The sequence below is a fragment of the Helianthus annuus genome, chromosome 11 (assembly GCF_002127325.2).
Source record: "Helianthus annuus cultivar XRQ/B chromosome 11, HanXRQr2.0-SUNRISE, whole genome shotgun sequence".
Lineage (NCBI taxonomy): Eukaryota > Viridiplantae > Streptophyta > Magnoliopsida > Asterales > Asteraceae > Helianthus > Helianthus annuus.
Genome location: NC_035443.2, coordinates 41,258,566 through 41,330,654, shown reverse-complemented (window position 1 = coordinate 41,330,654; position 72,089 = coordinate 41,258,566). Strand labels below are relative to the sequence as shown.

At 37.1% G+C, this 72,089-nt stretch overlaps 2 protein-coding genes across 3 annotated transcripts; one reads left to right on the top strand and one right to left on the bottom strand.

The window, feature by feature from the left end:
• The first annotated feature begins 46,073 nt into the window (after positions 1-46,073).
• On the top strand, positions 46,074-51,438 carry LOC110926168 (probable WRKY transcription factor 2). Its single transcript, XM_022169922.2, has 6 exons — positions 46,074-46,231; positions 46,766-47,239; positions 47,344-47,496; positions 48,881-49,632; positions 50,420-50,578; positions 50,690-51,438. Exons 2-6 carry the CDS (start codon positions 46,808-46,810, stop codon positions 51,231-51,233), a joined length of 2,040 nt encoding a protein of 679 aa, XP_022025614.1. The 5' UTR covers positions 46,074-46,231; positions 46,766-46,807; the 3' UTR covers positions 51,234-51,438.
• A 743-nt stretch (positions 51,439-52,181) lies between these two features.
• Positions 52,182-57,652, bottom strand: LOC110920626 (chloride channel protein CLC-f). Of its 2 annotated transcripts, none has more exons than XM_022164800.2 (9): positions 57,005-57,652; positions 55,950-56,346; positions 55,674-55,868; positions 55,134-55,588; positions 53,858-53,962; positions 53,537-53,761; positions 53,237-53,449; positions 52,926-53,158; positions 52,182-52,541 (listed from the first exon to the last, which is right to left on the bottom strand). In XM_022164800.2, exons 1-9 carry the CDS (start codon positions 57,296-57,298, stop codon positions 52,469-52,471), a joined length of 2,190 nt encoding a protein of 729 aa, XP_022020492.1. In that variant the 5' UTR covers positions 57,299-57,652; the 3' UTR covers positions 52,182-52,468. The 2 variants fall into 2 exon arrangements, with proteins under 2 accessions (XP_022020492.1, XP_035835281.1); XM_035979388.1 differs by having other exon boundaries at positions 57,034-57,233.
• Between the last annotated feature and the right edge of the window lie 14,437 nt (positions 57,653-72,089).

Genomic DNA, 72,089 nt, shown 5'->3' with positions numbered 1-72,089 from the left:
CTTCAATAAAGTATTTATATGGAGTTAATAAGTTTATGAGTCCACTGATAAAATTTCAACAACATTTAGTGACAATTGCATTGTTAATTAACAACATATTATGTCATTATAATTTAGGTTGTTGTTAACAGTTTCTCATGACTCCTCCATGAGATAGATTTGTCCGCAGACACAAGGATTACCCCAAATTGACTTTTAGTTTCTTTTGAACATCATAAAATCAAGGTAAGAATAATCAACCTCTTCTTATGGTCTTTCTCGTTTCTTAAAGATATTGTAAGATGCTTCACAATAATCTAGAGTGATATAATGTTCATCAACGTGAGCAATATCTAAACGAGTATAGACTTGAACCTTCATAAGGCTTCTAATTAATGAAGCATAAGGAAGTAATCTCATTTATCATTTTATCCTTTTAATGAGAGCAATATTGTTTGTTACATATGTAAAGACCCACTTTAGAGTAAAGCTTATGGCACGAAACTAATGCCCCAATGGGTCTATCTTGGTATATTTTGATATCTCTCATGTAAGTGGTATTTCCGAGATTCATTATATCAAAATATGTGTGAGAAATTATTTGACTTATGTAACATATACTTATCAAAAGAGTGTCATCTATATAAGGACAAGTTAACATTAGTTGCTCCCACTCATCCTGAGGTTGGTACACATAAATCCACTTAATTCGTGATGAAAAGAATCGCATTAAGATTTCGTCACATTTTGATGTTTGCTTCAACCCATATATGGATTTCATCGACTTAGAAACTAAGTGTTCTTGACCTTTCAGTTTAGAACTTTCAGGTTGTTTTGAACATGTAAGTCTTTATTTAGGGAAAATTGTTTTAATATCCATTTAATGTAGATACAAAAGATTATAAGCTACTAGAACAACAATGGTCCTCAAAGAAACCTTTTGTAAGAAAGGTAAGATGATTCTTTGATAAATAATTCTCTTCTGAGCATAACCATTAACAATCAATCTTGCTTTTAGTGTCTTAACATTTGCATTTGGATTTAGGTAACTCAACCAAATCCCAAACGTTATTTTGACACATAAAATCAAATTTGCTAATAACAATTTTTATTACATTTAGAAAATTGATTGATGCTAATGGCTTAATTAGAAGAGGTAGGATCAGTAAACTTTCTAAAATCCATTTCAACTTCAGTCAAGGAGGATACATAATCATCAAAGTTGGTAGGCTTTTAAACCTAGATGACCTCCTTAGTTGATTATTAGGTTTATTAAGAGTTTCAGTTTTATGGATTAACTCTTGCCTGAGTTGCTATCACTTTCATAATTCTAAGTGTGCGCAAGAGGTGTAATCGGAGTAAAATTTAATAGGTCTCTTCCCCCCGCCTCTTGCACTTCTGGCAAATCCTGATAAGGACTTTTACTGCTCCCACTGACTTAGAAATCTTTAACAATTTAGCATGCTTATGGTCAACACTAGAAGACCAATAAATTCTAATAGAGAAACAAATTAAAGAAGTTACTCGTTGTAGTTTCTCTATTTGAGGATTACAATTTTGGCAAGAAATCTGAGTGGGCCCACGTTTAAGCAACAATGAAACTTTTGTTAGAGTAGCAGTATATTCTTAAAGAGAAAAGTTGTGAAGGAGCAATGTCTTGTACAAGAGGTGCAAATTGAGGTAAAAACAAGTTTTCACTCCCCCACCTCTTGCAACTCTCGCAAATTAAGATTAAGACACTTAATACTCCCACTAACCTTTTAGATCTGTAGGAATGCTACAAGATAAGTTTCAATGATGTATGTGCTGTGGGAACATGTCATATATGTTAGACTTGATTTCCTTAATGTCCATATGTTATAAAAATTTTGGGGACATATTTAGAAGGAATCATAGAATTAATTTCTTTAATACCTTAATTCATATAAGACAATACAAGTAAATATTATGATAAATGAATTATGTCTGAATATTCCATTTTGGGATAAGTTCCAATGAAATATAACTTCTAATGGAACTTAATTTATTCCCTTAGCCATTTAAATATTAAGGCTTATAACACATGCTCATAAGTCACTAAGAATGAGATTTGATAATATTTCATCCTTCATTAACCTAGTAATGATTTCTCATGAAATTTGCTCTTAATGGATGGAATTTGTAAGTCTCATTTTTCTTTTGTTAAAATTTCATTTTCATGATAACAAAGGTTGTGAAAAATGTAGCATCATCAAGTTCTATCTTATAAGGTTTCTATCCAGATTGAGATAACAAATAATATGAGAGTTTAAGGTAAAAGTGACTTTGTTTTAACCATGCAAACCTCACAACTGTCATAATGCAGCTTTTATATTGATACTAAATTCTGAATAATCTACAGAATATATAAGGTATCATTAAGCCCAATTATAAAACAGTTTATTATGGTTCTTATAGTCTTAACATAAAATTTTGCCACTAACTCTCATATTAATTATTTGTTGATTTCTGGTAAGAAAACACATAGAACTAGAATCAACCAGTCATATGTTGGTTAGAATATTACCATTAGCAGACTTAAATATCATAAATATCTTACTACTTATCTTAGCCAGCTGTTTCATTGAATTATGGATAGTCTCGATGCTCATGCCTAGTTTAATGGCATAAACTTGCTGTGAGACTTTCCTTTGAAGAAACTTATAGCTGGAAGTAGTAGTTGTACACTATCTCTGAATCTTAAAAGTATCCTCCTTTCAGGTTTAGTGGCGGTGAGATGAACATCATCTAATTTTCCAGTTTCATGCATTCCTTTTCCTGTACATATGCTGCTAATCAACACACTCATTTTCCTTTGGTACTCTTGAGTGTTATAGTTGATTCTTAAGGAAACTTATGGTATTAATGGAAAATTTATATGTAATGCACCGTAAAAGTGTAATGATTTCCATGTGTAAACCTTTAAATTATGGGTCATGGTATTGTACATTATGATGTATTCACATATGCCACAAACTTTATAGTAAGAATCTAGAGTAAAGCATGCGGCTTAGGAGTTATTTTGATTCTTCCAAAGAAAACAAATTAGTCTTAGGAAATTTAGAATCTAGAATAGCTCCCATGATAGCAATAATGAAATGAGTTCTTGATTATCATAAGAGATATAATGGTTGACTTATCCCACTAGTCATGCTCTAGTTTTCTTCTGTAATACTTTTTATCAGAAAAGAGCAGTAGGATTATCATATCTTAAGAAATAATCAACAATTCAACAAGAGCAAATTTTGTAGAAACTCTTTAGTAAGCAAAACATTTTAGGTTTTGAAATTAGAGTGGATGAAATAGATGAGATACAAACTTAAGAAGAAGCTTGGAGTGATTTACATTATGGGGTAATCAAGTAAGGCATACACAAATTATTATATTGAAGATATAGTCTACTATAACACCAAAATAACAGACTAATTTAAGATTCTACCTGAATTTTGGCTTCGCTTTGGCTTTGACCAAAATTCAGAGAACGTACATAAATAACAAATTGTCTTGATGTTCTATAATAAATCTGGCTTCGCTTTGGCTTTGACCAAAATTTATGCATTATGAACATACATAATAAACTGACTTATTGTTCTACATGAAATTTGGCTTCCCTTTGGCTTTGACCAAATTTCATGTATTATGAACATAAATAAATAAAACCAACTTAATGTTCTGCCTGAATTTTGGCTTCGCTTTGGCTTTGACCAAAATTCACGCATTATGAACGATAAAAAAAATAATAAACCTCGGCTTAATGTTCTACCTAAATTTTGGCTTCGCTTTGGCTTTGACCAAAATTCAGCATTATGAACGATATAAACAACAGACCGTCTTTAGTGTTCTACATGAACTCTGTCTTCGCTTTGGCTTTGACCATAATTCACATATTATGAACACACATAAATATAGACTGTCTCAATGTTCTACATGAACTCTAGCTTCGCTTTGGCTTTGACCAAAATTCATGTATCATGAACACACATAAATAATAAAGTAAAGCACATAAATATAACATAACACCTTTGGGCCAGAAATGAAATATTTATGTAAATTAGGCTGATAATTTATTATGTGCATCATCAAACAATTCGTTGTTGGTTTCATTATCCAACAATACACATAATCACATAAAATGATATGAATTAAAGTTGGGCCATTCGCAAAATAAGAATCTCACATAAAAGTTGCATATAAAGGGCTTTAAGTGTACAAACATTTAGGCACAAAATCAACTATTCAGTTCATGGATTATAGTCTAGAATTTCTATAACCAATTCATTAATTGCAATCATTAAATTCAAACATTAATTCATGAGGACTTTGTAACCGATTAATTCAAGAATGCATGAATACATAATCAAGTGCATTGAAAAATTATTAATTATAAGTTCATCCTCATTGCAAAAGATTTTAAATTGCATTACTTTCATTAATCCAATATTACATAAAACTCTCATGTCAAATCAATGGAATTAGTTGTAAAACAACTCAAATAAAACATTCATGAATCCACATAATGAATTCAGGAAACTAAAATGTTCCATCTAATTTTACCTATGATATTATTAAATTGATTTATATAATGGACGATCAAAAATTACTTCAGATAATGTAAGATTCCATAATCATATATTATATTACTAAAACCAGAAAACAATATGAATTGATAATTAGGAAACATATGTTTATGGCAGTGGTAATTTTATTCCTTTTGTTTTTTGTTACGATTAAGGAACTTAATGTTGACCAGTAACGAAAACAAAGAAGACTTTATTTTTATTGAGATATTGCTTGCTTCATATTGAATACAAAGAGAACAATAACCATATCTACTTATACTAATGAACAAGGATTTAAAAAAGGAAAATATAAGGAAAATATGGCTAATTCTTGGAGAAAGGGAAATACGGTAATACTTGGAGGAAGGGAAAGCATTTGACCCTATAATCATGGAATATTTCTAACACTCCCCCTCAAGTTGAATAGTGGTATTGCCAAAATTCAACTTGAATTGGTTTTGGTTTTGGATTTTGTTTTGAAAAAAAGGTTTTTTTTTTTTTTTTGATTTGAGAATTTGGGTTTTGAGTTTTGGGTTTTGGTTTTTTTTTTTTTTTTCTTTTTTTGGGTTTTTGGTTCCCCTCAAGCTGAAAAACAACTTGGCCATTTGGGTTTTGGCATTTGGACTTTTTTTTTTTTAATTTGGTTTTGGTATACTGTTTTGGTAAAAAAGGTTTCATTTTTTTTTTAAGATTTTTTTCCTTTTAAGACACTTCATCTCTTAGGGCTTAGTGCCAGGCCCAAAAATTTTCTTCGAAAGCTTCATCACCACCACTCTTCTCGACGCTGTCGTTGCTAGTAGCACTATTGTTGCCTATGGCAATGGCAACCTTACCCTCTTGATTAGGGTTCTTGGTTTTGTGATTGTCACTCCACCAGTCAGGAAATCCCACAATTTTAAAGCACTGCTCTTTGGTATGTCCCCTCATATCACAGTGTGTGCACTTGAGGAGCGATTTATCTTTTTTTATTGGTGCTCCGTTCTTCTTTTCTGTCCTGCAATATCCTTTGGTTGCGAGGCCTAACCCGTCAGATTCGGTGGTTGACAACCCAGCTCCGATGCCTTGTGTATCACTATGAGCCGCTCCTAGAATAGTTTGGTGGGCGGTTTCTTTCCGAACAGCAGCATAGGCCGTCTCTACAGATGGCAAAGGCTCCCACCGGAGTATTTCGCGCTTTATAGGATCATATTTTTGGTCGAGGGCACTTAGGAATTGAAAAAGTTTGTGTTCAGACCTTATTTTTGCGTAAGCCTTGATGTCATCCGGGCACTTCATGGGGTTAGGATCGATCCTTTCGATTTCTCCCCATATCCCTTGTAAGGAAATCCAGAAACTTTCCAGGGAAGCATCATTTTGTTTAATCTCATTGGCCCTGACATGGAGATTAAAGGCTTGCAATTTATCTTTTCCGCTGCTGTAAGTAACCACCAAGGCATCCCACAACGTTTTAGCGGTGGGGTACTCGGTTAGGTTGCCTGCGAGAACGGGTTCGATATTTTGAATGAGCCACGAAAAAACAATTAAATCTTCTTGTTCCCACTTCTCATAATCTTCACTTGTTTGATCTGGAGGATTCGAGGTCAGGTGTGATAACAAGGATTTGGATCTTCCGCCTATGGCGACTCGGATCATCCGGGTCCATAGCGCGTAGTTTTGATTATTGAGTTTGAGGTTGATTTGGAGATTATCGGATAGTTTTGGGTTTTGAGGCTGTTGATTAAAGCTGTTCTTTAACAGATTCGCGAGTTGTAATGACAAATCGGAACCCGAGTTGTTGTCTCCGGACATCGTAGCTCGGATTGGGTTTATTGATTTGAGGAGGCTGGTGAAAATCAAACGGTATATGATGAGCACGCCTGCTCTGATACCATGTTGACCAGTAACGAAAACAAAGAAGACTTTATTTTTATTGAGATATTGCTTGCTTCATATTGAATACAAAGAGAACAATAACCATATCTACTTATACTAATGAACAAGGATTTAAAAAAGGAAAATATAAGGAAAATATGGCTAATTCTTGGAGAAAGGGAAATACGGTAATACTTGGAGGAAGGGAAAGCATTTGACCCTATAATCATGGAATATTTCTAACACTTAAAACGATCATCAAGAACAAATCATCAACATCAAATTTCTTGATTGAATTGACATAATCAACACTGCTCTGATACCACATGTTGATTATATCTTTAAACATAGGTCAAAATATAGAACCTAATCATGTTTATTCAATCACAACATAAATATAGATACCAAGTTAGAGACACTTACTTGTGGGAGTGGTCATCTTTGAAGACGAAGATAAGGCCATGATTCCCGTTATGGTACTTTGGGTTGATGGATCACCTTAGAGAGAATTCTTAGTATTGGTGTTCTACTAGAGAGTTTTGATCACCACTTATCATCAATATATAAAGATCAATGAATAATGGTCATGAATGGTGATCCGTTATAAAACTCTATGTTTTCTCTATTAATGGTACCTAAAGAGAAATCATAATTGCCCCTTAATACTAATCAATAATTACAATTACTACCATCAAGTAATTGTCGGGAACTAGTTATGTCATATTGGTAATGTTACCAAATGATCCCTAAGACCACATCAACGGGTTATTTCTAACACTTCATTCTAAGGCTACATAGAGATCACCCCATGGATTCGCCATGAAAACTCATGGTTTCCATCCAATCTCAAGCCTTCCCAACAATATCCTATCAAAACCGACATGTTTCAATGGTCAAATCTTACATTCCTTCTTAATAACATTTCCAACACTTTCTCAATGATTAATTCACTATATGAGGATTTGCATTTAATGTACACATCAATTAAATGAGACGTTCAATGCAAATTATTTTCATCGACATGTTTGTTCTTTGTTTCACTATATATACACTAAGTTGGTCCTTAGTTGCGAAACAACTCACAAACACAAAAGCCCTATTATGTAATCCTTTGATCAGGATTCTATTCATATTTAAGGTAATATTTGAAGTGCTAGGGTTTTCTCGAAAAATACATATTGTCCTCACTGTTGTACCTTAGAAAATAAACGAGTTTTCACTGAAAACTCAAAAATTATCTTAAGGGACATGTCTTAAATATAAATTCTTAGCCAAAAGACTTTTCTATTCATCTCATTATTGTATTTGTTTATGTCAGTTGTAGAAATACATATTATTCACTGCTTTCCATATGATTTATTATTGTAATTCAATAAAAAAAAGTTTTATTTATTTCTTTCCATATGATTTATGTATTGTAATTCAATAAACAATATTTTATTTATTTTATTGTACTAACGGGTTCTTATAATCCCCACTTCCAATTTATTGATAGCAGTGAAAATAGTAATTTATGTGTAACGAAAATAGAAAATGGAATTCGTCATCTAAAATGTTTTAAAGTAATATAGAACTAAAGATTAATCAAACCCGAACAAAAATTAACTTGGCTTTAGGGTGAGAGGGGCACTCCTCTCTTAGGGGAGTCCCCTCTCTTACGCACGGCCAATCAGCATGCGCCACGTCAACTCCCCTCTTAACTCCTCTCACACCCTCAATTTGATGGCGGCACTCCTCTCTTAGGGGACTTGCTTTTTTATTTGTTGTAATTATGCATGTTTATAAATTAAACAAATATTAATAAAAATTAAATAAAATTTAATAAAAGACATTTCATTAAATTAAAAATAAAAATTACATTCAAACTAGAAAAATAAAAAAACAAACTACTCGTCGTCGGAACTCACTTCAAGGTGAGGTAGATCTAAACGTCCGAGATGCTCAACGAGATCGTGTTTTAGTCTCCAATGTGTTTCTTCGTCAATGAGCTCGCTATAAGCTGTATCATCGAAGACGGGTTCGACTGGAGGATCTTGAATGTGTACCGGTGCTATCGCCCTTCCGTCGTCTTTTATAATCATGTTATGTAAAATAATGCACGTATACACGATGGACCTTATCTTTTTCACCGTTTTGGAACGCATTGGACGATTTAGTATTCCCCACTTCGCCTTTAACACACCAAACGCCCGTTCCACATCTTTTCTTGCGGCCTCGTGTTGCCTCTTGAACTTTTTTTCATTCGGGATGTGAGGATATGGAAAAGACTTCACAAACACGGGCCAGTTAGGGTAGATCCCATCAGTAAGATAATACCGGCGTTTGTATAAGTGGTCGTTCACCTGAAATGGACAATTTGGCGCCGTTCCATTTCGTTGAGTAAGAAATAATGGAGATTGTTGGAGGACGTTGATGTCGTTTTGTGAACCCGCCGGGCCACAAAAAGCATGCCAAACCCACAAATCTTGAGACGCCACCGCCTCTAACATAACTGTCGGGTATTGATGATCGCCTTTCACATATTGTCCACGCAATTCTATGGGGCACATTCTCCAGACGAAGTGTGTACAATCCAGACTACCCAACATAACAGGTAGGTGATGTCTCTCTTCATGAGCCTGATACAATAGCGCAACGTCGTGGCTCGTTGGTCTACGTAAGAATTCACCGGCATACATTGTACAGACCGTCTCGCAGAAATATTCAAGGCACTCACGAGAGGTCCTTTCAGCCATATTTAAATACTCGTCGTTTTCGTCTGGTGGGTTACCGGTTGCAAGTTGTTTAATCGCAGAAGTAACCTTTTGCAACGTCGTGAAACTTTTCTTCATTCTCCCGTCCAAGCCCTCTTGAAACCACTCGTTGTTCGCTTCCACGTTATTAAAAATTTTTAGGAACAAAGACTTGGACATACGAAACCTCTGACGAAAAATATCGGCATTAAATTTTGGATTTTCGACAAAATAATCGGCCATGAGTGTTTCGTGGCCTCCCACACGATCTCGACGGACATTTTTTTTACTAGACGATGCCGTGTCTAGTAGCTCCGCTTGTTGGATGAGATTTTGGAAGAAAATTAAACTACCATCGCTTGACGATGAATCTTCATCGTCGGGAAAGTCGGGCAGGGGAGAAAAAAACGGGAACTTGGAATCCATTTTTTTAAAGATTGGTTAAAAAAATTAGATGATATGAATGGGTGAGAGTTGTTTTGGGTTTGAAAAATAAAATGATTAAAGAGGTAGTATTTATAGGGGTTAGGAATTCTTTTTTTTAATGTATAACGGCTATATAGCCGTTTAAACCTCGATCCCCTCATCGGTGAATACACACCGATCTTGCTCACCGATTTCGCTCCCCGCGGTGATGGCGACAGTGTTCCCGCTCAGAGACTTGGGTCACCGCAGCCCTCCCCGTTTACCCTTAACTTAGTTTTAACTTCATGAGTTCATTGATTAGTTGAACCAAAACTCATCTTCATTGGTGACGCCTGTTTAATTTATTTAGATGAATTTTAAATTTTAAATTATGTTTGAATCAAAGTAGACGAGTATTTTGGAACTATTGACTAGTAGTGTGGAGAAGGGACATAAGAGTGGTCAACTTAAGGCTGTGTCTGGATTTTGGAAGCTACTAAAATACAACAATAAAATATAAAAACAACAAATAATAATGATTTATAATAATCCGGCCCTTTCATTTTTTGCAACACGCAGGCACATTTACAGTTCTACGTATAACGAACCGACTATAAAAAAAAAAAAAAAAAACAAATAAAAAGATAAAAACCAGATGTTGCATTGACGGATTTTGAAAATCCTTATAGAGGTAGCATTTAGAAAAAAAAAGGAGTAACAATATCGAAAAACGTCAACTTTTTTTCAAAAATTACACTACAGTCGGAACGTCAAGAGGTAGCGGGCAGGGGCGGACCCACATTGAACGAAATGTTTTTTTAAAAAAGTAGTAGATCCAGTACATTAAATTCTATAAGGACCCCATAAATACTATTAGGTGGACACCATAAAAAAAAAAAAAGCTGGTGTAGTGGTAAACCTCCCCCTTTAACAATAAGAGGTCATGCGTTCAATTCTTGTATAACCTGTTTTTTCTGTTTTTTTTTTAAATATAGTTCAAACCTCGCAACGAAGACCGACCCGAAAATTTTAACATTTTGTTATGAAAATTTTGAACACCAAAAAAATAGACTCCATTGAAAAAAAATCCTACGTTCACCACATGTAGCGGGGCTACCCCTTGTTACAAGTAGGTCCACCCCTGAGAGAATGTAAGAAGATGTTGGTGTGTACAAACTTTTAACGGTGCGTTTTTTCGAAGCATTCTCACATACAACATCATATACGTTAGTGTACATGTGGAATTTTACGACTTTTATCCCTCTAGGAATAACCCGCCCAAAGTATATATCTGTCTATCTAACAGGTTATTTCATATTTGTCACATTAAATACACTTTTTATTGTGTTGTATAGAAAAAGCTAATTTAATTGTGTATAAACTACTTGTTCAAATCTGAAAATCCAATAAACTATTATTGTTGCATGTTATTTGTTTAAGAGTATAAAGTCTGATTTAATGGTAACTAGTATTAAGCACCCCCGCGTTGCGGCGGGGCGAGCACTAATGTCATACTACTGCCAGCGACCACCGACACTGAAGTTAGGGCGTGTTAATGCGAAGAAATTAAACCGAAACGTAAAACATAGAATAAAATAACTAAGTTGATCTAGGACTCGCGCGTTAAGATGAACCCGCGTCTATTTTTTCCCGTTTGACAAGTTCATCGTAATCTATATATATTATATATCATTACCACTATACAAACCATAATGCATATATTACAACAACCATTGCATCAATATGTTGCAAATTATATTTATATAAGATTTTGGCTAAATTAGTTAGATTATTATAATTATAAGTAATAATAATTTACAAATAAAACAACATAAATTTGAATGGATCAAACTGATTGAACATGGTAAGATAATAAAATCATTATTTGATTATGGAACAACCACTTAAGCACAATTTACAACCATACATGCATACAAAACATATTGAATTTGGTAAGGTAATGAAACTATTATTTGATTAAGGTACAACCATTTAAGCATAATTTACAACCAAGCATGCATACAAATTATTTGATTAAGGTACAAACATTCAAGCATAATTTACAACCAAAGATGCATACTATTTGATTAAGGTACAAACATTTAAGCATAATTTACAACCAAAGATGCATACTATTTGTTTAAGGTACAAACATTTAAGCATAATTTACAACTAAGAATGCATACACATGTTACAAATTAATAGTATATAAATAAATATCCAATTTATTAACAAACATTTTTGAATTCGATAAACTACTAGAATATGTATTATGTAGTCGGTTTCACCAATATTGCATATACTTAATAGTTGATAAATTAATAAATAAATATTTTTAACAACATAAATGTTATAAGTATATAGTACGGTTGGAATATTTACTGAAAAAAATCAAATTTAATAGTTTAATATATATCAACCAATTTGTAAAAGAAAATAGTGATTATTGTACGTCCTAAATAGTGTTTATGATGTAAAACCTTTAATTTTTGGCTAGTTTTTTTTTTTTTTTTTTTTTTTTTTTGTGGAAATCAGAATTAAGTTTATTATTCAGTAATCACAGTATTTTCATTTGAACTTTTAACTCTTTTCTTCATGTTTTACATCTATTTTTTAAAGACTGTAGAGAAGAACCAAATCTTAACATATGAAACATCAAAATCGATAAAAACTACATATATTACATGTACATACACTTTAACATGTTGCAACAAGTTAAAATGATTTTACAATAAATATACTTAAGTTTTATATAAAACATTATGAAAACAGAAAAGGATTACTAAAGATGAACGACACCTACAGCATTTTTGAGGATGGTGTGGACATACATCTTGGGGGCTCATTTTTACCTTCCATTTTTGTAGACAAACTACAAAAAATGTAGGGTTGGGTAGTAGTATTAAAGAAAACAAGTTCTTTTTATTTAAAAATAGTGATGATGTGGGATTATATTTAGGTGTTTTTAGGCTGGAGGGTGTGGGAGGGGTTTTTTCAACGCCACGTCAACGTCATGTCACACAGGGACTTTAAGGCCTCTCCTCTTAACTTGAAGGGTGTGGGATAAAGCCCCTTCAAGCTATAGCGCCCCCCATTTAACCCTTCAAACTGGCGCTACTATGTTGAAGCCACAACAATGGCGCCCCCTTCTTGAATCGCAGGGTGTGGAGGTATGGCGCCGGGTGGCGCTATAGAGGGTGAGGTGGCCCTGGTGGCGCCTCCATACCCTCCGGCATTAGACTATTCGTTGTGATCCTCGTGAGCACACGGATTTATCGTGTCAGATTGTTTCATCTGGAGCTGACTAGGCACTAGATAAAGCTACTCCTAAACCCACGTGACCCTGTTGTGATCCAGGTGAGCAGTGGCTTGAGCGAGTTTTTTTATTTTGTTTAAAAATGTAAATTAACAATATAAAATAAAAAGATAAATTTTAAAATAAAACAATAAAACATTAAACTTAATAAAGAAAAACATTACACAACTTAAAAAAATAATAAAAAGACATACACACACAGACACAAAAAAAAAAAAAAAAAAACAAATCTAGTCCATAGTGTTTTGATCTTTTTCTAGTTCCTTTGCGATACGCTCCTGCTTTTTTTCAAGTATCACTCGGTGATAGGTTGCTGAAATCCTTGGTAAGAAAGTCTAATTTCCTCATCCTTTGTTTCGCAATTTTTACTTGCGTCGTCGCCGCGATGATACTTGATATTTTCCGAATCTCATCACAAAATTATGTATCAGCTTCTAAAGTTGGTGTTTTCCCCGGTCCCTTCCAACTGGTCGATGTGATGTCTCTTCATACCCATCAATGTTTAGGTCAATCCCTACATGAGCACCCGAGCTATTAGAGGAGACGAATGCCTCAGACGAATTAGTTTTCGTACGCTTTGACTCCGAGTCGCCCATTTCATCTCAGTTAATTAACTTGGTCTATTTCAAACAATTACAGAGAATTTTCCACAAATAGTTCTCGTCAAACGTTTTCGTAACCTTGACCTTACGAAACACCTCTTGCTTCCATTCTTCGTAGGTAATCGATAAACTTGAAAATCGTCACTCCCACTTGGTCGCATTCGATTACTGTTTCTGTTATGCAGATTCGCAAATAGCCCAACGTATTTGCGAATTTCGGCCCGCCGTCTTGATCATATTTTGATTACGTGCATCACTTCCCATCTACTTGTAGAACAACTCTCGTATTTTACTCCAAAATGTTCACGCTTTTTGGTAGTCCGCTACGTAAAAAAAGTTAACAAATGTTGAAAAAATATATAAAAAAAACTATATGAAACAAAAAAAATATTGAAATACTATACCTGCTTTTTGATCCTCCGATATTTTAATCCAAGCACGACACAATGCAATTTTCTCGTCTTTCGTCCAAGGAGTTGTTACACGTTTTGGTCCAGACGTTTCTCTCGTCTTTTTCGAGGTTCCACCTCTTCCGGTTTTCTTAGAACCTTTTTTAGTTCTTCTATTTTTTGACCTTCAACTGAATCGTGTTGCGTATCCGGAATAAGAAAGTCGGGAGAAAGTGGTGGCATTTGACTCATGTTACGCTCTAACTCCGTGTCGTACTCGTCGGATTGATCGAAGTCAACCTCAAGCTGTCACACCCCGATTTCCACGTGTCTCACCGGTGGGCCCGGTGGGGGATTACCGTGACGATGTTGGCAACAATATAGTCAAACCACACAATTATATAATGCACAGCGGAAGCATAAGATAATTATATAAATTTCAACCTCTGATCGTAATATCAAAATGTATTACAGGGGTTGAATATATCCACAGCGGATCGTAAATAAAGGTAAAGTATTGTTCCATTAGATACTGCAATCAAGCTTGCGAGGCTTATCCCGACGCTAGGGAGCTAATACCAGCCAATTACGTTTAGGTACCTGCACTTAATCTTTTTGGGGAAAATACGTCAGTTTACACCGGTAAATACATTCAACTGACACATTTAAAAATGTTTATTAAAATTGATTTGAATGCACACGGCACAAACTCTTTTATAACTTGGGAAAATTCATAATGATCTTGTGAACGTTTTACATGTTCTTTTATGCGTTCAGTAGCCCGGGTCGTGCCGGGTTAAAGATTTATAGACACACCACGTTTGCGTAAAACCGTAGTATAAAAACCAACGGCTACGTCTTTTAATTTTAATGTCGACACTTTATACCGGGTGTACGCCTACACCGGGATGTCGATGGTCGTGGCCATTTCGTAAAATGATGCCAAGGATATCCGGGACAACGGTCATTAAACCCCCCAAAGGCTTATAAGCAACAAAACTGTTTAAATGAGCCGATCATATTTAATCAATTAACCACCTAAGCGATGGAATTATATAATGCTCAACCAAGCGGTATTAATATACCGTAACCCAAGCCCATATAGGGGAAATAAGTTAAAGTATTTACCTTTGCAAGTATTAATCCTCAATTTAGATCAAGTCACCGATAGCTTTTACTGGGGCTCCTAATCTGGAACGAAGGTTTTAATTAACCTCTTAGAATCCTAACGGGTCGTTATATTGGCCGTAGCCTAGACCGGTTGGTTCCGATTTATATAGATATGGTTAATTCGCACGAAAAGGCGAAAACCGAGAATGGAGTATGATTTGGACCCAACAAGTTCAGTGACTTGTTTTATATGGGTTTATAGTTCATACTCTGGATTTTGGGGTTCAAATAATATAATTTGACCCATATCGGCTATTGCACGAAAACTAGTTCCATGAGCTGTACCGTGTGCGCAAATAGGCGAAACGGTTAACCATAAGAGTCGTACGCTTATTTCCTAAGTCAATATGCCTTAAAAGTATTTTGGTATCAGTAGGATACCTTCCGTAATGCCCGTAACGAGTCTAAGTTTATATTATGCCCCGTAGGGGCTTTTCGGTCATTTTAAAGACTTTAAAAGGGCTTTTCGAGTTCTACAGGAAATCTGAGTTTCCGAACAGCTTATAAAGCTTAAAATACTTTATTTATTATTTAAAACCAGTGGCAATTGGAATCGGGTCAAAAGACCTTGTAGAACTCTCGTTTTGGCCAAAAAGGGCATATTCGGTATTTACCGAACCGTAGCCATAACCGCAGGTTATGAGCAAGGTAAAAATTATTAAAGATCTTTAAAATTCCCAAAATATTATTTTACCTCAGTGGGTAAAAGTTTTGGTGACGAAAACTTGGGTTAGATGGGCGTTATGCTAATTGCGCCGTTAATTACAAAACTTTCTTAAAAGTGCGCCTTTTAGCATAACTCTCATTCTAGACCTCGGATTGACGTGAAACTTTAAGGACATGCTTATAATTTAATAAGCAAGGTTTTGGTCCGTTCACGTGTCCGAAATACTCGTTTTAATTTTAAAAGGCCGTTACGGTCAACTTTTAGGCGAATGACGGAATCGCGCAAAAGACTCGGATAACTCATGAACCGACCACAGAGGCGTATACCAACATGTGACCTGGTCCTAAGAGAGTCCTAAGGTATATTTATACCTCACTAAAACGGGTCAGAACTGAAGTCAAAGCAAAAGTCAAACTTTTGCGACATTCGGCTCCGTACCGGTTCTATATAGTAAATGATCGATTCAAACGAGCGCAAACAGTTTTATATACTTATTATCATGTTTTATGATTGTCAAAACAGGTTCCATAACATATACATTACAGATTATGCATAAATCGCTAAAATAGCTTTCTGTTGACTTTTTAACCGCACGTTTGACTCGACATTTGACATAGTTAGAGTGGTGATCAGGGGAACCATTTTAGAGGTTTAATACCCACATAAATACCAACTCATAACCACTTTTGATTCGTCATAAGACTGAACCATTACTGATTTATCGTAAAGTCAAACCGTAGTTACGACGGTTTGGTTTTTAGCTAAAAACTAAGCATAAACTGAACAATGGATGATCAAGGTAACTTACAGAAGTTAGAACTTGAATATGGAGCAGAAGAGAATGCTTGGGAGCACTTAGAATGATCAGTAGTTGTGTGTTTTGATGTTGTGAATGATATGGGCCAATGTAGCTTATTTATAGTGCTTAAGAGCCTTCAAGATCATTACACAACAAGCTACAATTGATCATGGATCATGGGCAGGTGTCCCTAAGTGGTATGGGTCGTGTAGGGGGCACCCATGCTCAATTAATTGGTTGTTTGATCGTTCAAAAGCTCCAAAAGCCAAGTAGTTACAACCATTCTGCATCTGGGCACTTTACGCGGCCCGCATGGGAGTTCCCATGCATTTTAATGCGGGTCGCCTAAAGGTTAAGAAATCAGGCGAATTAGTGAGGAGGCTCGCGGCCCGCCTCAACTAATCCTTAACCATCACGCGGGTCGCCTAAGGTTAAGATTTCAGGATTTTTAAATCTTTTTGTAATGATTACAGAATCTGGCCATTAATAACGAAATCTTTCGTAATGATTCGCCTGACCTTTTGGTTTTGAAGGGGTAACTTTGCGGTTTGGCCCTCGGTTATTTACCGATAGGGGCCTCGTGTTAATTACCCGCATTATTAAGTCCCCGGTTTATTTATTAATTATATTGGAAAGCCTTAACTTTCACTGTTGACGTTTTTAACCCTTCTTCTACGAATTCGATCGTAACTTTCTCGTTTCACATCGAAACTTCGCGAAATTCATATATATTATTTTAGTGAGGGTATGATACCGTTACAAAGTCTTTGGAACGTTAAAGGGTCACTCAGAGGTATTATTAAACATGTTGACACAGTTAACCCCTGTAGTTTGTAATCTCTCACTTTCTTCCGCGTTTTATTTTTGTACGATCTATAATTTATTCGTTTGAAGGTTTAAGCATTATTTAGGGATACTATACAGTATATTTACCCTTGTTGACATTTATAACCCTCGAATTTATATACTTTCAAGGTTTGTCAAAATTAGTCCTTTATTATTTATAGATGCCACGTGTAAACAAATGACACGTGTTAACACATCATTGGACACAAAATTTCGAGGTGTTACACAAGCTAGTAACAATTCGTGCGCCACAAATCAGGATTCATTGTTTTTTTAAAGGATGTAGAAGATGAGTATTTTTTAAAGGTATATGTGGAGAGAAAGAAAGTTGGCATTTTTTAAAAAGGTTTAAAGGGTTTAAATAGGTTTAAAAAAATAAACATTGAATTTAAATGACTTCTGCATGTGTTTATGTATACAAAGTAGGAAAAAATATTAAAAGTATTCTTGGCATGTAAAAATGAGTTTTTTTACATGTTTTACCCATCGTTCCTCACATTTTTTTGTTTTCCCAATGAACTCACCATGATATATATATATATATATATATATATATATATATATAGGGTAAGGTTCATGCGAGAACCACCTTTATTGCGAGAACCGCGAGAACCAATGTGAACACAAGCTAAAATAGCTAAAAAAACCTAAAAAAACCTAACCCCCACCCCCCAAAAACCTAAACCCCCCCAACCCCCCCCCCCCCAAAAAAAAACCTAACCCCCCCACCCCCCAAAAAAAACCTAACCCCCCCCCCAAGCTAAATGCCAAAAAACTAAAACCCTCAAAAAACCTAAAAAAAACCTAACCCCCCCCCACCCCACCCCCCCCCCCAAATACCTAAACCCCCCCCACCCCCCCCACCCAAGCTAAAATGATAAAAACTAAACCCCCCAAAAAACCTAAAAAATCTAAAAAAATCAAAAAAAAATCTAAAAATTTTTTTTTATTTTTTTACTATTTTTTATGTTCAAATCGCTACTTTTAGTAGCCAAAAAAAATAAATTTTTTTTTAAAAAAAAAATTAAAATTTAAAAAAAATTTTTTTTTTTTTTTGGATACTAAAAGTAGCGATTTTTATATAAAAAATAGTAAAAAAATAAAAAAAAAAATTTTTTGGGTGTTTTTTAGATTTTTTTAGGTATTACTGTTTGTGTTCACACTGGTTCTCGCGGTTCTCGCAATAAAGGGTGGTTCCTAACGGATCTTTGTCCTATATATATATATATATATATATATAGGGCTAGGATCATTTCAGAACCATAAATTTTTACAGAACTCGCAGAACTACTAATAAACAATCTTTTTATTTATATATTTTTATGTTTATGATAATTTTGTTATTTATTATGTGTATTTTTACGATTACATATATGTTAAGAGTAATTTTATCATTTTTTATATGTAATTTTATAATTACATATATGTAAACTAGTTTTTTTACGTATATGTAATTAGTTATGACACATATATATAATTTTGGCAATTAAACATATGTAAACTACTTTTAACATGTATGTAATCAAAGATATACATATAATAGATGATAAAAAGATCCTAAATAGAAAATCTTATAGATAAAATGATTGTTTATTAGGAGTTCTGAAAGTTCTGTAATTATTTAGAGTTCTGAAATGAACTCAACCCTATATATATATATATATATATATATATATATATATATATATATAGGATCAGGTTCAAGAGTGAACACTAGTGTAGCTTGCGAACTGAGTGAACTAATCCTGGTCATACACGTGTATAGATCAATGGCCAGGATTTGATGTTGAAATACACTAGTGTATTTTACGATTTGATGATGAGATCCTCGCCATACACATGTGTAGATCAATGGCCAGGATTTGTTCACTCAGTTCGCAAATACACTAGTGTTCACTCTAGAACCCCACCCTATATATATATATATATATATATATATAGAGAGAGAGAGAGAGAGAGAGAGAGGGGAAGGTTAACGTACATTACGGCTTAACGTACATTACGGCTTAACGTACATCACGTACGACAGGTAATTACGCACATTCATTTTAAAATCACGCACGTTATAACTCAAAAATCCAAAATCACGCATGTTGAAACACAATAATCACGCATATTGAAAACATTAATCACGCATGTTATAGAACAAATCACGCACGTTGTCGTACGTGAAGTACGTTAAGCTGTAATGTACGATATACTTTTTCTATATATATATATCTATAGGGTAAGGTTCATTTGAGAACCACCCTTATTGTGAGAACCGCAAGAACCAATGTGAACACAAAAAATACCTAAAAAAATCCAAAAAACCCACAAATTTTGTTTAATATTTTTCTAATAAAAATCGCTATATTTTGTTACAAAAAAAAATGTTTTTTTTCGAGTAACAGTTATGGATGCACGTGTGCATATGTATCATTTCTTGGACAAATTCTATAATATATTACCAGTAGTAGAAAAATGCACTTTCATTTACACTACCATATGTAATACACTACTTTTTACATTACAAATATTAGAAATGCACATGTGCATCTATATGTATCAACATGAAATAAGGTGTTTTGGTACAAAAAGTTTGTGATTTTAAATGTTGAAGTTGGCCCATATACATGTGTTTTGGTTAGTTATATCTAGTGGTTGATGGTTTGATTATATTTGTCACTTTATGATGTAATATGTTGTTTGGATGGTATAAAGGGTGTTGATATACATATAATAATATTGTATTATGGATGGTAAAAAGCAATGGTATTGTATTACGGATGGTAAGAGGTAATGGTAGCGTAGTATGGATGGTATGATAGATGAAAGGGAATGTGTATTCAAAGTGGTGTACTAAAACACGTTATAACATGTTCATATATATAGATGCACATGTGCATTTCTAGTGTTAATGTTATAGCAAGTTCATACATATAGATGCACATGTGCATTTCTATTATTGTTAATGTAAAAAGTAGTGTATTATGAATGGTAGTGTAAATGAAAGTGCAATTGTCTGATATTTGTAATGAATTACGGAATTTGTTAAAGAAACGATACAAATGTACATGTGCATGGATAACAGTTACTCGATTTTTTTTTTGAAATTTTTTTTATTATTGACGAAATATAGCGATTTTTCAAAAAAATAGTAAAAAAAAATTGGGTGTTTTTTTTAGATTTTTTAGGTATTTTTTGGTTGTGTTCACATTGGTTCTCGCGGTTCTCGCAATAAAGGGTGGTTCCTAACGGATCCTTCTCCTATATATATATATATATATATATATATATATATATATATATATATATGTGTGTGTGTATACCATTTTATAATACATATGAAAAATAAAAATGTAATTTAATACAAGAATTTTAAATACTTACAACTTTTAAAACACATGGTAAAATTCTGTAAAACATATTTTGACTTTTACATCAACTTCCTTTATGATTTTAAAACGCTCATCACTTTTTTCGTTCGTCAATATATTTTTTAAAAAATTACATCATAAAAACAAACATTTTATTCTCTTTAATTTGAGGATGATATTGTTATGATTTTTTAATTTTGTTACATAATTTTACATACTATGTGATTACTCGTAATATGATACATGTGGTTAAAATAATTAATAAAGGTTCAATAATAACTTAAGGTTAGGATAGTTATACTAAAAAGTTAATTTTGTTGTTGGTTGGTTAGTGTGTGTATATATATATATATAACATTCTTATTTGTGGAGTTTTCCTTCCTAACGATTATGCGGGTATTCAGGATCACAAAAACGCAACCCGTGAGTAATTTTTACTATTTTTTCCCTTCGTACTTTTATCAGATTTTGGGGATGGATCATGTTATGCAAATACTTGATTAATTCATTCATTAGCATGCTAAATTTCAATGTGTTACTATATGGATGTATACATGTGTTTTTATCTTAATTGTCATGTGATGTCAGTCAATTGTATTCTAGCATGTCATTGTGGATCCACGACTGACTAGGTTTCCCATGGCCATGGATTATAGCCTAGTATCACCACTATTATTAGATTCACTCTTTGGGGCTCGAGTCTCATACAGTCTTATATTTGAGTTGTCATATATTCGTTTGGTTCATGTGTTCACTTGGTTGTTTGTTTTGTATACATGGTTACATCGTATGACTTGTTGATATATTATGATCTATATACTAACCTTTGAAAACATGTTAAAACCCTTTTCTTAAAAACAATTTAAAAATCATTTATATAAAAGAAAATAGGAATTACTCATCTCTATATAAATTTTAAGAAGATGAAAAGTGTTTTATTTGTCGTTTAGTCTATTTCGTCATTTAGTGTAAATTTTTTCGTTTCAATCCACATAGTTTAATTATTGTATTTTTTTTCTTTTACTTTAACCAAATTATTTTTCTACCCTTAAATAGTTTTTTTTACGAACACGTTAATACCGTTTTATACATATTTTTTAACTTTTCTTTTTCTTTGCTATAACGAGTGTGGTGAAGGTTTTTTTAGTTTAGTTTTTTAATGAACACGCTCATACTCTTTTGAACATAGTTTTAACTTTTGTTTTTCTTTGCTATAACGAATGCACGCTATAAGGAGTGCACCGAAACTGGCCGAGTTTCTATTGTTTGTTTACCTTTTTTACCTTTGTTATTTACTTTATTGTTTTACCTTTTCCTATTATTTTGATGTTTAAAGTCGAGCTACGACGCAAATAACACAACACATTTAGATATTATTTTATTTAATTTTACTGTTAGGATCTGAGTTTCTTATGATTGTATTTTCGTTTGAGAATTAAGAAGATGAAATAGTAATTGCAGCGGAATTAAAATGGAAACAAACTTTCACACATAATCAAATAGGAGAATTGTTTTCAAACACACATGTTTATCATTGAACCGAATGATTAAATTTATTTCAATCTTCAATTACAAATGCATGCATGTATTACAATCTCCCCCTCAGCCTGAGCTCACAGAGTTTGTTCGTACAGGAAGACTTGCGATGAAAGAGCTAATAGAACAGTACATGGTACTGTTCTATTTATAGACATGAGCAAACCACTGTGGCATCTTTACTGACGTCACCATGAAAGTGACATCTAACCTCCTAACAACCTACAACCACTGATCTATACAAACACTGTTTTCTAACTACTGATTACAATACATTACAAAGAAATAAACTAAACTACTGCTTCTCCTTCCACTGTTGTGACTCCAGCAGTACTTTATATCTTCCGCAGTGCTTGACCCATATCATTAGATTGAGCATCAGTGTTTAGCCTTCAACAGTCCTTAAGTGTTCATCAGATGTTGAAGGTCAGCAGTTGTTGTAGATCATCAGTGAATGGAGGTCATCAGTTGTTAGGGCCACTTCCAAGGGGAAAGATTGAATACAAACATCTGCTTATTCTGGATCCACTGATCCGATCCAATTTTGGCTTTAATCAACTATTCCTTTGTAGGGTTCAATCCCAACAATCTCCCCCTGGAACAGATGATGCCAAAACCCTTCATTATTCTGGATCTTTATTGTCTCATCAATAATTCCCTGACTTGCCCTTTGAATTGTAATTCAAAGTCCAAGGAATCTGTATCATCCTCATCCCTGCACAGTGTAAGATCAAGGAGATCTTGCAGATCTTCAACACCCAGGCCCAGTGCTTGTTCCCTTGATATGTTCTTCACCTCACCACTGGATTTGAGCAAAGTCAACACGTGGGTTTGTTTATCAGATTTCCACTTTAGTATTTTTGAATCCAGTGGGTTTCTTGGGAGAGTTTTTATTGATGATGAGTTTGGAGATGGTGGCCTGGTAATGACTGATTGAGCAGTGTTTGTGGTTTTTGCCAATTCAGAATTTTCTGCTATCATCTGCTGAAGGACCATTGTTATAATGTAATCCCCTGCTGCTATATCTTCTTTTGTTTCTGCATCCATTTGTTTTTGTTTCCTTCTTTGATAAAGGATGGCAGTAGGTGGAGCAGTGGATCTTCTGATAGGCAGTTTTGGTTGTCTGACTGGAACCACTACTTCAGGATAGTTAGGCTTTTGTGGAGCAGTGGGATCTCTTTTTCTCAACTCTTCCAAGCTTTTGTATGTGGCAAGCACTTTTTCTTCTTTCCACTTTGTCACCTGGTTCCTTGAACCATAATCAGCAGCAATAAGTTCCTCTTTCATTCTCTTCAGCTTTAAAACCTTATCAGGTACATTTTTCTTGTATTTTGACCAAACAGGAGGAGTGTGTTTTACTTTATCTTTTTTCATCTTTTCAACTCTTTCCAACTCTTCCTTGAGCTCACCAAGAGTCCATTCTTTATATTGAGCTTTTTCTACGCTATATTTCTTGAATGTCATAATGTGTTCAATGTAATCTTTTCTCAGGCTCTCATCATCTCTTTCTGATAATTTCTGACAAGGACCTTTTGAAAACCTCTCCAAAGTACTGACTTGAGTGAGCAAGTATTGATAGTATCTTTGAAACTCCTTGTCAGATTTTCCCTGTGAATTTCTTTTAGAGATATCCTCTGCTTGTTGAGCCTTTAACTTCAAATATTCTTCTATGTTATTAGGCCTAGGATATCCTTGAAGAGATGGCAAACTCCTTTTAGCAGGGTCATCTTCAGAGTAGAAGGATTTGATCTCGTCTCTAACTGCTGGAAGATCTAATGGGTACTGGACTCCTGCAGGAGTAATGGCAGTGTTTGGATAAAATGCATGAGCTGAAGAGAGTGGAACAGGGTTTGGAATGGTAACAAGGGGCAGTGCTTGTGAAGAAGTTGGAGGTGGTGAAGAGTCATCATCCAGAACAACATTGGTTACCCTTCTCCTTTTGAGTTTAGGAGAGGTTGGTGGTGTTTTTGTGGGTTGAGTGGTGGTGATTTGAGTGGTAGATGGCTGACTAACAGTTGTTGAAGCAACTGGTGTTTCAACCATTGTTGTCATTACAACAGATGATGTGTCATCTGATCTGATGTCTTCTGCTTTTTGGCAGGTGGTGTTGGTGGTAATGAGGATGTTTTTGGTGATGATGTGATTTTAGGTAAGGCAGTGGATTGAGTGTGTGTTGAAGTAGTGGTGGCAGTTGTTTGGCTAACATCTGTTGAAACAATTGAAGTACCAATAGCTGTCGATACAGCAGATGTTTTAACATCTGTTGGTTTGGTAGGTTGATGAGAGGAGTTTTTGGGAGTTTGGGGAGTATGTTTTGTGAGTCTGGAAGGTATGGATTTGGGTTTCCTCACTTTTCTAGTGGGCTGTTTTCTTTTAGGCTTAGGACTTTCTTCATCCTTTGGCTCAGAAATACCCTGTTCTTCCATCTCCATATAAACTTTCTTCTCCTGCTCAAACTTTGATTTACCCTTTGCCTCCATATCCTTTTTTCAGCCTTGCTTTTGCATCAGCAATAGCATTTAAGGTTGCATCAACCTTTTTGGAACCATCTGGCTTAGGGATGTCTGCAAGCATATTAGAATTATCTGGTGCAATGTACAGACCATCTTCATATCCCCTTTTCTTTAACTGCCTCATATTCTCCCCCTTTTTGGCATCATTCGGTGGAGGATTAACAACAAAAATTATGGTAGGAGGAGCAGTGCCAGTGGTTTGCAACAGATGGGCCTTGATTGCCTTGATGTCTGCTTATGTATCTTTGAACCTTGCTTCCATTAAATTTCTGATCTTTTGAACTTGAATTTCATGTTGCTGATCAGCATATTCTCTTTGTTGGTGAAGCAGAGGTTGAAATAGGCTCCAAAGCCCAGTGGGAGTATGAGCAGATGATGGAGCAGATGTTGCAGCTGGTGCAGCAGTGGGTGTTGCCTTTTGTGCTTGTAACAACTGTTGCAACATAGACTTAATGTCTGCAACAGATGTGTCCAATTTGTCAACCCTCTCCGTCAATTCCTTGTACATTAAACCATCACCCAAGTTAATGGGATCATCTGATTTTCCACTGGCAGTGGTTGTATCAGCAGTTGACTTAGGGAAAGTATCCCAAAAGTCATCCACTAATGCCCCTTTTTCTTGGTACTGGGGACTTCTTCCTTCAGTATGGGTGACCAGTTTAAGTGAACCAGTGAAAGCTGGAAACACCCTGGTACCCAATGAAGAAATTGCCTTCAAGGGAGTCTCACTTATGAAACTACTGCCCAAGTGTAAACCAGTGGGTTCAACACTTGTAGTAGCTGCTCCACTTGAACTACTGACAGGAAGTACTTGTACTTCCTGCAGTGTAACCTCCTCAACTATTGGTGGGTTAACAGAGATTGAAACACCAGACTCAGTCACTTTCTGTGGCATATTCTCATTAACAGGTGATTGAGAAGAACTGATTTGTGTCTGAGCCAGATCAACTGCATCCAATAGAGGTAAAATGGTTGGTGGAATTTGTGCAGTGAGGATAGGAGTGGATAGCGAATTTCCCGCGGGCAGTGGGCTGTGGATGATGGAATCAAGTGATTCCGGAGCATTATAATTTGGTGTCCCTTTTCTTACAACCTGTTCTTTTTTAGAAGAAGCAGGAGGAGCTTGAGGCTCAGCTTGAGATCTTTCAACCATCTGTTGTGAGGAAGTAGCAGCAGTGGTTATTGGTGACTTTGGTGTTGTCACTGGTATAATCTCTGGGATCTCATCTTCCAGAGTTACCTTTGTTTTGGGTTTGGGGGGCTTTTGTGATTTTTTCTGTTTTGGTCTTTTGGTGGTTTTAGGTGTGGGTTTCACAGCAGTGGTTTTGTTGTTGTGATCACCTTGAGCAGTGGGCTCAACAGTAGGTGCCTGAGGAGTGTGGAAGCTGCTGAAGTCTGCTCAGGAACCTCTGTTTGTGTTTTGGAAAGTTTTGATAGCCTTGTAAAAGTTTCAGAGGTTGGGTTGTTTATTGAAAAAGGATTTCCTTGGATAAGCACATGGGCATTATCCTTTGAAATTTTCTTATTAAAATAGTAAATTACAAACCTTGGAAATAACAAAAATGCCTTTCTATTAACATTTGTAACAAGATAATTGAAGATCTCCTGGGAATAGTTAAAATTTTCTCCATGCAATATAGCATAACCCAGGTATTGGATCTTCAATGGGATTTCATTGAAAGCCGTGGTCTTGTTTGACACACACATTAGGAGGGTATGAAACAAAAACCTTGTGGCAGGTGGAAAATTGCCCTTTTGTAAAGTGTCTTTTTTCATTTCATCTTCATACCCCCTTTCAATGAAATCTGTTTGATACTCTGTTTTTGGGAAAGATGTTTTACCTTGAAGATCGTCGAGTGCGAATACCTCTGAAATTGTTTGAGGTGTTATTGTGACTGGAACACCCTTTATAGAAGAATTAATGGCTAAGGGCTTTTTATCCTTAGTTTCTAATTTAGCATTTTCCAAAATTCTTGTTGGGTTTCCATGAAGATTGGAGCATCACAGGTCAATAAAGTTTTGTACTTTGAGGACAAGAGAGCATCAATGACAGAGTTGAATGTTTCGGTATGACTTGGTTTTTCAAGTAAGGCCAAGTAGTTATGTGGGGATTTGAGTGGAAGAGCCATTACGAGTTAAAGGTGATGAAGGACAGATGAATAAGATCAGTGATTTTGAGAGAAATTGATGGTAACTGCTTTGAAAAAGGAATTTGAAATCGATTCGATAGTGAAAACCCTGTTTGGGGTTTTAATCAGGGTTTTATAGGGGGAAAAAGTTAATGCTGACGTGGCAGCGGTTACAAAAGATCTGAATGCTATGTACTGTCCACGTGCCAACCTCTGATGAATAATGGATGAGAGTTGTTAGGAAACCACTGATGGAGCAATATCAGTGGTTTGCAACGGTAAAATGAAAACAGTGGCTGACTTTAAGCTATTAGTGGATAGCCATCAGTGGGTTAAAACACTAATTTTGAACAGCAGTGATTAACAAGGAAATAAGAGAACAGAGGTTGACTTTCAGCAGTGGACAGCTTTTAACAGAACAGATGTTTGAACCAAAAACAGTGGTTATGGCAGACTTTTAAGGATTAATGAAAATTTTCATTTTTAGCTATTTTTAAGGATCGATTTTTGATTTCTGAAAACATTTTAATGCTTTTATTCATAGAAAAACAGGATTTTGCCTGTTATTCCATGTTCGGCATGCCAATCCTAGATATCAAGCTTTCAAAGGTAGATGTGTCTAATGCTTTTGTTAGCACATCTGCCAGCTGATCCTTAGTTGGAACATGATGCAGAGAAATCAAACCTTTTTCATAGCAATCCCTCACAAAGTGATGTCTGATATCAATGTGCTTGGTGGTTGAATGAGATACTGGATTTTTGATGATATTTTCTGCTGCCTGACTATCCAACATGAGAGGTGTCTTTAAGGCAGTGATACCAAAATCCAGCAATTGATTTTGAAGCCAAAGTAGTTAGGCTGTACAGCTTGCAGCAGCTATATAATCTGCCTCAGCAGTAGATGTTGAAACAGCTGCTTGCTTTTTGCTTTGCCAAGATACTAAGCAATCACCTAGAAATTGGCACCCTTCTGAAGTGGACTTCCTTGTTGTATTGCATCCAGCAAAGTCACTGTCTGAGAAACCTAAAAGCTTGATATTTCCATTAGCTGGATACCAGATATCAAGTGTGGGAGCACCTTTGAGGTATCTGAATATCCTTTTTACAGCAATAAGGTCAGACTTTCTAGGGGCTGATTGGGATCTTGCACAAACACATGTTGCAAACATCATGTCTGGCCTAGATGCAGTTAGGTACAATAAAGACCCAATCATGCTTCTATATAGTGTTTGATCCACCAAATCATCCTTTTCTTCAGATATGACAATTTTTGTGGTTGCTATGGGTGTACTACATGGTTTGCAATCATCCATCTCAAATTTATTTAAAAGTTCTTTAGCATATTTGCCTTGATGGATGAATGTACCATTTTGCAGTTGTTTCACTTGGAGACCAAGGAAACACTGTAGTTCACCCATTGCACTCATCTCAAACTCAGCTGTCATGAGTTGTCTAAACTCTTCACACATTTTAGTACATGTGCTTCCAAAGATGATGTCATCTACATAAATCTGGACAATCATCAAATCTTTCCGTCTCCATTTTAAAAACAGTGTTTTGTCTACTTTACCTCTTGTGAAACCAATAGAGAGAAGAAAGGTAGAAAGAGTTTCATACCAGGCTCTTGGTGCTTGTTTCAAGCCATACAAAGCTTTGTTTAGCTTGTAGACATGATTTGGATAAAATGGATCCTCAAAGCCAGGAGGTTGACAAACATATACCTCTTCTTGAATCTTACCATAGAGGAAAGCACATTTTATATCCATTTGATACACCTTTATGTTGTGGTTGACAGCAAAGGCCAGGAACAGTCAAATAGCTTCTAATCTTGCTACAGGGGCAAAAGTTTCATCATAGTCAATGCCCTCTTCCTGTCTGAAACCTTGAACCACTAGCCTTGCTTTATTCTTGACAACAATGCCCATTTCATCAGTTTTATTTTTGAAGACCCACTTTGTGCCAATAGGACTTACATCCTCTAGCAGTGGTACAAGCTCCCATACTTGTTGTCTTTTAAACTGTTGGAGCTCCTCTTGCATGGCATCTACCCAGCTGTTGTCTTTTAGTGCCTCTTGGTACTTGACTGGCTGATGGAGAGATAGAAAACCAGCAAAAAGATAGATGTTTTGGGATTGACTTCTTGTGAGCACCCCTTCACTGATGTTGCCAATGATTTGGTCAGGTGGATGAGACTTCAAGAAGATTAGATCTCCTTTATATGGAACAATGGCATTAAATGGTGAGGGCTGCAGATGTGAATCATCTGAGCTAACCACTGCTGGTGACTTTGATGATCCAGCAGTGGCTTCAAATGGAGGTGGAGGAATAGGAGGTAGTGGTGTGGACACATGCTGATTTTTATCCACTGTTTGAGGACTCTTATCAACAGTGTTTGATGATGTGGAAGCAGGGGTTAATGAGCTACTTTGGTCAACAACTGTTGAGGTAGCAGTGGTTGAGCTTTGACAGCTGTTTTCAACATCTGCTGCTCTACCATTTGATGCAGACTTTTGTTTGGAATGATGACTTCATATCCATAGTCTGATGGTGGACTTTGTGATGGACCTGCACTGTTAGTCTTGACAGAAACATTTTCAAAAGTAAATTTATCAAGATCAAACAATTCTACAGGATTTGCAGAGATTTTCATTGAAGAAAGTTCATTGAACTTCACATTCAAAGTCTCTTCCACTGTTTTGGTCCTTGTGTTAAACACTTTGTAGGCCTTAGCAGTGAGTATCCCAAATGATATCCACTGTCTACTTTGGCTGCAAATTTTGAAATTGAGTCTTTTAAATTCAAAATAAAGCATGGGCAGCCAAATACTTTAAAGTATGAGATCAGTGGTTTGATTTTCTACAGCAGTTCATAGGCAGTCTTTTGATGCCAGTGGTTGATTAAAACTCTGTTTTGGACATAGCAAGCAGTGTTTACTGCCTCTGCCCAGAAAGTTAATGGCAAACCTGAATCAGCAAGCATGGTTCTGGCAGCCTTAATCAATGTCCTGTTTTTTTCTTTCAACAACCCCATTTTGCTCTGGTGTTTTTGGAATGCTGTGCTGCCTTACAATTCCTTTTGACACACAAAACTCATCCAACTCCCTATTTCTGAACTCTGTGCAATTGTCACTCCTGAAGACTTTTACTAGCAAGTCAAATTGCTTTTCAACCTGTTTAACAAAGTCTTGCAAAATGCCTGCAGTCTCATCTTTGAATGTAAGAAATAAGTCCATGTAAACCAAGAAAAGTCATCTACAATCACCAAACAATATCTTTTCTTTTTAAGACTCATGACTTTTACTGGGCCAAACAGATCCATGTGCAGCATTTGCAGACACTTGGTTGTTTTGGACTCTTCAATGGACTTAAATGAGCTTTTATGTTGTTTTCCTTTTAAGCAGGAAACACAATGCTTAGGACAGGTGAACAATTTTTGAGGAAGACCTCTTACTAACCCCTGTTTTGATAAAGCAGTGATTGTCTTGAGATTTGTGTGCCCCAATCTCCTGTGCCATAATTCTGTCTCTTTGTTAGAGGCAGCTGAGAACAGACAGGCATCAGTCCTGGGGCTCTCTTTTGACAAATCAACTACATAAACATTGCCACTCCTTTGAGCAACAAGTTGAGTTTTTCCATTTTTTATTATTTCTTCAATCTTTTTAACCATTTCTGGTCCAACAATCCTACAACAATCCTTAGTAAAGAATGAGCCATAGCCCTTATCACTCATTTGTGAGACACTAAGGAGGTTTAATTTTAGATTGTCTATTAGATTGACATTTTCAAACTTAACATTACCAGACTGAACTGTACCAGACCCCATTACCTTCCCTTTACTATTATTGCCAAAGGATATATCACCCCCTCCATGAATTTTGAAATCTTTGAGTAGGGCTCTACATCCAGTCATGTGCCTGGAGCCTCCACTATCTACATACCAAAGACTATCTAAGCATGCAGAAGCTCCCTGCACATCAAGTAAAAGGTTAGTTCATTAGGGTCTCCAAAGCCAATAAGGCTTTGGATGGGGTCTTAACAGCGTCTATGTTAAGTTCAGGTGGATGGACAGTGGTTAGCTCAGGGGTTTGGACATTTTTCGAAATGTTTTTCTCTAACCACTATTGGGGGTCTTACCCTATCATCTGCTGGTACCCAAAGGGATGCCTGTTCACTCTTGGTTTAGAAGGCCTTTTGTAAACCTCATAAACATGTGGGACCCTTGGGTATGGTGGTTGACCTTTACCTCTTCGGTATTAGTTGGCAGGGGGTGCATCAATCATCTGAACATCTCTTTTAACAGAGGTTTGGTTCAGCTGTTTTGTAACAGCTGTTTGAACTGGCACAAACAGTGGTTGGTTCTTGACAGGTGGTTTTGATGAACTCATTGGTGTTTTTGACATGTACTCTTCCTTTTTGACCTCAAAGGATTTCAAATACACACACTGCTGAGTAGAATGGTTGGTTTTACCACAGATGGTGCAGCTCTGTGAAGGCTCAATGGTACTTGTTTTGTTAAGATCATAAGCTTTTAAATGAAAACAATCCTTGGTCAAGTGATTTTTCTTTTCACAAAAGTCACAAAACAAGTTTTTAATATTTTCTCTTTTCTTCCTCTTTTCAGACTCCTTTGCAACAGAGTTTTGAACCACTGTTGGGTTGTCCTTAAGAGGGATGACCTTTGCCTTAGGAGCTTTGACACCATCTATAGTTGTGAAGTCCATTGGTTTGAAATTTTAAAGGATGTCACACTCATCAGACCATGTGGGTTTGAATTGGTATTTCTCAATTTCCTCAAAAATTGAGGACCCCACAGATCTTTCCAAAGTGATTTTGTTACCAGGTTTATCAGTTATTTTAACCTCTTGGCCACCTTGTTTGTGGGTATGATTTCGACAGTGGATTGAACAGATTCATTTGCAGCAGTGTTTTCAATTTCATCATATTTACTAAAACCAACACCAAATTTTACATTGCTTTTGACCTGTTTTTCAAGCATAACTTCATAACCTTTGTAGGATTCCACCCATTTTTCACAAGTAATTTGGGTGGATTCCAACTCCTTTTTGCAGGCTTGATATTTTTCTATCATAGTCTGGAGTTGGTCCTTGGTTATGCTATGCTCATGTTTGAGACTGCAGATTTCATTATCTTTTTCAGCCAATTTGATTTTCAGTTCTTTTAAAGAGTTTTCAAATTGAACTTCATCATTTAACACTCTATCCCTAAGGTTTTCATTCACCTCTTTAATGTTAGCAAATGCTATGATGCGTTTGTCTGAACACAGATTTTTAAGAACCTGAGATGATACCTTAGCTGCAGCCATCATGGCACAATCACAAACATGCTCTTTCTCATCAGCCACCTTCTCTTCCTTTTCACCATGTTTCTTCTCTTCATCTTCAGACCAGGGGTCAAGCAGTGGTTCCAACAGGGGTTTTGAACTTTCTCCCAATAGTATTTCACCAGCAACAGCAGTAACCACTGCTTCAGCAGTTTCATCCACTGTTTCAGCACCTGACTGTCCTTCTTCAGTTTCCAGCCCTTCTGGTATTTACTCTAATGCCATGAAACAAAATTCATCATTAGAAGCATCATTAGTAGCATAGAGTGCAAAATTTTCATCACCTAACTCATCAGGTAAGCTGCTCCAGTCAACAAAGCCTTGGGAGAAAAGGCTTTGCTGATCTGGTTGAACCACTGCTGGTGCAGCTTGTTGAGGTGCAACTGGTTGCACTTGAACCTAAGGGAAGAAGCTTGGACATGCTGAATTTGTGGGACAGTGGTTTGGACATAATGCACAGGAACAGGGGTTCCAGGGTTTGCATAATGAGCAGTGTTCACATGGGCAGCAGGGGTATAACGGGAATATTGCACAGTGCTTTGGTTATTTTGTGGTCTTGGACTAGGGTGAGTGATAATAGGTCCATTGATTTGACTCCTACAATCCCTAGCAAAGTGACCTAACCTGTTGCACTTGTAGCATTTGATTTTTGACTTATCCAACCCTGCTTTTAGATTCCCATGCAACCCTGGGAACTTTCTCCCTGTCCTTTTGTAAAACTTGCTAGTTCCAACACTCAGCAGTGCAAGTTGGTGTAATATGTCCATTTCTTCTAAGTCAGTTGGATCAAAATGTTGAAGGTCATTGAGTTCAAAGCACAAATTATCAGAGTTCTGGCTTTTTCCATTTGTTGTGAAAGCATAATTGGATGAGTGAGGATCAGAGTTGAAGTTATCACCAGCAGTTATGTCAATAAAATGATCATAACTCTTATCCTTACTACCGCCAGACTCTTCCTGACCCAAAAGAGCTGTGTTGCCAAATGAGTAGTCATCTGCAACTTTGCCAGACTCTTGCAACTTCTTTTTCTGGTTCAACTCCCTTTCATAGGTCAGGAGTCTACCATGAAGCTGGGTCAGTGTCAGATCTTTGAACTCAACAGAATTTTTGGTCACAATAGCAGTTGTGTCCCATTTATCAGGCCGTGATCTTAAAAACCTGCTGTTAACAGTTGATTTAGGAAATTCAGTATTAACAAGCTTAAGTTCACTTATGAGACAACTAAATCGCTCAAACTGTTGTGTTAATGTTTCACCCTTAATGTGACAAAAGGTTTCATACTGTTGGTTCAAAATTTCCCTGTTATTTTCAATCACTTCTTCAATCCCCCCCAAATTGTTCCTTAAATGCATCCCATAATTCCTTGGCACTGTTACAGTGTAACAGTCCAGCATAAATTTCATTGGGTAATGCAGATGCAATGATACTAAATGCCTTGGCATCCATTTCAAATTTTTGAAAATCCAGATCAGTATAGTTCTCAACTTTCTTAGGTTCGAACTTCTTTGGATCCTCAGCACTCGGCACCATTGTAACATGTGGTCCAAAGATAACCGACTTCCAACATCCGGTATACTGTTGAGCAAGGATGTGACGCATCATTCTCTGCCAGATGTTGTACTCATTTCGCTTCAACATGGGTGGTTTGAAGAGTGAACCGATGCTATTGTTAACATCTTGTGATTGTGACGTCATCCTGGTTGTTTTACAGGCACTGATTAATCAACTTTGTTCGTGATTAAACCTTGCTCTATTTTTCAATGAAACGAACAATTATAAGTATCAACGATTGTGAGCTGAACTTTTACGTCAAAATGATTGTTAGATCAAATTTGACTGTCCTAGCTCTGATACCAATTGTTATGATCTGAGTTTCTTATGATTGTGTTTTCGTTTGAGAAATACGAAGATGAACAAGTAATTGCAGCGGAATTAAAATGTAAACAAACTTTCACACACAATCAAACAGGAGAATTGCTTTCAAACACACATGTTTATCATTGAACCGAATGATTAAATTTATTTCAATCTTCAATTACAAATGCATGCATGTATTTCAATCTCCCCCTCCACCTGAGCTCACAGAGTTTGTTCGTACAGGAAGACTTGTGATGAAAGAGCTAATAGAACAGTACAGGGTACTGTTCTATTTGTCGAAACCCGATCATGATTCGTGCAACAACTGAAACTTTCTTCTTCCGTTGTCGCTGATCCGTGCACATCCGAAACCAGATACGTGCAACAAATGAAACCTCGCAAACAGATCCGTGCACCTCCGAAATCACGCCAAATAGATCTGAGATGGCCGGTTTCTAACCAGATCTAAGGATTGATGGAACACGATATGAGGATCTGAGGATTTTGAACCAGATCTTGTGTGAAATAGCATCAAGACTTTTAGTTTTTGTGTCCATATTATGTAAGAAACATTTGTGGATAATTTCTTGTATTATATCACAATTATATCATTTGATTCAATTTGTTGCTGGAGGGTTGGGGTGGTAGTGGTGGGACAGTAACCACCTGAGTGAGTTAGTGGCTGTTGAGTAATGAACGACAACGAACAGCGACACAGAGGGAGTGGTGGTGGTCTCTGGTGACAATGAGTAGCTTCAGATGGGATACAGTGGTGGCTAAATTTAGAGGTGGTTGTGGAGATTGGTTGAAGAGAGAGAGAGATAGAGAAAGAGGGATGGCTTAGAGATTCTAGGGTTTGGGGAATTGCGGAAGATGATGTTGTATGTATGTATTTTTTTTGTTTTATTTAATAAGGAGCATTTTAAATAAAAGCGTGAAATGACCATAATACCCTTAAGTTGTCACACCCGACCCGTAACGAATTGGTACGGGGCATGTTGATTGTCCATAGCTCATGGCACTATTATAGGTTTTAATATTTAAAGCAACCAATTTACTCACGCAAAACATATAATTATCAAATATTCATACAAGTAACAAAAGACAAAATCCATGAAATAAAGTCCACTCATCTAACTAAGGCACATCCTATGTGTCTTCGTTTCGAACTCATCTCACCCTTGTGTACCTGTATCATGCATAAATAAATTTTTGTGTCAATAATATGTTGGTGAGTAATTCCTCTGAAATGCCAAAGACTTTATTTTACTGAATAAGAAAGCAAAACAAAACGCCAAAGACTTTATTGTTTTACATTCAATGTGGAAAAACTCCCGCCCAAAATCACGCGCCAAAACTCATTATATAAATGAACATAACATCCCTTTCATTGATCACACTCGAAAAAACAAAAACGCTAGTCTATACAAAACGCCAAACATCTGAAATACTTTCAAGAAATTTACACAAAGGAAAAATGGATACCATAGTCTCTTGGGGGTTCAAAACTTCAATCAATAGGTTCGTTATAAAATTCGACTCCAGAAGAAAAGTTATGGTGAAAACTGTAAACCCCATACTGAATATAGAAAAAAAAAGTTCAAAGGAGGATATTGGAACTTAGAGTTCCTATGTACAACTTGTGTGAACAAACACAGATTGTTATAAGAAAATTGAGAAGAAAATTTCCTCTAAATAATGGAAATCAGTTTGTCGAACCAATCATCGAATCATGGCGTTATGATGAAGAATATGAGTGGGTGACGGTTGTGTGGAATCAGAAGAAGAGGACACCGTTAAAACTGAGGACGAAGATGAGTATTTTGGTGAGGAATCAGAAGAAGAGGACGAAGGGAGTGATGGGTACTTCTCGGATATAATCCCATCCGATGGTGAATTTTAGTTGTTCTATTGTATTTTTCTATAATGTTTTATTTGTTTGTTTTCCTATAATATTATTTGCGTAATGCCTTAACTATTATAATTAACGCCATTAAAATGAATGTTCTAATATTAATATTTATCAAAATGCCTTGGCATTTTATTATTTACTCCAATATGTTTGTTAATTAGGGATTAAAAGACAATGTATAAACACTTAAAGAAACTAAAACGCCAAATATGGAAACAAACGCCAAAGATGGTAAAAGGATAACAAAACGCCAAGAAGTAATACAAGAACAAACACCAAAAGCTATTCTTCATTACTGTCTGCTCTCGAAGACCGTGTCGATCTTCTTTTGATTATTGGCTCTTTGCAAGTAGATGCATAGTGTCCAAATTGTTTACAATCTTACATTGCCATTCTTTCGCCCATGTCTTTGCTTTTTTGTTGTTTTTTAGGTTGCTTCCTCGTGTTTCGATTTCAACCGCTTGCGAGATCTAGAACCTTTCGCCTTTTAATCAAAAGGAACTCTTATGAGATTCTTGTCGTTTTGATATTGCCCGTTATTTCGGCAAATTGATCCCTGATACTAGGAGCGGGGGTGACAATCTACATATCCTGAACCTTTTTCATGTAGGATTGAACATGATCCTTGTATAAGGAAAGCTCCTCCTTGTTGTTTGATAAATGATTCAGAGTATACTCGGTCGCAAAAATGATTTCTCGCATCATACCTTGGACATCGGCTTCAAGTTCGGTTATAAAATCGCGACTCATTGTATAATTTGTATAACAATTTGGCGTAACGTCATTACACCATCTATCTACAATGTATTGTTTTGGAAATTCGCTAATGTCCAAACTTTTCACAACATAGAAGACATGTCTACATAACAACCCAAACTGCTCAAAACGCCTACATGAACAACAACTAGTGCAATCAGACTTCCGATACATTACCTGCAAAAACGCTATAATAAATTAAGGCTAGCCACTATAAAAGCTCAAAACTATACACATTATACAAAAAAAGTGAAAAAAATTCACATCTCAAAATGCCATAAAACACATTATACACACGTATTAAAACGCCATGATAATAAAAAATGCCATTTACCTCAAAATGTGAGGAACATGGCTATTGAAAATCATTTATATAAAACTTAACAAACCCGTCAGGCTGCTCTTCATAATGAGCATTTATGCAGTCCCCAATCACGATTAATTCAGCTTGTATATCTTGAAAAATGTTTTTGGTGTATATCTCAAAAGCTTGGCTCTCTATCACTTTATAATTACTTTTTGGCTCGGGGAGTTTGTACCGACTCTCGTGGTCATTTTTCCGATAAGTATGGTGCTATGCTTCTATTGTGGTTTCATAATGGGTCATGAACTCAACAAGAGTTTATTTGGCATTACATACTTGACCAAAGAAGTGGTTTTCACTCTCAGATCTCGATGTTGTACGCATAAGACCCGACAGAAACTCCATCATGTAGTATGCAAGGAACCATGATTCCCTAAGAGCAAAAATATCAGATAACCAGTTCTTATCAGCTAGATTGAACTCTTCAATAACGTCCTCCGATCCTTATTTAAACTCTTCAGGTGTAAGTATATCCATCCATACAACACCATAAGTACGTTCCTTAAAGTTGGTGTAATTACATAACCTTACCCCAACCTACATAAACACGAAAACGCCAAGGTAAAAAATAAAGATAAACTATGTAAATTTACCCTACTCATAAATTAAGTAAAATAAATTGGTAAAATCACATAAAACAATTATGTATGAAAAAAATGCCAAACATCTTAAAACACCAAAACACAAAAAATGAATTCTACCTTTAGAGAAAGTTTGTTCATCATGTGCCACATCCATAATCTATGCCTGGTATCAACATATACAGCAGAAATAACCTTCTTCATTGCTAGATATTGATCAGTGATAACAACTTTTGGTTGATCACCAATAACTTTAAAAAAAACTCTCAACAAGCAAATATTTGTATCAACCGTTTCTGACGCCAATAGTGCAACACCAAATGTAACATTGCAGTGGTGATTATCTATACCAATAAACAGCATAAACACCATAGAGTATCTAAAAAGAAAAATAGAAAACAGAGAAGGTTAATCGTGAAAACACCACTAAGAATAAAAAAGAAAAAACGACACTATAAATGAAGCATGAAAACGCCAAACAAAAAAAAATAAATGAATTCCGGTACATACTTGTTTGAACGATAAGTGGCGTCAAATGAAATCACATCAGCAAACACATGATAATTACGTTTGCATTGATCATCACATCAAAACAGACCCTTCAACCGATTGTCATTGTTTGTGAAGTAATCGTATGAAAAATTAGGCTGGGGCTGTTTCTTTTCATGCAAATGTCTCACAACCATGTCGGCGTCATGTTCCCCAATAAACAGATTAATTTTCCTCTTGTAGTTCTTAAAATCAACTTTACTTGACCCCACATCTTCAAACCTACCAAAAACAGTCTTCATAATGTTAAACACCTTAACTGGACCCAAGTTCAACTTAGCCATGCTATTTATAACGTGCTTTTGAAGCTGAGTGAGGTGTCGTTCTGACGGCAGGAAATGCTTATCAGGCTGGTCAACAGAATCGTGGTTGTGCTCCTCAACAAACTTATACACCTTCCATGATCTAGCCTCAAACTCTAAACAAATTTGTGCTCCGTAACCAGTCCTCTTAGAAAAACTAGACCGCACATCCTTTCCTTCTAATTAGGGTCTAATGTATCAACCTTCTTGTTCTTGTATTGCCCAGATCTCGTACACATGTAATACTTTATATGTTTTTTTTTCCTTTGGCATTTATCTTTTCAGCCCCTTTCCTTACAGCAAACCCCCTAGCCGTTACATACTTAAGATAAAAAGAATAACAATCATCAAGGCTTTCGAAAATCATCCCTATCTTTGGCTTTAGATCATCTCTAATGACGCGAATGTTCAATGTACTACCAGTTTTCGGGCAAATCATTTCATTCGAAGCAACACTCTCGTCTGAAAAGAACAACAACAAAATACGCCATGAACAGTAATGAGTGATACATCAAACAGTCGAAAAAGAAAACGCGAGATGTTTCAATAACCTTGACACTTGAAAAATACACGACATGCATAGAATAACGCCAACATTATCATTTAATCATATATGATCTAAACGCCATTAATCGTAGATCAAAATACAAAATAAACACCAAGGTTAATATTGAATATATAAATACCAACATAAACGCCATCATAACACATATAATAAGCGAAATCGCCATCAGACTTACATGATTTGCTCGAACAAAAAAACACGAATAATAAAAAAACGTCATCACTTTTATGTTGTTAGAATTGAAACGCTATTAAACAATCAAAACGTGAATAAAGAAACAAAATAAACGACAATGCTAATTTGAATAATAAAAAACGCCATCATTTTTATGTTGTTAGAATTGAAACGCCATTAGACATATCAAAACGTGAATAAAGAAACAAAATAAACGCTAATTCTAATTTGAATTTATATTAATACCAAAATAAACGACATTATAACAGATATAATAAACAAAACACCATCGCTTTTACATGATTTGCTCAAACAACACAACACGAATAATAAATATACGTCATCAATTTTACATGATTTGCTCGAACAAAAATCTAACAGATTACCCTGTAACTCGCAATCCATATCAAACGCCATAATATCAGAAAGTTGGAGAGGAGGTAACAACTAACACAAATTTTAGGAGTTTTGTTTCAAAAATGAATAAAATGCCCTAACAAATAAGGGAGTGTTCAAAAATTAACATGAAATGACAATCGTACCCTCGCATATTATTTAGCGCCATGGCCATGTGTCGCTCTAAGATATGTTCTCACCGTTTCCACACTTTCCACCTTTTCATTTTAAGCATTAAATATATAAATAGATTTAAATCTTAAAATGACTAAGTTGTCCTCATGTGCAATGCATCTGACTAGAGTTAACTGAAAATTTTAATTAGGTTAGTGCTAAAGGATGAACGGTGTAATGTATTTTCCAGACGACTCTTGTTGTTTGAACCTTTGTTGTTGCTGCGGGTTGCTTGATTCAGGTTTGCATGCTTCCTTTTCTTGTCACCAGACGACTCAACATGCGTCTCGGTCTTCTTAGTAGGGTCCAGCGATAACTTCTTCATTCGGACAGCATCTTTGGTAAGGCTGACAGCCAGAGTTACAGCCTCAGTGATTGTTGCGGGTTTGGCCGAGGTTACCAAACTGCGAAACTCCAGAGCCAATCCCCAGATGTAGCGTTCAGCGCGCTTAAATTCAGGAGTCACCATATAGGGGATCACCCTCGACAGATCGTGGAACCTTCGGGTATAACCAGTAATGTCAGCACCTTCCATGGTCAAGTGCCAGAATTCAGTCTCCAACCTTTGGAGTTCAGCACGTGAGCAGTACTTTTCTCTCATTTTCTCCTTCAGCTCATCCCAAGACATGCCATATGAGGCATCATCACCCAGAGTTTGGACTTGCAAATTCCACCAAGTCAAAGCTTCATCAACAAACAACCCCGTAACAAAAGTGACTTGCTGGTCCGCGGTACACTTGCTCATACGGATAGTGGCATCGGTCTTTTCTGTCCATCGTACATAAGCCACTGCACCTCCAGTGCCATCATAGTTCAGTGGTTTGCAGTCGAGAAACTGCTTGAAAGTGCAGCCCTGAGCTGCGTTTCCTCCAGATGAGTCTCCATTCCCATTACGTCTTGCATTGCTTGGTCCTCCACTGTCTTCAGTACGGTTTGCTTCGTATTGAGCGATAGCTGCGGAGATCCTTTCTTCCAGTAGGGCGTTTAGCTCTTCAGCAGTCCCTGGTAGTGGGGGAGGAGGAGCTTGATCACGAGCGTTCACAGCTCTTCTGGGTGCCATGTTCTGACAGAACACAACACAATAGGGTTAGACATTTGTTTGATATCGTCATGCGAGACAGTAGTAGTATATATATATATATATATACAGGCATATACCACATAAGTGACACCAAATAATCCTCCAAGCGTATCAATTCATACAATAATAAGCATGCATAAATAGATAATTACTGTTGTGTCATAAGATATTCACATTGGCGGTTCTTGTCTTTATACCCTAAGTCATTACTCCAAAAGAGTATTTAATAGGCTGGGGGAAAGGTGTTTATGGTTGACCTTTTCTTGTACTGAAGGGATCTATACGTGACAAGACTTGCTGTGGTTTCTGTGCACCGAATTCCATAACTATGTATGCATCCATAATTACGTAACTCTTTGCACAGTCCGCACAGTTCGTTTCATCCTCGTATCACTTCCTTCAGATAAGTCATTGTTTTCAGGTAAAGTCACTAGTACATGAGATATTCTATTTCTAGTATATGTAAATATCAATCATCACACATAAGCGCAAGTAATCTCTAGTCAACGACAAGTGCTACTCCAGTGCACCCTAAGTCTCGTAGTGTCTTTTCTTGACTCTTTGTAAACAGTTTCAGGTAGTGGATGTCGCAGAAAGTTTTATGCAATGAAAACTTTTTGAAAAATTGTTTTTGTGAAAGGATCCTAGAGATTGTAGACTAGACTCGAAAAGGAATCCTGGTTCACTACAATCGTAGCTCTGATACCAATCTGTCACACCCCTTTCTTAGGCAGAAGCACGAGGTGTGATCATGAAAGGTTCTCATTGCATACGAAAGGTAAACATACTACATGCTCGTAAAAATAACTTCAAATACCCATAACATTACGTTACTGAAAACATAGATTAAGTGTTTACATCACGAGACAACATATTGTCTGAAAGTTTACAACTTTATTTAAGGATAAACATAAACAACATCCAGGAGCATGAGTAAGACCGCGCGCACATCCACTTTAGTTACCTGAAATACATGTGAGTTTCGGAAAAACGTCAACATATTGTTTGTGTGAATTCATGCAGTTCTTGTATTGAACGTTTGTATACTTTGTATAAAAAAACATGGTATGTATCTTGTATAAATCAAGTATTTCTGTATGTATCTAGGTTGTTAATGGGTTGCAAGGCCATTAACATGTGACACGACATAGGAAGCATCCAAACCATAGGCATTTTTCTAGTTTTCGATTCACGACTGAGACATAAAAGCACTACTTGGTACTAGTTTTCACCAAGAGTGTGGCTGCCCGAGTACCCATTAGATCTAACCTTTTGTTATGTGGTCTTAGTATGTACACGATTAATGGTGCTTATGGTACCCTATTCGTGACACGATTTCTCGTATCATTCCTCAATTCTTGTATCCATCATACCGTTTGTAAACATTATAACATTTGTAACATGTATTTCACCCCCAAAGTTATAAAACTGAAAACAGTTAAAAGAAAAGGGGGAGCATGAACTCACAACTTTGCGTTCCTTGCGCCGTAAACTTCACCGGTTTTTGCTTATCTAGCGTCGTGACCTAAACGTGTTTTATTAACGTTAGTCACTAGACTTGTATCGCACAAGTACAAGTCACCATCTTTTATATATTTGTTCTTGTGTTAAAAATAATTTATATTTTTAACTATGTGTCTTACTTATATTATTTTCTCAACAATAAATATAAGTATCTTGTATTTTTCACCCGAATTATGTATTTTGTCCAAAACTTCATTTCATGTTCATAACTTGTCCAAGTTATTTATTCTATCAAGTAATATATTTTCATGAATATATCTTCTCGTATTTGTCTAAGCATGTTGTATGTGTATTTTTGTGTTTTCACTCCTTAGGAGTATTTAGTGTATTTTCAAGTCCTAATACACTATTACATGTAATACGTACTACATACACTTAGCACAAAATTTGGTGATCAATAAATATATATATTTTTCTCAAAAATATACATACTTATTATCCATTTTTATCTTGAAGAAATCATCATTTCTTAACTTGAAGTTTACACAAAAATTAGGGAAACCTTGGTAAATATTTTTGGATACATTTTCAGGGAATAAGTTTCTCAAAAACTTATATTTTTCTAAGTGTCAAAATTTATAAAAATTTTGACATAGTTTCCCCTAAAAATGGAGCTTTCCCATGTTTTCAAAACATGTGTTTATTTTCTTTTAAGTCATCATCAACATCAATAACACAATCAAGACTCACCACAACCCTAGATCATGTAAATCACACATCATGAACTTGAAGTTTTTGTAAAAACTTGTAGTAAGTTACCATGTTATTTAGTAGGTTTAGTTACCCTTTAAAACATGGTTGTTTGTTCGTAAATCTCATTCTTGAGGGATTTGGTCATTTACAACTTGTAAAATGATTTTTCTAAAAATATTTCTTTTGTATTTTTCTTGTTTCATATGTGTTTATACACTTGTTTTTCTACTAAAAATAGTGTAGGTTTAAGTAAAAGCCATGATCTTTCAAAAATCATATTTTGAACTTGGTTTTCTAGAAAAATCATTTATAAATCTTGGATCTACAAGTTCACTAGTTTACTTTGTTTATCATCTTACAAGAAATCATTTTTATTCATCAAGTTCATGTCTTTACAAGAAAGATGATTATTCTAGGTTGTTACATAATCATCCTCCTACTTGCTAGATTATGTGTTTAATCACCATCTAGCAAGCTTCATGTGATGATTAACATCATTATCTCTAGTAATCAACAAACAAATATCATTCATATACTAAACAATATCATTCCATCCATATATCATCATATGCAAAGCTCTTTATGTTTCAAGATTCAAGTGTATGTTCTTTAGTGTTCTTGTGTAAATCAACACAATATATCTTTTACCCACTAAAAATATGAAGTAACAAGAGTTACAAGAAGCTTACTACTAGCTTCAAGCTAGGGATGAAACAAGATGAAGATCAGGTGGATAAAAGCTTGTGATGGAGGTCCTTCAAGATCCGAGCTCACCAAACCTTCTAATACGGCTCCTTGCACCTTGAATGAAGCTTGGAATGGATGAAGGGTGATCGAAAATAATGGTGGTGTTGGAAGGGTGTTCGGCCGAGAGGTGTAGAGGGAAAGAGTGAGAGATGAAGTGGTGAGAAGATGAATGATGATCTAGTGTCCATTATATAAATTCTAAACTCTAATGTACATTGGTTCCTATGTCTCAAGAAGTACACACAAGATCAAGTCAAATCCCAAGAAGATTATGGAAGGATTTAAGCAAGATTTTGAAATCTTGTTGTGGGGGCCACATATGGGCCGTAAATTAGCATGGGGGGGGGGGTTAATTGTAATTTGAATGATAAAAGGGGGGTAATTAGTGGAAGTTAAGGGTAAAAGTCTAGCATTTAATGTGTATCTTGCATTATCTAATATGTTAGGGTGTTCAGGGACCATAACTAGCCAAGAAATAATTAAACAATGCTTCTAGCAATATTTTGGTGTTCCGGGTAATGTCCGGTTGTTCGGTTAGATACCGGTTCGTTAAAGTGCTAAATTGCATCGTTTGGTGTCCTTTATGTCCCCTTTTGTGATACTTTCAATTCCCGACACTTAGGGAAGTATTCTGGATCAATTTGTCATACTTTTACATGTTAAAATCTTGTTATAATGCTGAATTTTGCTGAAATATATAAAATTCAGCTTTTAAAGTGTATTTCGAGTGCTTTTCAGTGCGTATTTTAGCTTCCGGAAAATCAATATGTTAACCCTTGTATGTACTCTTGGATTTTAATGTATTATTGTCATTGGACCTACAGCTAGGCCCCAATTCTTTTGTCTGACTGCTTTCTGCAGTTTTGTTGACACAATGTGTCTTACCGGTGAGTTTACTAGTATTTCTGACGCAACACTATCATTAATGCAATAAGCAATATTTTGTAGTATAAAACGTGTATGAATTCACTTGTTTAGTATGTAATCAGACAATGTTGACATTTAAGCACATAATTGCAGTCATTAAATAATAATTAAATTGTACGGAAATTACCGGTTTCGTGCCAGTTGTCACACTAGAACTTTTGAAACCTAATATACAACTTGTATATGTATAGGAGTCGTATATGCTTTCTTCGGTATGTGTCTAACACAACCGTCATAGAGTTGTTACGTTAGCGGCCGACGATTGAACCCTCATCATAGTCTAGGGTTTCAAATCAGAGCGATTGGATTGCGGTCTAGTGGTGGTGTTTCGGTCTGATGCTGATGATGTTTGATAGTTGTGGTTATGATGGTTAATGGTGAATCGATGATGAATGCTGATGGTTATGATGATGATAGTTAATGTAATGGTGATGAACTAATGATGGATGCAGAGAGAGATAGAGAGATAGGAGTTTTATGGATTATTATATATAAATAGATAAATATATTGGGGTAAGAAGACATAAATGCCCTCATGTGCAAGACACATATCATACTTAACTGAAAATTTAAACAGGTTAGGGCCAAAGGACGTACAATGTAATGCGTTTTCCAAATAAAGGATTGTGACTGTAATTATTGAAGTTAAAGGGTATCCATTGCAATTCGATACAAACATAAAGGACGACAAGTGTAATTTACCCAAAAAAAATTTTTGAGTGTATTTGGTCCCCCACCAGCTTGGTCCGAAAGAGGCCTTCTCCGTGCACCAAAACACTCGAACACCTCCCCTCCGATGCATCATGCAATCCATAGGTTGAGTTTGGAATTTTAGACTCCTCTACATCACACATCCTCCGATGCATCATGTAGTATTTAAATTGAGTTTGAAATTCGAGACATCACTACATCACATATCTAATAAAGGGGCTCTAATATTTCGATTTTGACAAATTTTAGTTCACACTTACTTATTGTTTGATACCTAATACATATATATTCGCATCCGTCAAGACATATGTTTTAAATACACTATAATACTTACAAAATTTGTTAACTTTTTTATTTCTTTTAGATATATAATATTGACTAAATTACTTTTTACATATTAATAAAAACTAAAGTAAATTTAATTTAAAAGAATAATTTAAAAAAAAAACAATTTTCAATCTCTGGTAGACCCTTAAAATTCCAACCATTTCGGGTCCATCCCCAACAAACCGTACATTTATTCATTTATAAATTAAATTAAAAAAAAAAAAAAACTTCTGCAACAAGAGAAGAAGGGTCTGTCTGTCTCTGGCTGATGTGTGAAAATCCCCAAATTTTTTCTGTCAACAAATTACTTCTTTAATCAAATGAAAACCTTCTAATCACAGGACCACAATAGCTCCACTCTTTCTGTCTTTTTTCTTTCAGGTAAACCATAATCCTGTTCTTCAACTTTCATTTCATGTATCCCAGTTGTTCTTATGAATTAAAGATTTGATTTTTATTCATAAAAATATTTTCTTTTTGTAATTTCAGTTCAGATCTTTGATTTTAATGAATCTTTGTTAATTAGATCGTTTAAAGATTTTGATTCTTGGTTAATATGGGCGTGATTAATGAGAAATTTGTGAAAATGGAATGTTTAAAAGTTGTTAAATTTCTATTTTTATGGGTGTTCTAGAACCAGAACTAGATGTGTGGTCTACTTATTTGATTTGGGGACCTATTAGAATGTTTTACCAAAAGTGGAAATTGAATCATTAGGTTTATTTGTTGTTATTCTGTAATTATATTTTTCTGTATACATACATATATATATATATATCATCACTGTTCTAAGTCTAGGGATTCTTTTTGTCTGCAAATTCACCAATTTTTTTATTATTAATTATTAATTTATATATATGTTTGAGCTGCATTTTTAGTATGTGACTGAATATATATGATGTATTTTGGTTGAAGTGATTGTTAGCATATATTCAAGGAATTAGCTTTGGATTTTTGATGGGTGGATATGATGAGCATGGTGGATTTAATACGCAATCTTTTTTCGCGGGTATGTTGGGTGACGGTACGGGCTCACGGTCAGGACCCGTAGCGGAGCATGATGATAATAATAATGATGGTGGGTTCACCTTTCCTGGACCGGATAGAGAAGTTGTGTATGAAAAAGATGACGGGAGTCAAAGAGGTCAGACGGTTGATCAAGTGGTGAAAACAGGTGAATTTGGTGAGCAGAAAACCGGCCAGCGGGCTGGGCTTGTTGAAAGGATGGCTGCTAGAGCTGGGCATAATGCTCCTAGGTTGGATACGGATGTTATTAAGCCTGCGGGTGGTTCGCAAAATCAACACGCTCAGTCAGCGTACTTGACGATTTCACCTAATCTTAGCCCCGGGGCTTTTTTGGATTCACCTGTTTTTCTGTCAAACTCATTGGTAAGCTCATTATATTTCTTTTTAACTGTATAGATGATGATTTTTGAGGCTCTTGTATTTTTTTTTTGTTCGTGCCGAACGATCTAAGTTGGTTCTTTTTATAGGTTCAACCGTCACCAACAACCGGGAAATTCCAGTTTGCCCCAAACGACAACAGCGATGGTAATAGGAGTAAAGATAATTTTGTTGAGGAAGCTAATAACACATCATTTGCTTTCAAACCTTTCCCGGACTCAGCTCCCTTACCTCGTGATCATGTAAGCAAAGTAACATTCAGTTAAGGGGGTGTTTGGGGTTGAGTTTTGAAAATAGATTATGCGTTTTGAATAATCAGAATCAGATAATTAACTGTAACAAAACGTGATGTTGGAAGATAGTGTTTGGATTTGATTATGTTGCTTGATATCACAATAATCAGATAATCAACTATTTGAGTGTTTGGCAAATATATATATTTAAAAAAATAAACAAGTGAAAATCCTTTTCTAAACGCAAATAATCAATTTTTGGAAAACTGCGTTTTGTTGCAGTAGGGGGAGCTGCTTTTGGAAAACTACGTTTTGTAACTTTCTAAACGCAAATAATCATTTTTTTTTATTTTTTACCCAAACACTCAAAACTGATTATTTACGATTTCAAAACTCAATAATCTAAAAATCTCCTTCAAAACTCAACCCCAAACACCCTCTAAAACATTTGTTATATATTTTAGGCAGGTGTGGCCATTACGATTTTTGACACATTTTATTATGAATGAGTTAATTTTGGCTGTGTTTTATGATAACGGGTCAAAACAGTGAAGTTAGATGAAAGGGTAACGGGTCAATCAAGTTGAAGCCCATCCAAATTTCGTTTTTGATGCATATTTGCATACAAATATACAATATTACAATCGCTTAAATGGTTATATTAAAAAATTGAGTAAACTGCCAAAATGGTCCCTGAGGTTTGGTCACTTTTGCCACTTTTGTCCAAAACTCAAATCTTTTAAATCTAGGTCCCTGTGGTTTCAATTTTGTTGCCAATTTCATCCAAAATCAAAATCTAGTCAGATTTTTCAGTTAACATCCAACTTTTTTGTCTTTTTCCTTCCTTTTAATGAAGGGCAAAATGGTCAGATTTTTTTAATTTGTTATAATAAAACGTTAAAAGATCATTTTGCCCTTCATTAAAAGGGAGGAAAAAGACAAAAAAAGCTGGATGTTAACTGAAAAATCCGACCAGATTTTGATTTTGGATGAAAATGGTAACAAAATTGAAAGCACAAGGACCCAGATTCAAAATGTTTGAGTTTTGGACTAAAGTGGCAAAAGTGACCAAACCTCAGGGACCATTTTGGCAGTTTACTCTAAAAAAATTGTATAGCTATCGTAGTAAATATTTTCGTTATCTTAAATAAGTTGTTAGTTTTTATCATAAAAAATGGACAAAAAGGTGTTTGTGGGTTATTTTTTAGCATTTTGATTTGGATTAAAGATGATAAGTTTCAACCCGAACCCGTTTTGACCCATTACTAGGTTCACCTGACACTCATTTTTTTGTCACCTCTACATATCATGTACTAAACTGTTAGATAAATTATCTACCTAAAATTCTTCAAATGCTAAATTGCTAATAAATTGCTTCCTTGTGACCATTTAGGTCAATCCACCGTTTATGTCTGCACAATCTTTTCAAACTAATGAAGCTATAGCTCAATCTGATAAGCAATTTCCACCTCAAAAGATTGAACCGGCACAAACTTATCCGGACTTCACCGAAAAGAACAACTTCTCTTTACAAATGGCTCCATTTCAACCTCTTAACGGCAATTCCGATCGATCACAACCGCATCATGAAGAACATCATCATGATGATAGTATTAATGCTAATAGTGCCTCATCTGAAGATGGATATAATTGGCGAAAATATGGACAGAAACAAGTGAAAGGAAGCGAGTACCCTCGAAGCTATTATAAATGTACTCATTCAAATTGTAATGTGAAAAAGAAAGTTGAGCGTTCTCACGAGGGTCATATTACTGAGATTATCTACAAGGGGGCCCACAATCACCCGAAACTTGCTCCGAACCGTCGATCGGGAATCGGGTCGTCGAGTGTGATAGGTGATATGCAAGGTGATGTGAATGAACAAAATGGGAATGGAAATGGGGTTGATGGAGGTCCGGTTTGGGGGACAAATACGCGACAGGGTCATTGGGGGCAAGAAAGTAATTTTGAGGTGACGTCGTCGGGGATGGTTATGCAGGGTCAGAATGGTCAATTTGAATCTAGTGATGCTGTTGATGGGTCATCCACTTTTTCGAATGATGAAGAGGAAGATGATCGAGCAACACATGGTAGTGTGTCACTTGGTTATGACGGCGAAGGGGATGAATCTGAGTCAAAAAGAAGGTTTGACTATGATTTTTCTTTCATATAGTGAATTATATTTGGTTTTAAGGTTTGAGTAACTTGCTTTTGCTTATGATTATCTAACCATGTAAGGATCAAGTAATAAGTTTTGAATAAATGGTTTTGACTCTAGTGGCTACAAAACTGATTAGAGGGGTCAAAGTGAGTGGTTTTTATGCGGGTCGAAACCGGTCAGGTTGACGGGATACATATTTTTTCTTAAATGTTTATTTTTCAAAAAGTAATCAGTGTACCATATATTATTCTATTCCAAAAGTTATATTGGATCAGTATTTTTTTTTAGTACATATTATGTATTAAACCTTAAAAATTAAAACTACAGTCTTGGCAACTTTGACCCCTTTTTTAAGTTATTATAATTTTTTGTTTCATATGTAACCCAAGTCGACCCATTTATAACAAATGGGTAGGTAACAAACAGGGGTGCAAATGAGCTGAGCTTGAGCTCGGCTCGTTTAATATTTATTAATTATAATTAAATAATTTAGTTATTTTATCATAGTTTTATAAACAATAATTATTTTTATTATATAACTATATATATAATGTATTAAATAAAATTTATATAAATAACAGGCTCGTTTAGGCTCGCGAGCCGGCTTGAGCTCGATAAGGGAAGCTCGGGCTCGTTTACCAAACAGATTTATTTTTAGGCTCAGGCTCGAGCTCATTTAAGCTTGGCTCGTTTCGAGCTGTTCTTGAGTAGCTCGGCTTGTTTACACCCTAATAACAACTTCTAATCCTCGAGTCTTGTTTGTTATTCCAGAAAAGTTGAAGCATATGCAGCAGATGTAAGTGGGGCCACTAGAGCCATCAGGGAGCCTAGAGTTGTCGTCCAAACAACCAGTGAGGTGGATATCCTAGACGACGGGTATCGCTGGCGCAAGTATGGACAGAAGGTCGTCAAAGGAAACCCAAACCCAAGGTTACCTTTTTCTGTTATTTTACTTTATGTATGTGCACTTAATCTTGATGTGAATGGGTTAGATGTAACGAAATGGGTGGGTCGTGTTTTGAAATTATTTTAATGACACAGGAGTTACTACAAGTGCACAAGCGCAGGCTGCACAGTGAGAAAACACGTGGAAAGGGCATCACATGATCTAAAATCCGTAATAACAACATACGAAGGGAAACACAACCATGACGTGCCTGCCCAGAAAAACAGCCATAACAACACCATGTCTGCCGCACAACAAGCTTTATCCGTTCCACCTCACGTTCACATGCCCGAGCCATCACGGATTCAAAACCCCATGGCTAGGTTCCAAAGGCCTCCCTATGGTTTACCCAATGGTCAGCAGCTAGGTCCTGCTACAACCCATGGGGGATATGGTTACCCAATGAACCAACAAGGACCGGGAGGGATGGCTCATATGGCTATGGCTATGGCTAAACAAGGGAAAATGCCGGTTCATCAGTATTTGAATCAACCGCAACAAATGAATGAAATGGGATTTATGGTGCCGAAAAGTGAGCCAAAGGCGGAGCCCGGGTCGGATCCTGGTTTGAACCTAGCCAACGGCACGCTGAACTACCATCAGCTGATGAACCGGTTACCACTCGGGCCTCAGATGTAAATTTTGATCGAAATAAGTTATCGTGGTTAAGGGTTTTTGGGAGGGAATAGAAATATTTAAACTTGATATTACATCATCTTTTCTTTTTTGTTGTTGCAACTTTGAGGGGTTTTCTTGTTTTTGAGTACTTATTTTCAAGAATATGAAGTTACACTGGGAGAAAGTTTTTCACTTATACAGCAATTTTAATATATTAAAGTGGTCATGCATTTTAGGTTGAGAGTCTTTATATATTTTGATTATTTATACAGTTATTGTTTGTAAACACACAAACACATAAAAAGAACATATATAAACAGATGAGAAATGTTGTATGTAAATTGATTGGGAAATGTTATTTTCAGAATATTCTTAACTAACACTTAAAGCTACATATATTGAAGTCGTTAAAACTGACAACCATCTAAACAAAAGCAAATCAATTGGATTGCTGGTTTGAGATTTATTCGGCTTGGTTCACAATTTTAAACTTGAAACCAGCCGGGTAAACTGATTGCCATTTACCTTCATTTTATTTATCTTCCATTTTTAGAGTATAAACTTATAACCGTTGAAACTGACCGAACCGTCTAAAGATAAGTAAATCAACTTGTTTGCTGGTTCATGACTTTAAACTTCAAACCAGCCGCTGAACTTGTCGTTTACCTTTTCTATTCATTTTATTTATCTTCCATTTATGAACTCATGCATCATCTTTTTTTTTTTTTTTGAACGGCAAATTTCATTATATAATTTGCAAGTCGGCTGTAGAGAGAAACTAGAGTCCGAAGATACACCAAGATTAGAAAAAAAAAAAAAAAAAAAAAAAAAAAAACGGTTTAACTGCTTAAACCGTCAAACAAACAATTTTGGCACAATCCACCAACGTGGGCGGTTTGTTATGTCCTTTTTGAAGACATACTTGATGATTCGGACTAGAATTTTAATCAAAACCAGCGGAAGCCACGGAACCATCCTTAAACATCCCTACTAAAAAATCACATTTTTTCCTTTAAGCAAAATATACAGATATACTGATACTAATCTAAAGAAAGGTTGCTTGTTTCAAAAGCTGATACCCTTCAAAATTCAAATACATAAAGCTATCACATGTTCTCTTATCTATGACTAATTCTGTAGTCAGACATGGGGTATACCAAGCAACACCACCTTCATTCACAACCATTTTAACTCCAAAACTTGGGCATCAAGAAACCTTACCACTTTGTCATTATCTTTAGAAAAAACTTCAATGACTACCCACTTGAAAAGTTCCTCTCTTCAATATGGTCTTTGGACCTCCCTGTTCCCCTGCGATTTATCTCCTCGCTACATCACAACATCAATAATTCATCTTTAGAAAGTTTTAAAAAGGGCCGTCCTATTTATTAAGTTATCCATAAGATTCACCAAGAAATCCAAACAGTTATCATTAAACTACACCTAGTTAGTTCACACACTCTCTCTTTTCATGACATTACAACTTTAGTGTTTACAGGGTATTGAGGAGTTTGATATGTGCATTGAGCTGATTCCCATAAATTTGGGAATCCTCCATACCCATGTCAAGGGTTAGGTATAGAAACATATGCTGATTCCTATTCGCATTCCCATTCCCATTCCCATACCACCATGTTATAAAACCCATACCCATGGTAATTGATTCCTGACTGCAAACCAAACACTACAAAATACAGAGATTTTGGTTGTAACCTGAGACAACTCCAGATTGAATGGTAATAAAGGACGCCAACAATCCTACGTTTCCTTTCTTCTTTAAAACCAACACCGCGTTGTACCACAGGCAGTTGTTTTACATCTCTCGCCTCCATTAACTTTTTAGCAATCGCCAAATCGGTATCAGGATAGCAACTTATAAGTCCACGCTTTAGCCCTCGGTAGCTTATGCCTCGAGTGCATATGGACGAAACACAAGAGTCACTTAACTGCAAAAGAATTTTGACTGATCACGTTATAAAAGGTAATGGATTTGTGCAGGCATGTCTCACCAACATTTAACATACATCTGACGTTAATGAACCGGCTTCTGAGGATGCATCAGAGATCTTGAAAATGCTCCTTCTAATGTCACCATAAGTCAAAATTCCTTCTAGATGACCTTCAGGGTCAGCTATAAGGACACAACTTTGTTTGTTCTCATCCATGCATTTTACAGCCTCGTTAACAGTCGATGATAATAGGACTTTCGGATAGTTGTTTGCCATAGCCTGAGAAACCTGATTATTGGGGTCATTAAATAATATATATTAGGATTTGGTTACACTGTATACTGCTTTTTTATAGCGTAAAGACCCTTTCAGTACCTTCAAATCCTCCAGAATAATATCCTCATCAATCGCGTCATGGTTATCACCAGGTCCCATTATGCAAAGTTCCAGATCTTCACCATTTTGTGCCAAATCGTTAATTTTGTCATCATCTGACGAAATAACTGAATAACCTCTTGATAAACTCCTTGTATCAGATCCTTCGTGCTCATTACACTGGTTTGCAAGAGATGGTACCCATATTGCTAATCCAACAGCTCCCTGATGGCAACAATGAAGAGAAAAGAAGTATTATTCGCAAATCTAGGTGTGAAACTTAAACTTTAATGTGATGAGCGTTTTCTGTTGAAAATGTACCATGAGAGGAAGCAAGATTCTATAATCTTTTGTCAACTCAAACAAAAGTAGAACTGAAGTCAAGGGTACAGAACAAACTGAAGCCAAGGTAGCAGCCATTCCAACCTGTAGTGTAAAACGGAAGTTAAAATTATTAGTAGAGAGCATAGAGTTAATATGTTAAGAATGGGTTGAATCAGGTCATTTTTAATCTTGAACATGACAAACGAGTAAAAAAACTAGCTTACAAAAACCGGTCAAATGGGTCGAAAATGACCCCCACGTCTATTTTTAATACATACAGCTTCTTAAAATAGTAGTTTCATGTCAACCTGTACTAAAAATGACCCGTGCAGGCGTACAACCACCTAAATTAATTTTCGAGTTAAGTGCCATTTACATCCCTCTGGTTTTTCCACTTTTGCCATTTCAAGACAAATTTCAAAATTGTACCATTCTCATCCCTAACATTCTCGAAACGTGCCATTTCAGTCCAAAAAACTAACCCCAGTTAAAAAACTCAGTTACCTCAAGGACAAAATGACTTTTTACTCCAGATTTTTTATTTTCTTAACTTCTTTTTATTATTTTTATATACTAGTAAAAGTAAATTACTTTTTGAGTCCCTGTGTTTTAGTGGTTTTAACCACTTGAGTCCAAAATCAAAAAGTTTAACGCTCCGAGTCCCGAACCGCTCATTTTATAACGTTTTGAGTCCCTGTGTTTTAGTGGTTTTAACTACTTGAGTCCAAAATCAAAAGTACAAGTGTTAAAAATTGGACTCAAAACGTTATAAAATGAGCGGTTGAGGACTCAAGGCGTTAAACTTTTTGATTTTGGATTCAAGTGGTTAAAACCACTAAAACACAGGGACTCAAAAAGTAATTTACTCTAATAATAAAGAGAAGTTAAAAAGAAAATAAAAAAATCTAGAGTAAAATGCCATTTTCTTCCCTGAGCTAACTGAGTTTTTTAACTGGGGTTAGTTTTTTGGACTTAAATGACACGTTTCGAGAATGTCAGGGAAGAAAATGGTACAATTTTTAAAATGGCCTGAAATGGCAATAATGGACAAACCACATAGACGTAAATGACAAAAGGTAATCATAATTAACACATTTATTTATACTGAAATGTTGAAAATGGACAAAAGGTCTTTCAAGGTCAATGCAACTCGTTTCAGTCCGTTTTGACCGGCATAAAGACCAACCCGTACCCGTAACCCAGCCCGCCTATTTCACCACCTCTGGTTAGAACTTAGAACTAATGCAGGAAGGTAGAACCGTAAAAGCATTACTAAAGCATACGCCTGTGGCTCAGCAATAGCAGAGTTTCCGGGTATGGCTGAGTTGATTAACTCCATCGCTGAACCACCAAAAACAGCACCGACTGCAGCACCAATCATCAAACTCGGTGCATACAAGCCACCAACAAGCCCTGAACTTTTGCAAAGAGCAGTAGCCACAACTTTAGCTGCCGCTAATTGCGCTAATAGCCAGATTCCTGGTGCAGAAGCTGTCTTGCCGGTGTGTAAAATTTCATCAACATTAGTGAATCCCCAATAAAGAATTCCAGGATATTTAAGAGCTATTAATCCTGCCATTAGACCTCCTAAAGCTGGAGAAACAATGGTGGGCAGTCCAAACTTTTGTTCAATATATTTAAATGCTTTCTCGAACCAAGCTACCAGTCGTGTAAATAACACACTGACCACACCACATAGCATGCCCAGGATCAAGTACAGGGGTAGTTCTGTAATCAAGACATAAACTATGTGTAAATGTAAAGAGGGGTCAAAATGAGTGACTGTTAACTGAACCAGAGTGAGACAAATTACCAGCAACAGATTTCAAATCATATTTCGGCACTGTGAAAGCCTGTTTTTCTCCAAGTAGAACACTAGATGTGGTTGATGAAATAACCGATGCCAATATTATCATTGCAGTTGTGAAAGGCGGAGAGTTTTCAGCACGAAGAGGTCTTAACACGGTCTCAATAGCAAAGAAACAACCAGCAACTGCTGCATTAAAGCCTGAAAAAGAGAAAACAAACAAACCGAATAACGAACAGATTGCAACAAAAACAAGAGCTTACAAACTAAAAGAAGTCAAACCTGAAGATATGCCAGCGGCAGCCCCAGCTGCAACAAGAGCTATGCGTTGCTCCTTATTATTCTCCATCATTAATGAGCATCCATTAGCGCACGATTTCCCGATATCTACACTAGGTCCTTCGGGACCCAAAGAACAGCCAGTACCTAAAGTTACAGCAGCTTGGATGGCTTTCACCGTTGGAAAGATTCCAGAAAGAATGTTAAACTCATGTCCAGGAGTTGACTTTTTTATCTGGTCAATTATTTCAAGTAAACCATGAAGCACCCCTACAATGATTCCTCCAGTGACTGGTATTAGAAGTATCCGATGCCACGTGTCAGCGAGTCTCTGTAAACGCATCCAAGCAGCACCTTCGTTTGGAATTCCAGCCCAAGACCATTCATGTATTACATGTACCTGTATCAGTCACCTTGATGTCAGCCAATTTGAAAGACTCCATTCTAAATAGGAGGTTTTGAAAGAACTTAAACGAAGAACAAAACAATATTCGTGAACAATATTTTCTGTCTGTTGAATAACTGAAAACCAGATCTCTTTATACAAAAAGATTACAATAAAGAACATAATTAAAGCTAACAAACCAATGACAATGATAAAATATTAATAACTATCCTAATATTCAAACTAGAGTTAAAATAATGACTAACAAACAAACAAACCTAAAGATAATTTATAAATCAAATAATAATATGTATACCTAATAAATAAGTAACTGGTTACGTCATGTGTCACAATTTTGTGAGCTCAGGATTCTTTTCCTGCTCCTCTTGTTTCACCATTTCGTACTATATTTCTTACTTTTACTTTTGTAAAAATATATCTTATGATCTTATCTCAAAATACCGTTTTATAATTCCTAAATCTTCATTACTAACTATTTACAAGTTCCTTTATTTTACCCGCGCAATACTCGGTTTCTAGGGTAGTAATCATAATCGATAATAAAGTCGGCGATCAACTATATGGCAACCAGACAAATTAGCAATGTCAACTTGATCTGAAACATCAATTTCTTATCACAATCAGACAAATTAGAGAAAAAACATCCACTAACCACAAGATTAAACGCAGCAACACAGAGACCTGTAACAACTCCAATAAAACATCCAATAAGCAGCAGCGCCCATTCAGGAGTAGCCGCATCTACAACCGTCTCATCACCACCCTTACCTCCGTCACCGTTAACCCTAGGCAACCGTTGTTTAACACTGAGACGTCTACCGGAAAACCGTCGATCCAGTTGCTTCCAAACACTCTTCACGCTTTTACCACTCCTTTCAGATGACACGTGTCCTTCCAAATCCGATCGCAACGGTATACCGTGAGCGTTGTGATCACCACCGGACATTTTCACTCGGTTACACACCCTAACTTTCACATACAAAGGTCCGATTAAACCCTAACTTACTCCGATTCGATAATCTCAAGTTTCGTGTCGCGCACGTTAACGCGATTGCGTGAGATGATAGCGGAAACGATGATTTGTTATCAGGTTGAAAGTGTTGATCGGAATTTTACCGGTGAAGATATCTGTGTGGAAGTGTTGGATTGATCGGTGTGGTGAACGCCGGTGATGAGTTGTTGACGGTTACCGGCGAGAATGAGATAAGTTGACGACGGAATGATGGTGAAATTGGAGTTTCTGGTAGCAGACGATTACAAAATGGGAATCTGGTGGTAGGATACGACGAATGAATTTGTTGACTTGGAATGTTGACTTTGACTACATTCTATTTTGAAATATTATTTAATATTAGTTATTTGTATTGTGAATTTTGTAATTTTATTTTATATTCTTTGTGTTTTGCTCTTTTTTTACTTATAGTCCTAACTTTTGCGTATTCGTTCTCGGATGGTCCTCAATGTGGATGATGTTTAGCTTTTTCAGTTAAATGGAGGTGAAATGACTATAATGCTCTTACTATTAACAAAGCTAGTAAATAAAACATTAAAATATTAAAGAAATACATGTGCGACCCACCACCACCATCCACCGCACACCATCACCACCACCCCATCACCAGCCAACCTTCATCATCGGCCATCTTCCTTTTTCCGGTGATTTGTGTAGGCTTCATCACCCCGCCACTTCTGCCCCACCTCCCACCTTCCCCCTTCAATTTTTTCGGTTCTTTTAAAATCCTCCAGCGAAACATCCCAACGTTTTACAAACCTCCACTGAAAAACGAAGAACAATGATACTGGTTTATGATAAAGGTACAGATTCGGGTGAGAGTGGGGCTGAGGGTGCGACACAGTTGCCTGATTATGGTGACGGGTTGGTCGCCGGATGATGTTGATATACACCAAATGCAACATATAAATTATATCAAATAAAGGTATAAAAACAACCCTTTTTAGTACTAATGTTGGAAAAAAGTACGTTTCTTTGTATACTTTTGATTTTCAGGATTAAAAGATGTTAAACGTACAAAGGCACAAATTAACGGCAAAAACCAGCATAAATATGAAAGAAGGAAGTTGATACAATATACCAACCTCCGAGCTTCACCCCAAGACGAAGAACAACAAAATAGAAGCCAAACACGCGTCGTGCCTGCCAGGCATGGGGCTGTGGCCCACTCAAGATTCCCTGAAAAAGAAAACAAAAAGAAGCAGACAAGGGACACGGGGACGTGTCTCCTGGACACAGGCCGTGGTCAACTCTCAGATTTGTAAATCTTGAATCGTACAACAGATACAATGGCCAGGGGGCGTGTGAGCATCTGGACTAACAAGCTCATTAAATGAAGACACAGAAGGTGAATGGCACGGGGCCGCGTAACTCTACTGTTTCCAGTTATAAATAGAGGTGCTTGGTTCACTTGCAACTCATCTCTTGGCAAACCACTTCTCTCACACCTGCCACCACTCCACCACCATAATACCATCATCATCCACCACATTCATCCATCATCCATCCTTAGAGTGTGTGTAGTAGTCTCAAGATCCCAGATTGATCGTAAGAGTTTTTGTCAAACAAAGGCTATGCTTGGCTAATCCCTTACATCACTTAGTGAAGACAAATCATTTATGTATTACTTTTGATTTCTAAGCTTTGGTAACTTTTTAATTGGATATGTATTAATGACTTTAATAACTATTTTTTTATATTGAAAGTGAACTTTATTCTATCATCTCTTCATGTTTTGTTAATTAACGCATTCGTGTCTTTATGGTCTATATAAAGCGCGTTAACTGCTTGGAAGGGGGTTAGAAGGGTGGTTGGGGTAAAGTTCTTGCCTCGTTCAGTGTATAGATCCAGCGAGGACTTGATTCAAGCTTATTAGGACTTCCCTTGAGGAAGATACCATCAAATTGGTGGAAGTAAGAACGGCTTGAATCCCTTATAAAGAAACTACTTTGAAAACATTAAACCGGCCTTGCGGGACTGTATCCCTGCTGACTCAGACCCCAATATGGCCGAGTGTAGCGTTGCCTCCAAAAGAGGGACATGTCACATTTTGCATTAATAACTTACTTAATTATCTTTCAATATTCCGGTCTTGCGAGACTGTATCCATGCTGACTCAGACCAATATGGTTGAGGGTAGCGTTACCTCCAAAAGAGGTACACGCCACTATAACTAAGATAATCTCTTAAAAAACCCAAAGTGCAGAAATCATCAAAGGATACATAAAGGATAAGTCGGAACCAAGTGATTATATCTTATCTATTTGTTTCTTTATTTATTTATTTATTTATTTAGTTTCATTATTTTACTTATTAAAAATCTTTGCTCAAAAATTTAATTAGATTAGACGTTGACAATATTCCGGTATTAAAAACTCTTGTGTCCTTGGAAGACCTCGGTATCTTACCATCATTATACTATGCCAACGATGGGTGCACTTGCCCTAGCGTGTTGTAGAGAATGATAGTGTTATATCGTGTTTTATAAATTCAAAACTTGATAAAAGAGTAAAAAGGGTACTTAAAAATATAGCAAAAATTCGTACACGCTCGACACACGTACCAATGTCCCGATCTGAAATAACACTCGTGATGAAAAACGGTTGTGGTGGTTTCCCGGTGATGGAAAACGATTGAGACAACAGGTCGGTGCATCACGGTGATGTCATTGATTGATTTGAGTAATAACTACACGAAGATATTCATCAGAGGTGTGGAGATCATTCGTCCAGATCTGTTTAACGGACTCGTTGTTGTTCACGGCATTCAAGGCTACAAAATAGTGGATTCAACATCCTCGTGTGGACGATGAAGTTGGAATCAGTTGAGCTTTTGAATCTACAGAATATGATGATGTTTGCACTTCATGACGTGTCGATCTTCTCACGATTCAACATTATCTAATATGTTTATGGTTGTGGTGAAGGATGAGGTGGGGTATGGTGGTGGTGGTTTGATTGTTGCTGACAAAAAAAGAAAAAGAAAGAGGAAGACATAAATAGGAGAAGGGGTGGGGTAGAGGTAGGAAAAACATGGGGCCCATTTAAAAAAAAATATTATAATTAGTTTGTTATTTTAATTATTTTCATCGAAGTAAGGGCAATTTCGCATTTCACATCCACTTAACACCAAAAACTAACCTTCATCAGCTTCAGGGACTATCCGAGAACGAAAGTGTAAAAGTTGATGACTATAGCTGTAATTTTAGAAGTGTAGGGACTATAGGTGAAAACAGAGCAAACCACAAGAACTATCCGAGCACTTTTTTCATTTTAGAAAGATTAAAGTGAAATTTGTGTTTTGTGTTTTAGAGGCCTAATCACTATTTGTTCTTGCTTTTTAATTCTCGTATGATTTGTTTTGTATTCTATCAACTATTTTATTTGCGTCCCTCCTGTTATCTCCATGTTAAATGTACGTAAACTATAAGGTGAAAAGACTTAGATGACCATGTCTCTCTCTATCTCTTCAAACCACCCTCTCTGTCCTTTTTACTCTCTCCTCTAAACACATCAACACATCCCTTCTTCTTTTACGGACAAATTTCAGACAGACAGTAAATTGTAGACATTTCATCACATGACTACATAGATCAAAAACAACAACCAAGAAACACCTAACACAAACTTGAGTCTTCGAGCTTCAGCTTCCTTTGCCTTCAACCTCATCAAATTTAAATTCTCCTTATTTAACCTCAACAGGGATGGAAGAATCCTCTCACATCCGGGGCATGAAATTGGAGGTTCAATCCAACGAAGCAAACCACAGCCATCGGTCTGGAATATGATAAGAAAACAAAACACACTACTTATCATATATAAAAGTCATTGAAATCGATGATCAACAAACAAACAAACCCTTACACAACAAAGAAAACGTCTCCCGGGATTAGCTTCAGTCCAGGAGGTTCTAATGCAAGTCGCAGCACCACATGAGCATACTGCATTTGAGCGGACAGTAGCATTGCTTGTCCATGATGAACCTGATGACATTTTTAGGTTACCTTCGCTTGTTTGGTAATGGTGAAAATAGTTGCAAACTTTATAGAGAAGACAAGATCATAACACGAGTTGCAATTTCGGTCCCTGAGGGGCATTCTAGTCTTTTAACACAAATGGTAACGACAGACTGGCGGAATATTGGAGCAGGGACCTGATTGAACGCAATCGACAACCCCAGGGAATGGATTGTTGCGTTTTTTTCAAATGAGGGTTGGTCCTACATTTTGGTGTAAACCACAGGGACGTAAATTGACATTTACTTTTAATATTATTATATGATATACCATCTTGAAACTAATCTCTGAATTTTCTTGTAGCTAAAACACCTTTTATGTGTGCAATTGTGAATTTGGTGTATTGACTCTATAGAGGAAAAGGTTACAAGAGAGCGGTATATATAATACTTATATTTACACAAACTACTCTTTAACAATGACTACTTATAAATGTGATCTAGTTTTTCCCTGCAAACTAAGGGTAGAGAGCGACCTGCCAAGTTGGACCATAAGAAGACAAATCTTTGAGTCGGTAACACTTGTGAAGATGTCTGCAATTTGATCATCGGTTGATATAATGTGATCTAGTTTTCCCCTCAAGCTAAGGGTAGAGAACGACCTGCCAAGTTGGACCATAAGAAGACAAATCTTCGAGTCGGTAACACTTTGTGAAGATGTCTGCAATTTGATCATCGGTTGATATGAACCGGATGTTTAGTTTTCTTTGTACCACTTTTTCACGAACAAAGTGGAAATCAGTTTCACCATGCTTTATTTAGGCATGAAAGACTGGATTGGCTGCAAGGTATATCACACCAGAGAGTGGAAACATATTTAATGTTTAACCCAAGTTCTTGAAGAATCGCCTCTAACCATGTTAATTCTGCAACTGTATTTGCTAGGGCTTTGTGTTCTGACTTGGTAGAGGATCTTTAAAAAGTTTTTTGTTTGTAGGCGATCCAAGAGAAAAGATTAGATCCCAATTAAATAACAAATCTTCTCGTGGACCGAGGGTTGTCTGGGTACCCAACCAAAACAACATCTAAGATATCTTGAACAGGAGAACACCCTTGTCAAAGAATGACAGCAAATGCTTGAAGATGAAGGTGAAAGTTGTGTCAAATATGCAGGCCATGAGTGAGGGTGCCCTTTTATCAAAATTGTGTTTGATGACCGACCAATGGTTATCAGACGGAGCATTCATGTATTGGCAGATTTTGTCGACTGTAAAGGCGGTGTCGGGCTTGGAAAGAGTGACATGCTAAAGATCATAAGCTATCTGACGATTTTTGCAGCGTCAGAAAATAAGGGGTTGTCTCCAAGTGATAAGACTTATGAGATACTTATAGGAGACAAGACTAGTTTTGAGTGAGAAAGCCCTGCTTGCTGAAGAATTTTAGTGATTTACTTACGTTGAGAGAAGACAATATCACGATCTTGGCAAATAATTTCTACCCACAGAAAGTAGTCAAGGTGACCCAAATCCCTTAGGACAAATACATGACTGAGTTGTTTGATAAGAGTGTCAACCACTCGTTGTTGCCCGTGATGATGATGTCATCCACATAAGCTAGGAAAAAACAACTTCACATGTTCAAGAGGGTAGAGGATGAAAAACAAACAAATGGAGCATTAAATCACTTTTTGTGGGCAAAAAGTGAGTTAAGGAGGGGGGTATTATTATTATTATAACCACTAGTTTTGCCCATGACGATGATGTCATCCCATTCAAGAGGGTAGAGGATGAAAAACAAACAAATGGAGCACTAAATCACTGTTTGTGGGCAAAAAGTGAGTTAGGAGGTATTATTATTATTATTGTTTTTGTTGTTGTTGTTGTTGTTGTTGTTGTCATTATTATTATCAAGTCTAAGGATCGTTATGTTTAGTTGAAGGCAGGGCCGACCTTGGAGGTGGGCGAGGAGGACCACCGGCCCGTGATTTCATGGGGCACGTAAGTTTTAAAAAAAATTCAATATTATATATGTAAAATTTTTTAATAGGGTATAGTCAAACAAATACTAAACCCACTTACAAAAAAAATCATATGGCTTAGATTAGTTAGCCCATTGGGATTAGGTTAGTGAGCCCAATACCCAAATTATTTTAAAAACCTAAAAAACAATACGTCCATGTTGGGCGGCAACTAGTGCCCTGGATATAGAAACGCCGTCTATAGCAGGAGAGCAGGAGACCTGGTTCGACGAAGAACTCACAGAGTCTGCACGCACAAAGTCTGCACTCTTTTGTTCTTCGATTTCCGTCTTGCACGCAGCCACGGGCTTGTTAGACGAACTCAGTTTCACGATCACGTATTCAGGTAAACTTCAAATCATCAATCGACCCTTGTTTAGTACTTCAGTTGTTATGTTTTGTTTTTGATCGAATTCACTCCTCCTTTGGCTGGTGGGAATGGACCAATAATGTCCATTCCCCATTTGTGAAATGGCCAAGCCGAAGAGATGGGAACAAGGTCATGCTTAGGGCTTTTGGGTACGGGAGCATGCAACTGACAAGCTTCACATTTTCATAGTTGTTCGAAAGTGTCTCGGTGCATGGAAGGCCAAAAGTGTCCAAGGTTCATCAACTTTGAGACCACCGATCTTGGGCCATAGTGAGCCCCACATATTCCTTCGTGAACCTCCTTGATCAAATATTGGCTTTGTTCCAGGCCAACGCATCGAAGTAGTGGTGCAAGGTAACCTCTTTTGTAGAGGATATCTCCTTGTAACACATACTGCCTTGACTTGATACGAACCCTTTTGGCCTCTGTCTGATCATCCGGTAACTCACCATTTCTCAGGAACTTGATCAAAGGGGTCATCCAGTTTGGCCCTTCCACAGTAATCACATCTTGCACTTCAAGCTCTTGAATAAATGATGTTTTCAACACTTCGACCAACACTTTCTTGGTGAGATGAGCAAATGTGAGGGATGCAAGCTTGCTTAATGCATCGGCCTTCTTGTTTTATGACCTCGGAACCTGTTTGATAGTACATGATTGGAATGTACCCATGAGTTCCTTTGCCTTCTCTCGATATTTCTTCATGTTAGGCTCCTTAGCTATGTAGTTATCATTCACTTGATTTGAGACGAACAAGGAGTCTATGAAGACTTGAAGCTTTTGAACATCCATCCTCTTGGCTAGCCTGAGTCCAGCAATCAATGCTTCATACTCGGCTCCATTGTTGGTTGTCTGAAATTCAAGCCGGAGAGCATATGTAAACTCTAATTCTTTGGGATTGATCAGGACTAGCCCAACCCCTTACCCTTCAAGGCTGCAAGCTCCATTGGTAAAAAACTTCCGGGTATCAAGGTTAGATGGTTCAGTTGAGGTAGTGTTAACTTCCGTTGTTGTTTCTTTTTGGAATTTCTAAAGTGAAATAGCCAAGATTTGGGCTTTGATAGCCTTCCTGGGAACATAGGTGATGTTGTGTTCACCTAGTTCCACAGCCCATTTGGCTAATCGTTCGGAAGTTTCAGGTTTTTCAAGCACACTTTTAATGGGTTGGTCAGTGACCACTTGTATTGGGTATGCTTGAAAGTACCTTCGAAGCCGTTTGGCTGTTTTTAACAAGGCTAGGGCAAGTTTTCCAATGGGGGATACTTGGTCTCTGCCAATTTTAGAGTTTTACTGAAGAAGTAAACGGGTACCCGAGCCTTGTTTCGTTCAATGGTCAGGATCGCACTGATGGCTTTCTCAGCAACTGAAAGATAGACAAAGATTAGTTCCCCTGTTTCCGGGGCAGCAATGTCTGGGAGTGAAGCCAAGTGTTGCTTCATTTAGTTGAAGGCTTCTTCAGTCCACCAGAAGTCCTTCTTGTTGGTGCACACTTGAAGGGTTTTGAAGAAAGGGAGGGACTTCTCAGCTAGCTTGGACGTAAAATGCTTCAAGGCTGCAAGCTTCCCATTTAAGCTTTCCACCTCTTTCTTGCTTTGTGGGGACTTTGTGTCAAGGGTGGCTTTTACCTTGTTAGGGTTAGCCTTTATGCTTTGCTTTCCCACGATATGCCCCAAGAATTTGCCTTCTTCAAAACCAAATGAACACTTGATAGGATTAAGCTTCATGTTAATCTTCCTAAGGTTCCGGAAGGTTTCTTGAATATCATCGAGCATTTGCCATTCGGTTTTGCTCTTAATCACCAAATCATCAACATAAGCTTCCATGTTTCTGCCTATTTGCCCGACAAATGCCTTGTCTACCAAATGTTGGTAAGTTGCCCCTGCATTCTTTAAACCAAAAGGAATTTTTCGGTAGCAAAAAAATACCTTTGTCGGTGTGAAATGCTGTTTTCTCTTCATCTTCTTTCTTCATCTGGATCTGATGGTAACCCTTGTAAGCATCCAGGAAGCATTTGAAGGGGAATCTTGTGAGCGAATCAACTTTCAAGTCGATTTCGAGTAACGGGTAGCAATCCTTTGGGCATGCCTTGTTTAGGTCCTTGAAGTCAATACACATCCTCCAAGACCCATCAGGTTTGCGGACCATTACCGGGTTGGCTATCCAGGAACGATATTTCACTTCTCGGAGGATTCCGGCTTGGACAAGCCCTTCAACCTCCTGACATGCTGCAAGGCTTCTATCTGGGGCTAGGCTTCTCTTTTGTTGGACAACGGATTTCGCATAAGAGGGAATTTTGAGCTCTTGCTCAGCAATATATCAGGGGATACCAGTCATATCTTTGGGAAACCATGCAAAGATGTCCATGTTGTGCAAGAGCAGCTTTTTAAGATAAGAGAGAGTGCCTTCAGTAAGGTTGGTATTTACCGTTATCCTTTGTTGAGGATATTTTGGGTTAATGATCTATCCTTGTTCATCTTCCTCATTTTTCTTGGAACTTTCCCCTTCAACCAGGAAGGCTTCTTGGGTAGGTTAAAAGGTTGCTATCCCTCTTTCGGTTGGGAACTTCACAGTGCGCTGGCCAACTAAAACCGCCATTCCGAACACACTTTGCCCCGGCCTTCCTATGATGACATCATAGTTGGAGGGCATGTTGATTACCACGAAGGTGAGTGGTTCGGTTCTTTCCATCTTTCCTTCACTAAAGCAGACACTAAGGGTTATTTGGCCCAAAGGTTTGATAGGTATATCGGCGATACCTTTGATAGAGGACTCAGCTTGCTGAAGCCTTGAACGCTCGTCATTGCTGAGACGGTTGAAGCATTTCTCAAACATGATCTCGGTGGATGCTCTCGTCTCAATGTAGGCTTTGTACGTTTTGATGGTTCCCACGGTAGCCTCCACCACCAAAGGGTTCGGGAGTAAATCTCCTTCAGGTGGTGGGAAGCAGACATATTGACGCTCCCAAGCCTCCAAGAGTGGACGTTTATGGGAAGTTTTTCCATCAAAGTTTACCATGTTCACTTAGTTACTGTTACCTTCAGCCATTTTATATCTTACCCCTTTGACCAAATGGGCAAATTCTCCGGACTTAACAGCTTCTTCGATTCTCTTCTTGAGTTTGAAGCAATCGTTGGTGTGGTGGCCTTTTTCTTCATGAAACTCACAGTATTGGGTTGAATTTTTATTTCTCTTGCTCTTTGGTAAGGGTCGAGGAGGTCGGAAGCTATGTTTTACCTCTTCAGTGGCCAGGACCTCTTGTGGGGTCTTGGTTAAGGCTGTGAAGTTCACAGTCTTATCCCGGTTTGGAGGGTTCCTGCCTTCAGGCCTTCTTGGGTCCGAAGTTCTTGAGCGTTTTTCATAGGAACCATAGTTACCCCTTTTCCTGTTAGGACTGTTGCTTCTCCAACTAGGACCCTTTTCCTTTGCTCTTTGATGTCAACGGCTTCCTCCCCACAAACGTGAGCTTTAGCCCTTTCGAGGGCCTCCTCAAGGGTTTTAGGTAGGCACTTATTGAAGTCCCTTGTAAGGTACTTGGAGGTGATGGCTTTCTTGAACCCTACCACCCTCATTTTTTCATCAGCACCCACGTAGGTTAACTCTTCCTTCTTATATCTTTCGATGAAATCTTTAAGTCTTTCGTCATCTCATTGCTTAATCTGGAAAATCACTGTAGCATCTTTGACATACCTCCGTTGTTGTGAAAATTGGCGAGGAAACCTTTGCTTTGATCATCAAAGGTTCGAATGCTCCGGTAATGATTTGGAGGTGGTCTTCAGGATCTTCAGTTCCGGTAATGATTTGGAGGTGGTCTTCAGGATCTTCAGTTCCGATAATGATTTGGAGGTGGTCTTCAGGATCTTCAACGTTCGGCATTGGACCATTTTTCAATTCTCGTTGCCCCGGTAATGATTTGGAGGTGGTCTTCAGGATCTTCAGTTCCGTCATAGGTTCTTATGTGGGAGGGCATCTTAATCCGGGTTTGAAAAATCATAATTAGCAACTTATTGGGAGAAACAAGACAAATTGCTAGGCTTGTAAGGTTTGGCAAGATCTTCTTCTACTCGTGAGGCTGGATTATTGTTTGTGTTTCCTTGGTGGACGGTCAACACTTGGTTGATGAAGTATTGCCAAGGAAAGTTTTCCATCATTTGGGCCATCATCCGCGGCATCAGGTTAAAGCCTTGAAGGCTTTCGGGTGTAGCCATGTAGTTCATTCCAATGGGGGTACTCAGGGCTGCACTTCGAGCCATGGGAAGAACGGCTAAGGCTTGTTCCCATGTTGTGGACACGGAAAGAGGAATTATTGAAGCTGGTGACTACAGAAGTTGGTTTAGAGTTGTCTCATGCCCCAACGGTGCACCAGTAGCAACTGGTTGGGAGGTCAACAAGGGAAAAGCAATCGGATCTGGTCTTCCAACAACATAAGGGCTTGGGTTAGGTGGAAGGTAACTATGACCAGCTTTGGATCGAGATGTAGCAGGTTGTGAGCGACTAAAAGGAGGTAGGGGTGGCCCCGGTGATAACAAAGGTTCAGGCTCATCATAGTCCAGCCTTATTCTTACTCCTTTTTCTTTTTCTCGACTCACATACTGGTTGAGAAAAGATCTCAAATGTAGGAAGTTGTTTGCTACTCCTTCAGGTGTCAAACCGATGCGTTCTGGTGTATTTGTAGCACCGATTTGAGGAGAAGAACCCCTGAGCGAAAAAGGGTTAGTGTCTGAAAAGAGGAGAATAACGGGAACATGGTCCCCGTTGGAGAGCTTCCTGGAGTAGAAAATGATGTAGATGTAGCTGGTGGTGTTTGAAGTACGAGGTACTTGATTCACCTCACCGGGAGACTCGCTTTCAGACATGATGAACGTGACGGTGTTGGAGCTACACTACTGGTCTTTTATGATAAACTTAGCGGCGTAGCCTCACGATGGGCGCCAACTTGTTGCTACAACAAATATAAGACCAAGGATAGTGACTAGACTGGTTAGGCAAAAGGGTTCAAGGGTTTCGGTTTGCCTAACGCGGGTCGTGGGGTCCCCCCACATATGCAATACGTAGGGTTGGATCACTTTGTTATTGCTTGCTTTGAATTCTAACCCAGAATGTTTGTTTACTATGTGATAGTGTTAAAGTGAGTGAAGAATAGAACATGCAAAAACCAAGTTCTAGAGAGAAGAAGTGAGGTTTTTAGGATGGTCAGCTGAATGACAATATGTTGTCATTTATAGAGAGGGGACCGACTATAAGAAGAAACCTTTGACTAGTGATCCATGGCTGCAGTGGAAGGCTTACCCTTTTTGGTAGGTTAAAGGATTCGGACCTGCGGGTAAAAGGATGTGTCTTCCCACATGCTCCTTTAGCAGCTGAGTGGGGGAGTTCACACGTAAAGTGTGATGTGATCAGACACTGTCTCATGCTTTTTGCTGTTCACGACAGTTGGTCAATTTCGAACACTTTTGCCTTTCAACCCTTTAAGTTGTATTGTAATCTAGCCAGTTTATTATGTCACACCCCAACCGATGGCGGTATCATCGGGGCATGGCATTGAGCGAAACAGATTGACCAAAAGTTTCCATAACAATTATCATTACCAATCAATTTAAAGTAACATGTCCCATACCATGCCTCAAAAGGTAAACAAATTATTACAAACAAAATCTAGGCAAATAGTTCTATTCCGACAACTCAGATTTTCAAATAGAGCAATTGTTTATCTGCTTCTAGAGACTCCTGATTACATTAGTACAGACAACTATTTGTTGGCCACTAGAAACTTATTATAGCCTCGCTTTCCTAGCAGCTAAGCATCCTAAATACCTGTCACATACGTTAAAATAAAAGTCAATACACATAGTGTAAAGGTGAGCATACAAGTTTGATAATAGCATATAGAGTTCGAAATAGTTTACGCATAACCAGCACGTACACAGAGAAAAACAAAGCATGTTAATTATCGACATGGACCTATCGATACCAATGACTGTGGGTTGACTGCCCAAGGTAGTTCGTAATACATGATCACCACCGTAATCCATGCAAATAATTGTCCTTAACAACCCCCGTGTGAACGGGTGCTGAGTCCAAACTATAGTACTATCGTCGTTAAGACAGGTAAACAACATTCCACGTGTAAACATAACAACAAGCATTCATTTAGTCACGTAATACATGCGGTAACGGTTAGCGTTTAAAGTATTGCGTAGTGTGTTCGATTGTGATTTTGTATAAGTAACGTATGTAACACCCAAAAGTGCATAAAGCAAAAAGGGATCGAGTATACTCACAGCGATGGATGGATTGAAGGGAGCGCTTGAGAGTAAGGTTAGCCTGAATATTCGATAGTATAACGATAAGTGACGCGTAAACGAAAACAAGTGTTGGTGGGTCGGATAGCTGGTCGATCGGATGGCAGTCTGATCGGTCAGCTGACCATGTGAGTGACTATCCGTTCGGACGGCTGTCCGATCGGATGGTCGTTCGAGTGGATTGTTTCTTCCTTTAGGAAGGATGTGTTTGTATATGATGGTTTGACTTTTGAAGTTTTTTTGTAGCATTTGAAAACATTGAAGTGTTTCTACCTTTCAGGTAGGTCGATCGGACAGTCGTTCGATCGGCCGACAATCCGATCAGTTGGGCACTTCAAGTGAGGATAAGTTCACATCAGAATGTCACTCGATCGGACATCAGTTCGATCGGGTGGCATTCCTAGTGCATTGAATATGTTGAAAATCGATTAAGTGTTAAAGTTCAAGTATCTCATGATCCGAAGAGTAATCCGATCGGATGGTAGGCCGATCGGACGGCAGTTCGTTCAATACTCAAACTTCAAGAAAAAGTGATTAAGTGTGGAACCCATAGTGCAAGCCGATCGGCTGACCGGTCGACCGGTGGCTGTCCGTTCGGACAGCAGTCCGATCGGACGTCACCTCGTCCTGGTCATCCTGTTCGTCTCACACTTTGGTTGTTTTGATTGTTTGTCGTTTTATCGAGGCATCTTGATAACGTGTAAAACAACAGTAACTTTGTCACTACTTGGTGCTCCTGATCGGACAAGAATCACCCAGATCCGGTCAGTTAACTTTTTGTGACGGTGTTCCATGTTTAACCCGAAATCGGTAAACCTCATGCTAGAAACCAGATCTTGAGTCACACAACCAAAAGAATGAGTAGTATGTCGACACAAGGTCCGATTCCACCGGTTTTGAGTGCATTGAGTGTAAAAGAGTTAAAAGAAAGTTGGAAAACCATATTTCAATCCTTTTCCTTGTGAAAATGTTTAGATCTACTAGCGATCTTTGTTTGTTTATGTGGAAATCGGCTAGATCTAAGTTGTTCTTGGTGGATTGAGGTCAAACATGAAGTTCTTCAAGAACACATGATGACATCATCCTAGAACACCTCAAATCGGGTGATTTCACGGTTACAAGTTAAGATTTAAAAGATAGAAAGGTGTAGGAGTGCGTGTAGATCAAGAAAGTACAAGATTTAGGGCGAGATCTTACCGGAATCGAGAGAAATCTGAGAAAAGGTGAGGAGGGCGTGCTGTTCGGTCAGAGAGTTTCTAGAAATGGAAAGTGTGAAAGTGACATGGGTGTTTATAGGGTTCCAAAAGAGGAAATGGTTGGCCGATCGGATGGCAGCTCGATCGGACAGCCTGTCCGATCGGACAGCCTGTCCGATCGGACAGCAGTCTAAACGGACGGCTGGTTGCCTGATCGATCAGTCGCCTGTTTCGAGTATTCGGTGCGATGAGTTTTGCTGTTCGATTTCGGTTGCGAGCGTTGCGATGCGATAGAGTTTCCTAGTCAAATTACTTTTTGTAGGATCGTTTGCTGACCTGACGAGTCGTTCAGAAGAGCGCTTAGACTAATCCAGAGGCGGAATTCGTTGAATGAGTCTTCGTAAAGCTTGATTTCACTATTTAATGTCTCGTTTATTGATAATCTGTCAAATATACAAGATTCGGAGACAAACGGGCAGAGCTTCGCCTTTTCACACACACCTACGGACTGACTACTACTAGAATCGCTAATATGACCTATTTATAGGCACCTTGGGTCGCTCATACGTACATGTACGTATGAGCGGTCCTACATTGTGACAAATGAGCGGTCCTATCATAATGTCACATGAGCGGCCCACTAACATGTCATTCGAGCGGTTCATCCACATGTCCACTCGAGCGATCCTAAACCTAATTGGACTAATAAGCGGTCCAACAAGTTCAATTCTATACAAGCTTTCTCATATTCCTATCACTATACAATCAGCTCTGCCCTAAGACTCGAACGAAGATGTAGTCGACAGACAACTGCACCAACAGACTCCCCCTTGAATGTTGACGGAATCTTCAGTGAGAGTCTTCAATCATTTCCAGCTCTTCACTCTTG

Excerpts from the sequence above, each read along its gene's own strand:
- LOC110926168 (XM_022169922.2), top strand. The coding sequence starts at position 46,808 with ATGGGTGGATATGATGAGCATGGTGGATTTAATACGCAATCTTTTTTC. Across the intron at positions 47,240-47,343 it reads TTTTTCTGTCAAACTCATTG|GTTCAACCGTCACCAACAAC; the intron begins GTAAGCTCATTA and ends TTCTTTTTATAG. Across the intron at positions 49,633-50,419 it reads GAATCTGAGTCAAAAAGAAG|AAAAGTTGAAGCATATGCAG; the intron begins GTTTGACTATGA and ends TTGTTATTCCAG.
- LOC110920626 (XM_022164800.2), bottom strand. The coding sequence starts at position 57,298 with ATGTCCGGTGGTGATCACAACGCTCACGGTATACCGTTGCGATCGGAT. Across the intron at positions 56,347-57,004 it reads TTGCTGCGTTTAATCTTGTG|GTACATGTAATACATGAATG; the intron begins GTTAGTGGATGT and ends TGACTGATACAG. Across the intron at positions 52,542-52,925 it reads TCAATCTGGAGTTGTCTCAG|CGAGGAGATAAATCGCAGGG; the intron begins GTTACAACCAAA and ends GTTGTGATGTAG.